At 46.9% G+C, this 70,319-nt stretch overlaps 4 protein-coding genes across 4 annotated transcripts; 2 read left to right on the top strand and 2 right to left on the bottom strand.

Moving 5' to 3' along the window:
- Window positions 1-15,823: 15,823 nt before the first annotated feature.
- On the top strand, window positions 15,824-17,949 carry LOC121439926 (GTPase IMAP family member 3-like). The gene is made up of 3 exons (XM_041640558.1): window positions 15,824-15,940; window positions 16,350-16,473; window positions 17,069-17,949. Exons 1-3 carry the CDS (start codon window positions 15,824-15,826, stop codon window positions 17,947-17,949), a joined length of 1,122 nt encoding a protein of 373 aa, XP_041496492.1.
- A 5,902-nt stretch (window positions 17,950-23,851) lies between these two features.
- LOC121439927 lies at window positions 23,852-36,823 on the bottom strand. The gene is made up of 7 exons (XM_041640559.1): window positions 36,729-36,823; window positions 34,802-34,891; window positions 32,885-33,760; window positions 31,341-31,383; window positions 30,151-30,263; window positions 27,389-27,436; window positions 23,852-25,955 (listed from the first exon to the last, which is right to left on the bottom strand). Exons 2-7 carry the CDS (start codon window positions 34,842-34,844, stop codon window positions 25,069-25,071), a joined length of 2,010 nt encoding a protein of 669 aa, XP_041496493.1. The 5' UTR covers window positions 34,845-34,891; window positions 36,729-36,823; the 3' UTR covers window positions 23,852-25,068.
- A 4,917-nt stretch (window positions 36,824-41,740) lies between these two features.
- Window positions 41,741-42,661, bottom strand: LOC121439904 (GTPase IMAP family member 7-like). The gene has a single exon (XM_041640517.1). The coding sequence runs from the start codon at window positions 42,659-42,661 to the stop codon at window positions 41,786-41,788; it is 876 nt and encodes a 291-aa protein (XP_041496451.1). The 3' UTR covers window positions 41,741-41,785.
- A 19,402-nt stretch (window positions 42,662-62,063) lies between these two features.
- Window positions 62,064-69,509, top strand: LOC121439988 (GTPase IMAP family member 6-like). The gene is made up of 3 exons (XM_041640671.1): window positions 62,064-62,251; window positions 65,693-65,777; window positions 67,195-69,509. Exons 1-3 carry the CDS (start codon window positions 62,201-62,203, stop codon window positions 67,833-67,835), a joined length of 777 nt encoding a protein of 258 aa, XP_041496605.1. The 5' UTR covers window positions 62,064-62,200; the 3' UTR covers window positions 67,836-69,509.
- Window positions 69,510-70,319: the final 810 nt, after the last annotated feature.

Here is a 70,319-nt window from a genome sequence, read left to right on the forward strand (position 1 = left end):
GGTCACCAGTCTTAACTGTGAATGTCATTCCTACATTTTGTATATAGTTCTGAATAAATATGTTGATACGCTATTATGGTTGACCTTGACATTTCTATTTGGCCCTTCCTTTTTTCCTGAAGATCGGTGAACCTCCATCCATGGCTTGTGTCTTTGTCATTTGCAGGAATTGCTTTTAAAAGCAAAAATTTAGTGAAAGGGGCCAATTAGGCAAGATCTGTCACCTAGCTGTAAATTCACCGGGATAAAATTTCTAATTTGGAGGGGCTGCTCCCAACCCCATCTGGTGCCAAAATCTGATTCAAGTTGCTGAGTAAGGTGTTGGAGGCAGTGGAGTAACTGAAGGTTCAGTGTGTATCACAGGACACCAGCATCTGGAAATTGTCCTCCAGTGAGACTCCACATGAGGAAGAATGGACTCCCACTGGTATCCTCTGCATGGGGCCACAACACATTCAGGTACAGTCCATGTCAGAGCAACAGTAAAATGTGCTCTACTCCTTCAATTAGAAGCCCTGTAGCCTGACCTGTTGCATCTCTGGACTTGTCCCTCATGGTCTTTGGAAGTACAAATTGCAGATTTGTTTGTGAGTTCCATATTGGAATAGACACAGTGAGGGTGTCTCCTACAAATGACATGGAATCTACACCCAGGGTACCACAAAATATGGAAGCCAAAATGAAATAGAAAGATGGACAGTGCCATTAGACCTGCTTTTGTGGGTAGAGGAAACCTCATCGGGACACAACCCAAGACAGAGAGCTATAGGCAACTGAGGATTGCTTATAGAGGGAGAACTAGCTGTCCCTAGAGATGAGTCCTTCACCTGGTTATCCAGTATCTAGTACTCAGACCTGACATCTACACATGCAAACATCATTGAACAGGCACAGCCTAATGAAGTCATACATTTATGCATTTTTCTAAAAATTTGTATCAATAAGAAAAAACATCCCATGAATTTTCAGGAAAGAGAAGGAAAAAGATAAGAGTTAGAGCAAGAAAAATAGTGCAAATGGTAAGTCTTTATTTTCAGTTTACAAATTACAATTGTAAAATTTTAGGAACTATTTAATGGGAGACTTTGGCTGGGTTAGATACTGAATATTGTAGCATTTATGCAGTGAAACAGATTTCCAGTGTAGGTATTGTATTTCAACACTCTTGTCTCTATATCTAGATCTCTCTTCTCCCAAGGAGACACAAACACATACATTGCAGCATCATGTTAGACAGGCGGTTTCTATAGCAACAGGGAGAGCCATCTCGAGCCTTTAAATCAGCTGACATCAGGGCATAAAGCTCTATCCTCTCCTACAACCCCTCCACCCATACATTTCCACAAGCCCATCTCTCACAGTAAACCAATGGCTACTATGCTGCCTGCATCTGGAAGGAAAGCCACACAGAGAGAAGACCACAAGCTCAGCTTCTCACTGGAGCAGCAGAACCCTGGTCGGCCTTTTGTTTCAGATTTGTGCAGATACCTGTGAGAGTCAGACTCCAGAAAGCCAGAAATTGGCCTATAATTTTGTAAATTTCTTATTTTAGTTACCTGAGAAGAACTGATTGAGATATGACATTCAACTATTTCCCCATGCTATGAATACACTTAAAGTGCTTTTTAAAATCTTTTTGTATTTTAATCACCTTTATAGCTGTGTACTATACGGCTCTTGTGTTTTTAAAGATTTTTTCTGTCTCTGACTAATGAAATTGTCTTTTGTAACTTACAGTCACAACCTCTTTATTAGGCTGGGCCACCTGTCTCCTAGGCTCACTTGCTGGCCAGTATCTTTACATTATATTTTATCTTCTGACACCTCCTATTGGAAGAGAACCTGCATGTAAATGAGCAGTCAGGATGTACTGTACAAGAGAAGAGTAAATAAAAAGAAAAAAAAATCCTGCTTCTACCATAAAATATTCCAAAGTTGCAGGGACAGGTCATTCCATGTAGAATCGTATCTCATGGCAAAATAACAGCATTCAGTCTAATGACTTTTTTTTTTTTTTTTTTTTTTGTTTTTTGTTTTTTGTTTTTTCGAGACAGGGTTTCTCTGTGGCTTTGGAGCCTGTCCTGGAACTAGCTCTCTAGACCAGGCTGGTCTCGAACTCACAGAGATCCGCCTACCTCTGCCTCCCGAGTGCTGGGATTAAAGGCGTGCACCACCATCACCCGGCTTAATGACTTTTTGATACAATTTTTTTATTTATTTTAATCCTGGTCACAGTTTCCCCTCCTTCGTCTTCTTCCATTCCTTCCCCTCTATCTGCCCCATCCACTCCTCCTCTGTTTCTGTTCAGAAAGGAGTAGCTCCCATAGGTGTCAACAAAGCATGGCATATCAAGTTGAGGTTGGACTAAGCTCCTCCCTCTGTATAAGGCTGGGAGAGGCAACCCAATATGATGAATAGGTTCCCATGCAGTAGTTCAAGTGTTAGGCACAGGCCCTGATCTCACTTCTAGGTGTGGGACCAAGTGTAGAACACGCTACACAACTGTCATACATGTGCGGAGTGCCTAGGTCAGTTCCATGCAGTCTCCTTAGCTGTCAGTGGAGTCTGTGAGCTTCAGGAGCCCAGGCTATTTGTTTCTGTGGGTTCCCTTGTGATGACCTTAACCCCCAAGGCTGATACAGTCTTTCCTCTCTGTCATCAACAGGATTCCTGGAGCTCCTCAGCCCAGGGCTTGGCTGTGAATCTCTGCCTCTGCTTCCATCCGTTATTGAATAGAGTATTTCCGATGGCAATAGGAGAATCACCAGTCTGCTTACAGTAGATGGCCAGTTCAAGCACCCGCTCCACCACTACTAGGAATCTTAGTTGGGGTCATCCTTGTGGGTTCCTGGAGGGTTCCCTGGCAGCAGGTTCCTCCCCAACCCCCAAATGGACCCCCATCAAGAAGTCTCTTTTGCTGTTCTCCCCTCCATCCTGCCTCCACCCAGCCTCCTGCACCCAACCCACAAACCTGCTTCCTCTAGTTCCCATCCGACCATCCCCCCAACCACACCCCTCCCAGTTAGCCCAGGAGATCTCTTCTATTTCCCCTTCCCAGGGAAATCCGTGCATCCCTCTTTGGGCCCTCCTTGCTATCTAGCCTCTCTGCGTCTGTGATTTTAGGTTGGTTATCCTGGGCTTTGCTCCTAATAACCACCTATGAGTGAGTATACACCATGTTTGTCTTTCTGGCTCTGGGTTACCTCTCGGAATAATTACCTGGAAACAACATAGCTGCTCCTCAGCCGAAGAATGGATGAGAAAAATGGTACATTTACACACGGGGATCTGCTCAGCTGTAAACACGATGACCACTGCCTGTAAAAAGTATTTCCACATAAAGCAAAAGCATAGCAATTGAAAACTGACTGCTATTTTAACACTACACCATCGTGCCTTCTTATAACAGGATTTTACACTGCTTCTCTCTTTCCCTCTACCCCTTCCTATTCCTCCCTCCCCGACCCTTAGTAAAGAAATTGAGCTTAGGGTCTTGCCACAGTCCTTGCCCCTTTTCTCTGTGGTTGTCCATTTAGTTCCCCACAGAATTTTATCTGTCTGTGATTGGTTTTTTTATTTGAAAGTATGATTACTTTACTACACAATTCTACAATAAAAAATATATTAACATTAAAACATTTTCTGTGACCATATGTCTTTAACTGTGAAATTTTCTCATATTATTAGTTAATAATTGATCAAAATGACAAAACTTATGAAGATATTTGTAAAATACTTTGTCAGAAACTTTCAAGTTTGAGAGGTGTACCTCTCAATGGCTGAAGGAGCCTTCTTTAATGTACACACACACACACGCAAACATGCACACACACGCACGATGTTATACTGGTCTAGAATGAGACAATGCTTGGCATTAATGCTATTCCTGTTTTTTCCTCTTGGTTTGGCCAATGCTGGCATGGAGCAATATTTTCCACATAAATAAATCAGCAGGAATGGGAACACTCTTTCTATGGTGATACCAGCCAGTTCTTTGTGCTCCTTTAAGATAAACGCCCCAGACGGTATGGAGGTCTAGCATCAGTTTTTAATGGTCCATTAGTGGATACACCTGCCTTCCATTTGTTGAAAACAAGATGGTGGAAACTGCTTGGCTTGCAGAAGGATTCCCTAGCCAGCCATTAGAGCCTGTCTGCTTCTCAGTGTCCGGATGTGTATCCAAACCGTTATCAAATGACTATAAATTCAGCCCTGACTTGAGAAGCATTCTGTTTAAGCTAATCTCTCTAAAATGTGTGGGAAGTTTGAGATACTGTGAGTTTAGTAGTTTAATAGTTACTGTGACTCTGTTTCTAAAATGTCCTGGTTAGTTTTTATTGTCAAGTTGATACAACCAAGAGTGTCCTGGGAAGAGGGACTCTCAACTGAAAAACAACCTTCAGTTGGTCAGATTTACCTGTGCGCATGTCTGTGAGGCAATCTGCTAGACGGATAAGGATGGAGGGGAGTCCAGGCCACTGTGGGGGGACACCATCCTGGGGTGCATAAGGAAGCTAACAGAGCAGAAGTCAGGAGCAAGCTAGCATTTTGTAATCCCCAAGACACTGGGTCCTTGGGTCCTGTGACGGATGCAGAGTCTGGGGGATTAGAAATCGATGCCACTTCAATTTCCCCGACTCTTCTCTGAGTGACAGATCTGGGATGGTCCTACAGAAAAGAAAGCTCTGCCCTTGGGGGCTCTTTCAGAATATACAACCCCAAATGTGCTACTTTGGCATAAGAAGTATTTCAAGCTGAAGCCATGAAACAATCAGCAGGTTCAAGAAGATCGCTCTGATACGTGCTGCTTCCAAAAGACAAAAATGGAATTCCCTTTCAGAAGACAACCCATCCTACCTAACCCTTATGAAGAAGACAATGATGTTCTCGTCGTGATGAACAAACCCTTACGTTCTTGCTCACTTCTCTACCTAATTGTCTTTGCTTGCTGTCTTATTTAGGGTTTCTGTTGCCATGAAGAGACACCATGACCACAGCAACTCTTACAAAGAAAGCATTTAATTGGTTTGGTTCACTTACAGTTTAGAGATTCAATCCATTATCATCATGACAGGGAGCATGGCAGCATGCAGGCGGACGTGGTGCTGGAGCTGAGAATGCTACATCTTACAAGCAATGGGAAAAGTCAGCTGATACACTGGGCAGTATCCTGAGCATAGGAAACCTCAAAGCCCGCCCTCACAGTGACATGTTTCCTCTAACAAGGTCACACCCACTCCAACAAAGCCACACCTCTTAACAGTGCCACTCCCTATGAAATCATGGGGGCCAATTACATTCAAACTACCACACTTGTTTTAACACAGTTTCACAGGTCACTACTTCCCATCCAAGCCAGCCTATGTGGATTGATGCTAACTACTTTTTTAAGCGCCTCAGGAAGGCGCCCTCTAGGTAAAACTTGCATTAACTACATTTGTATCATTTTCCTCTGCTGAGCTATCTTATGTCACTTTAATTCAGGTCCAGCTATGTGAGGGAGGTCTGAGGTAAAGATTTGCCTCCCTTTGTACAGGTTCTTTGGACACATCCCCTTCTTTTTCAATCTGTTTATTTTTTCCTTACTTTCTGCACATTAATCTATTCTACAGTCGTTGTGTATTGGTTTCCCCTCATCTCTTAGTTCTCTACGGAGTGGACTTCAGGTACCAAGACCTGAGCGTGGGCTGTGTTCGCTATTGCAGGACATCTCTTCCCGGAGTCAGTAGACGGAGCTCGGAAATGCATGAAGACCATGTGCGGGCAGCCACACACACAAACCCTGCATTACTTTCTCTCCAGGGCAACAGAACCAAGAGAATATGATCAAAACCATGGGTTTATTAGCATGATCAGAAGAGGGATGATCCCACGGAAGCTGCCTGCAGGCTACAGCTACAGGAAAACCAGAATAGCTGTGGCCAAGAACGCAGCGCCAGACCCAGGCGAAAGCCTGACATCTCTAGGGAGATGATGGTGCAAGGCCACAGCCAACAGCTGAGGGGTCTGGGTCACAACAGCATCAAAACTGTCCAAGGGCCCCAGCTGAGTCGACGCCAACTTTCTGCTTCCGCTTTCTCGCTCCATTGTGGCCCTGCCCTGCTGGATGGCTCCGCTCACTGAGAGTTTGTGGTCTACCTGCCAAGGACCTACTGCAAACACCTTCACAGACATGCCTAGAAAGAGGGCTTAACTCATTTCCTGATGTCCCTTGGTCCAGTTAAGATGACAACCAAAACACATCTATATTTCTCTACAAAAAAAGATACTAACCACAAGAAAATGTTGACACATATGCTCTAGCCCAGTGCCAGAATTAGTCCCAGCATTAGCCCTTTGCTCATGAATGACTTCTTTCTCTGGCGGGGAGAAGCTCAGATCCATTATCTGAAATATGCTGGCTTAGTTTTGGGGCCCTAGCATGTGATAGTTCTGTAAGTTTGTGAGAATCAACCCACCAACTAGAATTTGGTATTTTATATAAAGTTCTTTTTCCTTACCAGCTATTTAATCAGTCTCCAAATCTGGGCAAACTGACCCAGATTAGCTCCTCCCTCTTCGTTATACATCTATTTAATTTTTACATTCCCATTGACCGTGGGTGACAATTTCACTTACTGTCTCATCTGTGTTAGTCAGCCTTCCATCACTGAAAAAGAACGCCTGAGGTAGTCAACTTAAACAAAGGAAAGGGTTTTTTGTTTTGTTTTGTTTTTTCTCACCACTTAGGAAGCTCTGATCCATGGCCACTGCCTTTGAAGCGATGTCAGGGCAGGACAGCGTGGCAGGGCCCTATGGGGGAGGAAATCTGTTTCCGCATAGACAGTGTGAAAAAGAGAGAGGAGAAGGGTGGAGACTCACAACCCACTTGAAAGAATGTCCTCACGACCTGCTGACATCCCACAAGACCCTGCCTCTTAACAGGTCTGCCATCTCCCCTGTTGCTTGCAAACATGACACAATTTCTGATCTCTCTTATTTGTGGAAGCTCATTTTATTGCCCTGAATATGGTCTGTTCAGTTGAAAATTCCATGGGAAGAGAGTGTGTTCTGGCCGGGCTGTCTCATAAACACTAGTAAGTCAAATTGTCACTAGTGTTGCTCAAGCCATCTGCATACAAATTTGATGGTTTTCTTCCTGATTGCTCTACCCATCACTGAGAAAGTGTTAAGATCTCCGACTACTACAGAGTATTTTCATGTTTGTGACCTTCCAGCGCTTTCTGTTTTCCTCCATGTGTTTTGAGAAACTTTTGTTTACTGCATCATCTTGGGAAGTGGCTTCTCCATCCCTTGAGCCCTGGTGACAGTCTTTGAGTTGAAGTTTACTTTTCTAACGCTAACATAGATTCCTCTGATGTTATTTGATGCTCGTGTTCTCTTATTTTTAACCTACTTCTATTTTTATTTTTAAAGTGGAAGTTCAGAGGCATCATATAAATGGGTTTCACTTCTTAATACTCTAACACACTATGTTTTTAAATATTTTGACCATTTATTTAATGTAGTTATTGCCACTGCTGAATTAAAACCATTATCCTGTAGCTCTTTTAATCTTTCTAGGTTTGTCTAGCGTTTTTTTTTTTTGCCTTATTTTCCATTTATTAAGTATTTTTGTGATTCCATTTTGTCACTTCTATTGAATTGCTATTATTAATTTATGGTGGTGGTGGTGACAGAATCCCACTGTTCAGCTCTGGCTGGCCCAGAGCTCACTATGTAAACCAGGCTGGGCACAAGCCATAAATGTCCGCCTGCCTCTGCCTCTCTAGGATTAAAGGCCTAGTGTGTTGACTTATTTGTATCTCTTTAAAAATTTTTAAACATCATTGGTATAAGAGCTATACATTTTAATTGGTAGGTATGTTATTAAGTAACAATGAACACATAATTTAAGGCTCCAAAACATCCAAACCCCACTTTTCTGCTGCTAAGTAGATTACATTTATTTCTGTGAAATGTATCTCTCATTATATTATATATCTAACCTATTTATCATCTGCCTGCCATCTGTCTGCCTCTGAATTAAATGGGAGATTAGAGGAGCTAGAGCCAGGTTTTATAAACAACAATAAATCCAAGTAACCAGATGAAGAGCACAGTGTTAGGAGAGTCACGGGGAGGTAAAAGCCTTCACTCTGACATAAGCCACAGGGGGCAGCAACGGGAAGAAACATCAGTGTCTTGTGCTAAAGCGGCCTTTGTGGTCTTTTAAGACTAATTCATGGAGCTGGGGAGATGGCTGAAGGGTTAAGAGTGCTTTCTGCTCTTCCCCAGGAACCAAGTTTGGTCCTTAGCCCCCACATCATCCCACAACCTCCTGCAGCTCCAGCTCCAGGTGATCTGATGGCCTTCCTCTGGCTTCCTCTGGCCCCTTCCATCACGTGCACAGAATCTCACAGATATACATTGCTGTGGTTTGAAAGAAAATGGCCCCCAAAGGCCGTGGCACTATTAGGAGGTGTGGCCCTGTTGGAGTAGGTGTGGCCTTGCTAGAGGAGGTGTGTCACTGTGGAGGTGGGCTTTGAGGGCTCATAATATGCTTAAGCCACGCCCCCGTGAGGCAGACCACTTCCTGTTGCCTGCTGGTCAAGATATAGAATTCTCAGCCACCATGTCCCACGATGATGATAACAGACTGAGCCTCTGAACAATAAGCCACCCCAATTAAGTGTTTTCCTTTATAAGAGTTGCCATAGAAACCCCAATTATGACAGACACACATAACAAAGATAACCTTTCATGAGAGCTGACTGCACTTGTCCCCATTGCCCCCAGCACTGCTGGTGGTGAGTTTGTCGCAGCGAATGCCTACTGCTCTCCCACCTCCACGCTCTGCTTCCTCTCCTTCCCGTGCTGATCCCTTCTCAACTGCACCTTTATCTCACTTCTCACCTCCTTTACTCATTTCTTTTCACCCTCTTCTGATTTTAATTAATTGACTTTATTAAAAATCAGCTTTTAAGAATAGTCTTTCTAAAACTGCACTTTGTTTTTTCTGTGTGCGGATGACTTTGCCCCCACTGCATGTCTGTGCACCATGTGCCTGCAGTGTCTGCAGAGGCCAGAAGGAGGCACTGGGACTAGAGTTACAGATGCTTGGGAGCTGCCGTGGGGGTGCTGGGAATTGAACCAGGATCTTCTGAAAGAGCAGCCAGTGTTCTTAACTGCAGAGCAATCTCTCCAGCCTCAACAGTTTAAATTTACAGAAAATCTGAGGGGAAAGTTGAAGGCATCATGGCCTCCTCACCATGGCCTCCAGTTTCTCCTGTCAGTAACATGTTGCATTAGTGTAGCATTGCGCTGTCAATCAAATTATATTCATATATTTTATTAACTAAAGTCTATAGCTTTACCCCAGGGGTCTCTTTTGCTGTTTTGCATTCTGTGGGTCCTGACAAGTGGATGGTAACAGGAACCCACAAATTAGACAGATTATCTTCTTACCGAGAAATTCTTGTGATGGCTATTCTGGGTTGTCAGATTGGCTATATCAGAAATGAACTGCAATCCAGAAGCAGAGGGCACACGGTGATCCAGATCTTGAGGCTGGGAGACGCAGGCTTTTGATTCAGCTCTTGAGGTGGGTGACACACAAATTTATTCCAGATCTTGATACAGGAAGACACAGCTAGTTAAGGACAGTGGGAGAGGGAAGGTTTCCTTCTTCTTTGCCTGCTTACCCTCCTCTCGGCAATACACCCATCCCTTCACGGCATTGGAGCCTGCTGCTTTGGAGTTCCAACATGTCCTGAAGACTAGCTGAGACGCCCAGCCTTGTGGAACTGAGGAACTACTGGATTCTTGCTATTCACAGATAGCTACTGTTGGACTGCAGTCTGTCATTCTGATAAATTTACACACACACACACACACGGACGCACACGCACACACAAATCTCTCAAAATATTGTTTAACATTTCCAGTCTGGGCCAGAAGCAAAACAGCAAATTTAAGAGGTAACCAGCAGGGGGCAGTGTTGGCAAGACATTGACAACAGTTACTAAGTAGCATATTTGAACTTAAATGAGAGTTTCTAATTCTTTCATTTCTTCCCTAGACCACTTAAAATTTTTGAAATTCTCTCTCTCTTCCCCCTCCGTATGTATGTGAGACACACACACAGAAAGAGAGAGAGAGGGGGGGGGGGGGTCGAGCCTGTAAGGGCACATTGTCAAAGAAACAGTCACAACAGCATGGTTAGAGCAGTGAAGGCCTGGAACAAAGGCAGCGTCACTGTGCTTCCTTCAGCTTGCCTTTCCCTAGGGCACAGACAGGTGTGACTCCACAAGGATTGACCTGCAGGTGTTAAGGCTGCTGAACCTAACTTCTCTGAGGAGGCCCTGTAAGGCCTGGGCGGCTCTGAAACTGTCAGTAGCATTCCCTTCCCATGTATGACATATTTATAAAAACACACACAGAGGCGGCTTTGAAAGCTGGCCTTGGGTGGGAACATGGTCGTGAAAACCCACGTACATTATTTCTATTTTAGAGATGATCTTTATTAATTGGCAAAAATAAGAGACTGGACAACGTTCTGGAGCTTGTTGTGGGTATTCTGATCACACTCTGACATTCCTGAGACCACCAATAAAGTTTACTTTGAATCAAAGAGCAGAGCTAGCTGCTAGTTGACTAAACTTAGCCATAAACATTTTAGAAGACAGAGGAAGGAGAGAGAAAGAGAGAAGGTCACTGACTGCCTCTCTGCTGCTCCCCTGTTCACTCAGGTTCTTATCCTGATAGCTAACTCCCAAGTTTTTATTGATAAAAATAATTAGATACACACTTCAACAGCTGAAAGGAGAAATGCCTTCTTACTGGGTCACAGCCTCCACCTCACTCAACATAATACCCACGATTATCTCAAAAGTTAAAGTTGCATTCGAGAAGGCTTGTGGAAGTCAAGCCTGGCTTTCCTTGCAAAAATGCTACTGTGTGTGTCCCTGCACGGGAACACCCTGCTCTCCACACTCAGCTGGGGCCCAAGTCACTCATAACCCACTTTCCTGCTTAGACTTTCTTAAACCATCTGAACTTGGGACTGAAGGGATGGCTCGGTAGTTCAGATAGTCTTTATTACTGTTGATAGCTCCAGTTCCAGGGGATCCAGCAGCCTCTCTGACTTCTGCAAGCACTAAGCATGTGTAAAGGGCATTTACATACATGTAGGCAGAACACTTACACAGAAAATAAAAACAATTATCTGAACTCAAACACACCAGGAAGTGGGGGTCCTGAATGACTTTCCAGAGAGGATATCTGGCTCACCCTAGCAATCCTGAGCCCAGCAGGACAGCAGGAAGGGACAGAAGGGACCTGGGATTCCCTAAACACTTGTTGCTTTGCCTAAGTCAGACCACTGCTTGGGTCACTAGCTCCATGGGTCCTGTGGAGACGAGATCTGACCAGGTGAGACAATCCAAGCTCTGTCCTCCCACATTCTCCCCAGAAGCTAGGGGATCATAGCCTGGCTCAAGCGTGCTACCCGCTGGTTTGTCCAGTGGGCCCCGGAAAGCCCCTTTAGTCTCCACTGTAGGCAAACGTGAATGCAGGGGCCGGGAGATGTATGCTCTCTGCCTGGCCCAGAGGTGAGAAGCTGGAGGCTTGGGATGCTGTGCTTCTAGACTTCTCTACTCTCTTAGTCTTGTAGAGAATGAGTCCTTCACGAGAGCATCTCAGTGGTGTGGGCGACAAGGGTGGGGCAGGAAAGAGAACTGGCTTTTATTTATAAAAAAAAAAAAAAAAAAAAAAGCAACCTCTTCCCCGTGGCCCTCTGAGCACAGCTTTGTCGAGAAACCTGTGCACACTGCTCCTTCCTGTGCCCCAGGGATGACATCTTTCTCCTTCTGGCAGACAAATTTTGTGAGCCGCTTTTTTTTTCTTCTCATAGCTCTTGTATTTTCATGAAGAGATCGAAAGCAAATGTGAGAGACTGCCTAGGACAGGAAGGTGAGTCACAGGGCATGTAGACCTTGTATTGAAAGATCCTCCAGCACCCACCAGGTAACAGGGTGTGTGTACATGTGTGTGTGTGTGTGTGTGTGTGCACGCTGCATGCAGCGTGTATGTGTGTACATGTGTGTGTGCATGTGCATGCAGCGTGTGTGTGTATGTGTGTGTGTGTATGTGTGTGTATGTGTGTGTGTATGTGTACACACTGCATGCAGCGTGTATGTGTGTGTGCTTGCACGCGTGCGCACACTTTCCTCTCCCCGGCTCACCCTTAAATCTATCGGTAACAATTAGTGTCGACCTGAAGGGCAAGGCACTTGATCTCTTTACTATAGGAAAAGTTGGGGAGCCCATAGCATCTTGTGCCCCAAGGATTCTCCCAGAGGACTTCTGGCCTGTCTGTGGAACCTCAGTGGGTTTTCTCTCTCAAGATGACAATCCAATACCCAACTAGGGGCTCAGGGGAGGTAGACTCTTAGAGACTCTGTTTCCTGCCAGGAGTTTCCAGGGAGGGAGAGGAATGGGCTTACTTTCTAAAGTAATTTCCCGTGACTCTTCAGCCAGGCTGTTTTGAGTGTCTGGAGGCTAGGGAGAAGCTGGCAGAGGGGAAGTCACTCTTCAGGACGGGGCAGCCGTACTTCCTGTGACCTGGGAAATTAGTGTCGGGGCTGGAAGATGGAGCACTGGCCTCATGAGTGGTTTGAAATTCCCACACTAGCCATGGTCCAAAAGGAATTCCAGACTCCCTTAGGAACATCTGCTCCATCCAGTCTGGGGCAGGAGCCCTTCCGTGGGTGAGAAGTGCCCTGAAGCTTGGGTTCTCACTGCAGGAGAGCAGGGACATCTCATTTCATCTTCTATCACCCTCCACCTGCATTTGACACAGGGGCTCACTCGAGTGGCTTCACCCACCACTGCCTAGATTGGCTAGAGGGATCTAAAGGAGCCCAGGGGTCTACCTCTATGCCACCTCGTCCCCCAGCGCCAGGGCTGTGGATGAACACAGTCACACTCATCTCTTATGAGGGCTCCGAGAACACAAACTCCACTCCTCATGTGTGAGCCTGAGGCATCCCCCAGTCTCTCTATGGTGTCTATGGAGACAAGGGCCCATGAATCCAGTGCTCACTGATTGGCTGGACTGGGTGTCCCATCGCCCATCCCCTGGAGTTTTCATCTTATTTCTTTCCCATTGCTTTCCTTTCTCTTGGTGAGTATTCACAGTGCTGGACAGGAGGGAATGCCTTTCATTTTAAAGATGGAGAAGATGTCAGGGTGCTACTCGGGTTGATCTGTTCACATAAAGCATTCGATTTTTGTGCTTTAATTAAACTTTTAAAACTTGTGTTTTAGATACACTTAAAAAAAAAAAAAGATCAGACAAAGCAACCAGAACTAAGTTATAAGCAGGAAAGGTTGCTCCTGGAAGTGACCCCTATGGCCCTTGCACAGTGGTTTATCTTCACAGCCCCTCATGTTTTTCCGATCAGGGACCATTTCTCTTCAAGATGCAGTGGTCAAGGACACGGGAGAGAATGGTATAATTCCTTTTGTCAGATGAGACTAAGATAATCCACTCCAGGCCAACATTTGCGACCTTCTCACAGTGTTTCCAAGCGTGGCCTAAACCTGATCTCTCCTCTAGTCTCTCCCAGTCCTGGGCAATGCCAGGGAGCGTGCCCTAGGAGGGCACTGGGAAGCCCTTCCAGTTTTGCTAGCTCTGAGGTCCAACCAGGGACAAAAAATACCAGATGCACACCCACCAGTCCTTCCACTGACTACTTAAAGATGTGCGGGAGGACTGACGGCTGTGAGGTGGGTGGGGCGGGTTGATGACTGGCTTCCAGTGGGCTGGGGGAAGGCACAGAGCTGTCCCAGGAGGGTGGTGACTTAAAATAAGATCCCCCAAGGGGACAGAATGCAAAGAGGGTGCAACCTGGAAATAGAAAAGGTGACCTTCGCTGGAAGTGTGTGGGTTCCAACTAGAGAAAGCACAGGAGAGGGAAACTCTGAGCATTTGAGACGTCCTCAAGTCTAAAGAAGGTTTAAGAAATGGGAAAACCCCTGATGCTCCGCCTTTGCTTTCATTTCCCTTTCTGATCAGACTGGATCCTGAGACGGCAGCAGTTTGAGGCTTTCACTTTGGGAGAATGACCCGCTACCTGTTGCTTCCAAAGGTGCCGTATGAGTAGTCCTGCCTGAGAGAGCACTGGTCAGCACCTAGGGGCAACAGGCAGCACGGAGGGAGACCCCATTCTATCAGCCTAAGTTGGGGACACACTACCCAGGAAGCTGTGGTTGTATCACCCTTGCTCTTTCGTGAAGTGTTGTGCGGCCTGGTTTAGCCCATCCTCCAGAGTCTTGGTCTCCTCACAGGACTGTAAAGCAGCACAGGGCATCCAGGGTACCCAGATCTTGGCTTAGAAACATCAACACCACCCCCTTCACTCCTTTCTGTAGCTGGCTGCACATGAGCCCTCCTACCCTTGAAGGTACTCGCCTCTCCAGCCTCTTACCTGGGCCTTGCACTTCCCAGCACAGCTATAAGGTAATCTGCATACAACAGTCCCCATAGCAGCGTCTGTATTTCTGCCAAGTAGAGAGGCCAAGAAACAGGGAGTTGCTGGCCCAAAGGGAAAAGACCCAAGAAATGGGGAGCATGACATGGTCACAGGGACAGACTCAGAGTCGGTGCTGTGTCTCCCCTGGAGCTAAAACATCTTCAGCACGAACGACAAGGAAGTTACTGAGATGAATGCTGGGTTCTGGCCTTCAGTATCAAAATTAAAGGATCCCTAACTTGCTTATTATGTTTCTTGCCCAGTTGGTGTCTGGCCAGTCTCAGATTAGAGGGCACCTAAGAAATGCATCTATTCCCAAACGTGTTTTGTTCTAAAAAATGTGTTGACCCACCAAAGACCTGAGGTTCTATAATTAGAAGTTCACTTTCAGGCCTATTTTGGTGATTCTTGCTTGTCAACTTGACTACATGTGGAATTAATAAAACTCAAATTGCTGGGCACACCCGTGAGGGATTTTTTTCTTAATTAAATTCTTTAATTTAGATCTGATCTGGATCTTTGCGGTGGGAGGGCCACCTTTAATCTGGGTCACCCCTTCTGCTGGTGTCCTACAGAAAGGACGTGGAAGAAGGAAGCTCTCTTCGCCTGCTGGACCCCGCTCTCACCTAGCGAGTCCATCCCTTCGCTGGCCTCGGAGCCTGCGGCTGGATTCCAGTGTGTACGGAAGACCAGCTGAGACATCAGCCTCGTGGACTGAAAAACTAGTGGATTCCTGGGCTTTCCATTGTTAGACACCATTGTTGGACTAACTGGATCCCAGCATGTAAGCCATTCTGATAAATTCCCTTTTTATTCCACATATACATAAAATATGGGATAGAATATATGTTTAATGTGTATATGTTTGGTAAGTTCTGTTCCTCTAGAGAACCCTGACTAATACAAGGCCTGCTCCTGGAACCTGGCTCCAGGACACAGAAGCTTTGACCAAGCAGGGCCCTGCATTGTCTTGGAAGGTCTGTGCAGGTACCTTCCAGCAAGGAAGCTAGGAAGTAGTTTTACTGTGATTCCCTGCCTAGTACAGGAGGTAGGGAGAGTAGGGCAGGACAAGGATCAAGAGAGGCTTGTGAGGAACATGACAGAGGGAAAGGAAGGGGAAGGGCCCTGCAAGAGAGGTACCCTCAGGGTGCCTGCAGTCCAGGACTGAGCTGGAAGCAGGGCCACTATGACCTTGAGAGCACAGGCTCACTATGACCACAGGGGCCACTGTGATCCCCGGAGCACATGGGCAGCTATGACCTTGGGAGCACAGGAGCCGCTATGACCTTGGGAGCACAGGGGCCGCTATGACCCCGGGAGCACAGCGCACTGGCTGTGCAGCTGCAGGGCTTAGCCTTTCCTCCTGTGTCCTGGGTGCACCCATTACTCCCCAGTCTGACCCCACAACAGACCCCTATTCCTGGGTGAGTAACTGATCCTGGTTTGCCTGGGGCTTTCCCAGTTTGGACAGAGAAAGTCCTGCGGTCTGGACTCAGCTAAGCTCTGGGCAGGGCAGGAGGGACCGTTGCCATGGAACAAGGGAAGAATTACATTTGTCTCTTGGAGATGCTGGGGGCAGGGTTCCCACAGAACCCCAGACATCCATGTGCTCAGTAGGAAATAGTGAGCAACATCATTAACTGTTGTTGTGGGTACACAGCCCACTTTCCTTCTGCCTGTGGGCTGAAGACAAGTCATGGTGACGATGCCACGTGATCGCATTACACGTACCCTCTTCGTGGGTCTTTCTCCTTTGGGTCATTTAGAGCTACCCGTAAGGACATGCATGTGACTCCAGCGGTTCCTTCTTTGGTCTGATGTCCCTTTCTACAGGATATTGTGTTTGGTGTTGCGTATCATATCCAAATCCAATATGAACACTCTTTGTATATTTTCTCTTCTAGAAATAAAAAAATGGAGATGCTTCAGACAGGTGAAAAAGCTACCTTCTCCACAGGTAAGAATTCTGCCGGGGGTGGGACTCTTTCTTTTCAACAGTCAAGGACCACGGCTCAGTGCCTAGACAGGGACGGGCTTCCCTTCAGACACCCACAGCAAGGCAAATGAACCACCAGATAACTGAACGTCTTAGGCCATTAGCTGTCATGCTTCCCAAGGCAAGGAACTTCCCAAGTTCCACAAGATAAAACCTTACCATCCTGTAAAAGAGACACCAGGGATGGTGGGAGGAGATGAAGATAAGGGACAGACAAACAGAATGGCCAGCGCTAGACTGCCCTGAGCTATCTGCAGGGGCTCACCACTTCAGACTTGGACAGAAAGAAAGTCCTGGAAGAACGGTAGGAACTGGGTTGATGAATTTCTAGGGGAAGATGCCTTGGCCTCTGACCGCCAGGAGCATGAATCCCTAGGGGAAGATGCCTTGGCCTCTGACTGCCACTTTATCCCACAAACGCGTGTGTGGTGTGTGGTGGATGTGAGTGGTTAAAACAGGGGGCGAATCCTGATTGCTTTGCGTTAGTTCCTGTTGGTTTTTTGTCCTCTTCTTCATGAGTCATTTCTGATGTCTGAGCTTCCCTTTACCCCCAAAGGCAGAAAGGAAGATGGCTGCACCCCAGGGTCAGGGCCCCTGAGGATCCTCTTGGCGGGTCTATCTGGCTGTGGAAAAAGCGCCACAGGGAACAGCATCCTCCGCCGACAAGCCTTCGAGTCCAGGCTCAGAGGCCAGTCAGTGACCAGGACCAGCCAGGCAGAGACGGGCACATGGAAGGGAAGGAGACTGCTAGTGGTAGACACGCCCCCCATCTTTGGGTCAAAGGCCCAGAACCAAGACATGAACAAGGACATTGGAGATTGTTACCTGCTGTGTGCCCCAGGACCCCACGTGCTGCTGCTGGTGACCCAGCTGGGACGCTTCACAGCTCAGGACACCCTAGCCGTGAGGAGGGTGAAGGAGATCTTCGGGGCAGGAGTCATGAGGCACATGATTGTCCTCTTCACCCACAAGGAAGACCTGGCAAATGAGACTTTGGATGAGTTTGTGACCCACACTGACAACCACAGCCTGCGCAGCCTGGTCCACGAGTGTGGGAGGAGGTACTGTGCCTTTAATAACAGGGCCTCAGGGGAAGAGCAGCAGGGACAGCTGGCAGAGCTCATGGCCCTGGTGAGGGGGCTGGAGCAGGAGTGTGAGGGCTCTTTCCATAGCAACGACCTCTTCCTTCATGCCCAGGAGCTCCTTAATGGTGGCTACAGTGAGTACCAGGAAGCCTACAGGTGCTACCTGGCCAAGGTGAGGCAGGAGGTGGAGAGGCAGAAGCGGGAGCTGGAGGAGCAGGAGAGCAACTGGGTCCTCAAGCTCCTCCTCCGAGGCAAAGCGTGGATGGTTTTGCACTCTGGGACTTGCGCTAGTTTTGTATTGGGCATAGCAATCCTCACTGTTATTTTTATGTTCATATATTCTAACGTTTGATGCTTTGTACTTTATTGAAGTTTCTAAAGTGTCCTGCAGGATTCCCAGCTATCAGCATCACCTTCAGAAAACCACGCTCCTGGTCTGCCAGACTTTGCTGCCCTGAGCCTCTTCTGTTTCCCCTTTAGAATTCTGGTTGGGATTAGGCAGAGTTGGGGGAGTCCTGCAGAGCAGGGGCAGGAAGGATCGGAGGAACCAGAGGAGTCAGGAAACACAGCCCATAGAATCATCTGACGGGGATTCATGGGGGCTCACAGAGATCAGGGAGCCTGTAGGGGTCTGACCTACCTCCTCTGCATATATGTTATGGCTACGTAGCTTGGTGTTCTTGTGGGGTTCCTAACAGTGGGAGTAGGGGCTGTCTCTGACTCTTTTATCTACCCGTGGGACCCTTTTCCTCCTACTGGGTCACCTTGTCCAGCCTTGAAATGATAGTTTGCACCCTGGTCTCACTGTAGCTTGTTGTGCCATGTTTGGTTGATCCTTGCGAGGCCTCTTCTTTTCTGAAGGGAGGTGTGTGGGGTGGATCTGGAGGAGAAGGGAGGTGGTGGGGAAAGAATAGGGGGAGGGTAGTAATGGGCGACTGTGGTTGGAGTGTACGAGAAAAGAATAAAATAAATGAATACAACTCTATGACATACTTTTAGCATACCTCCATATTCCCTATCTTTCTCCTCCCATTAGTCCCTCTGCTCCCCTAGAAAATGTCACTTCTTCCATGTCAGATAGATACACGTGATTTTTATTACATAAAAATTTAGAATCCACAAAAGAGAATTCAATATGAAACTGACTTAATTTAATGAATGTAATTAACTCCAGTTGCATCTATTTCCTGCAAATGACACAATGTCATTGTTTTTCATGGCTAACTAAAATCCTGCTGTGATGTCCACAGGTGTTGTGTGCAGGTCTTGCTTAGGGAACCGTAGTGTACTAAGAGAGAGGCGGTCTCCTCCAAGGATGAACTTCCCAATAGGTTATCAATCCCATGTGGTCATCCCTAAACACATACACATATTAACCATGATGCATGGACTCAGCAGGTAGTATTTATGTGTGCATGCGTGTACATGCGGGTATATAGGTATAATACAGGATAAGAGGTCATGAGGTTGAGAGGAAATAGGGAAGACACGGAATTAGATGATGTAACTATAGCTGTCATACTAGAAATTCTCAAAAATAAACGTGAAAGGGTTCCATTGTGTTTATATATTATCACATTTATTTTTCCACTCTTCCATTTTAGACCACTTAGGGTGTTCCATAATTGATCTGTTGTTAACAGTGCTGCCATAGACACTGATGTGTGGCTGTCTCTGTGGTGTGTTGACCTGGAGTCTTGGATGAATATGCTATTGTATGATTCATGTTGCAACCTCCACCACACTGTGACATACAGCAACCATTCACATTCCCAAAGGAAGAAGCGGAGGGCAGTATGGAAACACTGGACCCAAACTGAGGAAGTCAGGTGTATTTCATTCTATACGCTATAGCTGGATTACATGCGCTATCTATTTCTAGTGTCTTGAAGACGCTTCATGCTGATTTCCGTGGTAGCTGGACGAGTTCACATCCCCACCAGTATCCGAGGGTGTCAGGTCCCATGGCCCTGGAGCTACAGGTGGCTGAGAGTGAGTGCTGGGAAACCAACTCTGGTCCTCTGAAACATACACTCAGCCTCCAAGCCATCCTTCCAACCCCCAAGAAATTTGCATTTCTCAAATGGTTAGTGATGCAGACATTTTTCTTGTGCTAATTGGTCATTTGTAGCCCATCTTGAGAAGAGTCTGTGTGTTAGCTCATTTATCAGCTGTGCTGTTGGATTTCTTTCTATCGAATTCTAGCTGTTTCTAGGTATTCATCTGATTTCTTCCTTTTCTGAGTTCTTGGTACATCTGGATCTTAATCCTATGGCAAATGAATAGCTGTGAAGGTTTTGCCCCACTCAGAAGGCTGTCTCTGCTCACACAGTGATTGTTTCTTATACCATACGGAAGCTTTTGAATTTCATAAAACCCCATCTGCTAATCGTTGGCACCATTTCCAGAGTGACCAGAGCCCTTGCAGAAACCCCTTACCTGAATCTTGAAGTTGTTCCTTTACTTTTTCTACAGTTTTAGCTCTTACATCAAGACCACGCAGTTTGAGCTGATTTCACAGACTGAGAGGCAAGGACACAGCTTCATTTCTCCACACAGGGACACTCAGCTTTCCCAGCATCACTTGCTCTCTTTTCTCTGATGTATGGGTTTATTTTTTTCTTCTTTGTCAAAAGTCACAAAGTCACATGTGTGGGCTTGTGTTGTGGAATATTAGTTGATGATGTGTTACATTTGTTTATGCTATGAAACATTTGTTTAATGATGCAAAAATATGTCCTTTTATGTTGCATTTGTTTAACCCTGGGATGCTGTGTTACTTTGCTTATCTAAAACACCTGATTGGTCTAATAAAGAGCTGATTGGCCAATATCTATGTAGGAGAGGGACATGAAACTGCCAGGCAGAGAGAATAAATAGAAGGAAAAAAAGAGAAGAGAATAGAGAAAGAAAAAAGGAGGAGAGAAGATACCCAGGGCTAGCCACCCAGCTACACAGCAAGCCACGAATAAGAAGTAAAGAAAGTTATATAGAATAGAGAAAGATAAAAACCCATAGGCAAAAGGTAGATGGAATAATTTAAGAAAAGCTGGCTAGGGCTGGAGAGATGGCTCAGCAGTACAGAGCACTAACTGATCTTCCAGAGGACCCAGGTTCAATTCCCAGCACCTATAAGGCAGGTCACAACTGTCTGTAAGATCTGACACCCTCACACAGACATACATACAGGCAAAACACCAATGAACATAAAATAAAAATAAATTATAAAAAATTTAAAAAGAAAAAAGAAAATCTGATTAGAAATAAGACAAGTTAAGGCTGGGCATTCATAAGAAAAAATAAGTCTCTGTGTAATTATTTGGGAGCTGAGTGGTAAACCTCCCAAAGAATAAAGGAGAAAAAAAACCCAGAGATTTGTGTCTGGGTCCTCTATTTTATTCCATTGATCTGTGTATCTGGTTTTATGGTAATACCATGTTTTGGGTTTTGTGGGGTTTTATTATTGTTTTTACTCTGCTTCTGTAGGATAATTTCAAATCAGGTTATTGAAACCCCCAGCACTGTTCTTTCGTTCAGAATTATTCTTTAACTCTCTGGAATCTTTTTCCTTCCATAAGAATGTTATTTTTTTTCTATTTCTTTGAAGACCACTGAACTTTTGATGAAGACGGTATTGAACCTGTGAGCTGGTTTTGGGAGTATTGACATTTTCACGCCATTCATTCTCCCAGCTCGTGGATATGATCATCCTTTCATCTTCTGGTTTCTTCAGTTTCTTTCTCTGTTTTACAGTTCTCATTGTCGAGTTCTTTCATTGGATAGCTTTATTCCAAGGCATTTCTCTCACTGACCATGGCTCTGCCTTTTCCATTAGACTGGCTGGCCAGAGAGCCCCGGGATCCACCTGTCTCCCCCCCCCCCCCCCCGTTCTGGAATTACAGACGCGCACCGCTGAGCTTAGATTTTTTTTTTTTTTTTTTTTTTTTTTTTTTTTTTTTGGTTTTTCGAGACAGGGTTTCTCTGCGGCTTTGGAGCCTGTCCTGGAACTAGCTCTGTAGACCAGGCTGGTCTCGAACTCACAGAGATCCGCCTGCCTCTGCCTCCCGAGTGCTGGGATTAAACGCTGAGCTTAGATTTTATGTGAACACTTGTTTGGCAAGCACTTTGCTCACCCACCCTGAATCCATCTTCCCAACCTGCTTTTCACATTTTTAAGTTTGTGTGTGCACATGTGAGTGCAGTGCCTGTGGAGGCCAGAGGAGGGCGCTGGATCACCCAGAGCTGGATCACAGGCTGTTGTGAGCTGCCTGGTGTGGGTGCTGGGATTCAAACTCCGCTTCTCCAGCAGAGCAATATGTGATCTTAAACCCTGAGTAGTTCTCCAACTCGTTTTCACCTTTTTCTAATGGTTGAAGAATTCAGGAAAATAATGTTCTAGTTTCACACATGAAAACTACATGTAATTCAAAATTCAGTGCTCATCAAGTTTTATGAGCACACAGCCTCTTGATCATAGTGGCTTTTGCCTGCATGTGGTGTCGAGCAGCTATATTGTACTCTCCAGTCTTCCAAGCCCAAGACACCCACCCACTGGCTCTCTGTATTACTGAACTTAGACTTTCTGGTTTCTGTGTTTCTTGACTGACGACCCTGCAATCCCTGGGATGAGACCCACCCAGATCCTGTAGCCTCTTCACTCCATTCCCCACTCATGCCCAGGTTTCTTGACTCCATTCTCTTGTATACCTTAGCTCCCCCTGCTTCGTAAACACTGTCCTTATCCTTTCTTGGGGCTGGAAAGAGGATGGAGACCTGACTTTTACAGCTATAATGAGATCAGGGTGGACTTATGACTAAAATAAGATTCTGTCCTCAGATTTGTGTGTTAACATCCCCTCTGTAGGAAGTGGGGCACTAGGTGAGACACACCCATTGCTACACAGTCCAAACATCCTCCTTTTTGAAAGTCCCCAGTGTTATAGTTTTGAAAACAGAGGGAGGGAAAGTCACACCATACAACAGGGCTCACATGGGAGGTTTATTGGAAGAGGAGAGAAAAGGGACAAAAAAGGGGACAGAGAAGGGGCAGAAAGTGGGACAGAGATCTGTTTCTGGGGCAAGAGTGGTGGAAGAGGAAGAGACAGGAGGTGGATAAGGCCTGCCTTTTATAAGGAAACTTAGCCAATGTGCACGGGGTGTTCTTAGTGCCTGCAGCTGAGGGTACATCCTGTCATGATCCCAAGGGCAGGCCAGTCCAGATGCCTGAATACTAACATTCCTCCTTCTTGTTTATTATAAAAAGGTGAGGAGTTAGAAAGGGGTAGCAGGGATGACGATGCCGTGTTCTCGAGACTGCTTCCTGCTGACCCGGGGGGGGGGGGGGGGGGCGTCGGTCACCTTTGGGGAACCTGGGATATCTGGGGTGTTGGCCATACCCTGGGGTATCTGTCTGTTTCACTTCACTGTCCAGTCTCTGTATAACAGTCAGGCACCGCGTGGACCTGGCAAAATGCTGTTTGAAGTGGGTTTAAGGCGACTCCTGGAGCTCACGAGAACTTTGGATTTACACAGAGATAAGTTTTAGACACATTAGAAAGCAACCAAAGAGAATCTGAAACCCTGAGCTTCTGGCTGTGATACTATAGTGGTAGAGTATAATGTTTAGTGCTCCGCCAGGGCTAGACGGATAGCTTACCAGAATTCCACCAATTAATGTCAAGATTGTGAACAGTAACAGAGCGCGCGCGAGAAATCTGGAACACATTTCATTGTTTTATACATCTCAGATCGCTTTCTCCTTGTCAGCACTTAAGCTTTCCCGTCTTCACATAAACAAACCTGAACGCCCCTGGTCCTTCCCCATCCCCACAGCATCAGCTCACACCCTCTTTCCATCCGATACCAGGAGACAGGTGGTTGATGACTGAGGGCAGTCAATAGTAAAAAGTGGAACAGAACAAATTTGTGCCGCACTCGTAAGGCTGTCTCCTGAGAAGACAAGGAAAAGGGACAGGAAAGATCACCAGGGCCACATGGAAACAGGAGAAGGGGGCCTGTGAGCAGGGACTGAAGGAGCACAGAGGCCAGCATTTCCCTTGGCAAGCCATGGGGGCCTCTGCCCAAATGCCCAGCTCTAGGAAAAGGACCCTCTCGGGAGACCAGAAACTCCATTATAGAATATATATATATATATCTTGTTTATCAAATCTTATTTATCAAACATGTGACATCACTTATTTAAGTTCTCTGGAAGCTTGGTGTTGAACACTTGGCAAAGACGTAAGTACTTAGGTATAAATCTCTAAGTCAGCTTTTGTTAATTGAATAGACCTTAATTTTTTTAACTTCTTTTAAAGTTTCATTATTGCTGTTCCTATTAGCATGTATAACTTATACATAATACTTGGTTTATTTTGACATTTTCATGCATTTTTATAGTACATTTTGTTCATTTTCAGTCCCCAACACCATCTCTTATCCCTCCCCACTCTTGTTCATATCTTTCCTCTTCTCAAATAGTTTACCTCCTGAATAGACTTTTATAACCTTAAATTTTTATCACGATATAGAGTATATTCTAAACCAGAGTTGAATCACATATAACTTTACATTTCTATCATCATACAAAGTCCTTACCAACCCAAAATGTTTGAGGCATGTGTTTTCTTAGTCTAAAAGGAGATAAAAAGAACAGAGGGTTCAGGAGTTCCGAGGGGATTGATTGAGAAGGCAGAAGCTGGCCAGTGAGTCATCACCCAAAGGTCCAGGGGCCATGGCGTGCTGAGCCCCAAGAGACACGTGGATTGCCTGATATCAGGGCTTGTTTCAGAGGTGAGAAACCATGGCGGAGAGACGAATCCTCACTCATGGGAAATGGCCAGACAAGGGAGGCTGACCAATCACGCCCATTTTGGTTGGCGGAGCTCAGCAACCTGTTAGTTGGACAAGTGAGGCTGTCATCTGTGGACCGGGATCCGGGGTCTTGGCATGCCTCAGTCTGCCGGTGGGCAAGAGGAAGCCCAGAAGAGCCTGCCGCGGGTCCAACACCAATATTATAGTTTAAAAATCAGCAGGAAGGAGTAAAGCCAAACAGCAGGGCTCACCGTGGAGGTATATTGGAAGAGGAAAGAAGGATCAGGAAAGGGGGCAGAGAGAGGGCCAGAGACTGGTCCCTGGGGACAAGAGTGGTGAAAGAGAAGGAGAAGGAGGTGACGAGGCTTGACTTTTATGAGGGAACATGGCTAATGTGCATGGGGGTGTTCTTAGTGGGCGCACTTGAGGAGCAGCCTGTCAGGACCCTAAGGGCTGGCCAGTGCAGATGCCTGAATATTAGCACCCGGGCCTTTATGATGGAACTACTTGATTCACCCTCACGACTTAAGAAATACGTTCTTTTTCTTTCATACTTGATTCAAGGGAGTCAAATGAGCGTGAAACTGAGGTACCCCAGTGCAGACAGAAATGTGAACCTTGGGAGAGGGCGCTGATGGCAGAAATCACCTGAAAAGGCTCAGTTCCACCGGTTAACATACAAGTTAATTGAAATGCCAATAAAAATCAAACCACACCCAATAAGAAGTGCAGCTGCTGCGATTTGAGAGCACGAGCATGTCCTGACTCTGCAAAGCATCTTAGCCACCCAGCTGCCCTCCTGCTCCTCCAGCTCCCGCTTCTGCCTCTCCACCTCCTGCCTCACCTTGGCCAGGTAGCACCTGTAGGCTTCCTGGTACTCACTGTAGCCACCATTAAGGAGCTCCTGGGCATGAAGGAAGAGGTCATTGCTATGGAAAGAGCCCTCACACCCCTGCTCCAGCCCCCTCACCAGGGCCATGAGCTCTGCCAGCTGTCCCTGCTGCTCTTCCCCTGAGGCCCTGTTATTAAAGGCACAGTACCTCCTCCCACACTCGTGGACCAGGCTGCGCAGGCTGTGGTTGTCAGTGTGGGTCACAAACTCATCCAAAGTCTCATTTGCCAGGTCTTCCTTGTGGGTGAAGAGGACAATCATGTGCCTCATGACTCCTGCCCCGAAGATCTCCTTCACCCTCCTCACGGCTAGGGTGTCCTGAGCTGTGAAGCGTCCCAGCTGGGTCACCAGCAGCAGCACGTGGGGTCCTGGGGCACACAGCAGGTAACAATCTCCAATGTCCTTGTCCATGTCTTGGTTCTGGGCCTTTGACTCAAAGATGGGGGGCGTGTCTACCACTAGCAGTCTCCTTCCCTTCCATGTGCCCGTCTCTGCCTGGCTGGTCCTGGTCACTGACTGGGCTCCGAGCCTAGACTCAAATGCTTTTCTGCAGAGGATGCTGTTCCCTGTGGCGCTTTTCCCGCAGCCAGATTTACCCACCAGGAGGATCCTCAGGCAGCCCGATTCTGCTCCACAGTAGGCTTCCCTGCTCCCTGTGGACAAAAGTAGGTTTGTGCCTCACTCAGCAAGTCTTGGGCTTGACTTCCTGGGTCCTTGCTGATATCTCCTGAAATCAATTGTCCACATTTCCAGAGAAGTAGGTGCCATTCGAACGCTCCCAACTGTTTGCCTGTAATTTTAAGTGGTCCTTGGCTTTCATGAAGTCCCTGTTGGGAGCCCATTCTAGGACACATGAGCAGGGGGGAGCAGGAGGTGGGACTGCCACAGGAAGGAGAGGCTCTGTTCCATCTGGACCACAACAAATGTGCCATTTCTGAAGAAAAGGTCCCTGTGCTCTCCCCTGGAGGATGCTCAGGGCAGCTCCCCAGAAAACTGGTTGTGAAATAAGTATGCGTTAGTTAAGGAGGAGGCAGAGATGAAGTCATGGCTGACAGCCACCTCTTTTACCCACAATGCTCCAGACATACTGTGTGAATGTGCTCAGCTTATCCCTGCCCCCTCACCCCGAGGTCACTCCAGATGGAAGAGCTGCCGTGGCTCACACTCAGAGACAGCTGGATTAGCCTAAGAAGCAAAAGGGGCACTTGGATTTGACGTGGGGGATGGCGACAGTTAACATCAGGGAAATGATACAAAGTGAGCGGGTGCAGAAGGGTGGGAGAGAAGACGGTTAGAATCGGAAGCAGACATGCTAGAAAGGCCATCTATTGCTGGGCGTGGCCCAGGGCCTGTAACAAGAGGAGTCCTGGAGGGACACCATGAAGACAAGAGCTCAGATCTCCAGCCTTGAAGGGATGAGGACAGGGGGCTGTCCTGTGTCCAAATGAGTTTTAAGTGCCCTGTACACTCCTTAAAATCTGTCATGGGGGAAAGCTGAGGATGGCTCAGTGGTAGAGTGCCCATCCAAGATTGTAAGGCTCAGGGCTCAATTCTCAGGATCACAGCTGATTCCCTTTACTCTGTGCTGGTTTTAATTTCCCTTAGTGTTATGGGGGTGTTCTGTAAGACATAATCACTTTAGGGCAAATTCCTTCCTTCCTCCCTTCCTCCCTCTCTTCCTCTCTCCCTCCCTTCTTATCCCCCCCCCCCCCCCCGTCTCTCTCTCAGCTGAGAGGAGATGAGGGAGGAAAGAGAAACTCTGTCGCTGTTTAGTTGCAGGCCCTTCTAACCCTGAACGTGTGTCAGAATCACGTTTCACCACATCGTGTGGAGGAGAGTGTCACCATGGAGTGTGTGCGCACATGTGTGTGTTTGCAAGCATGTGAGTCTGTGCATGTGTGTCTCTGTGCGTGTGTATGTGTATGCCTGTGTGTATGTATGTGTGCATATGTGTACATGAACACAGCAGCGGCTTGGACACAGAGATCTGGAGACTCGGAACAAACGGCAGTTGTCTTCTCCTTGATCTTGAGCGTCTGAACCTGTTTTGGGTCTCGGTCCCTTCAGGACCTTGGTGCTTTCTTACCTTCAACTATGGCTCCATATGTGCTCTTCCAGAGGCCTTCCATTTCTTCTGGAACCGAAACAGGAAAGAATTAAAGTCACGTCCACGTGGGAACTGGCGAGGCGCTTTGACTCAGGTAGCTCGGGGTAACTGTCCTCGCATGGCCATTTCCACGGCTAACTCTCGCACCTATGTTGACTGCAAACATCTGTAAGTAACTGGCTGGGGTGAGGCAGGGGCATTGCAGCACAGACAGTGTGCTATTGCTCCTCCTCACTCGTGGGAAAGCAGGCATTTCCTGCAGATGAACGAATGATCTTCTCCACTGTTGGGAGCTGTGAACTCCCAGATCCTGAATTTCTGGTAAACAACTTGTAATGCTTGCAGCTGCTCTGAGCGCGAGACCCTCAGGAGTTCCTGATGGCAGGGGAGTGGTTTCTGGTGGGTTTGGCTGGGGCATCACTATCAGTTAAGGATCCCTATGTAAGCTGGCCCTGGACACAATAAAGGGGGCATTCTGGCCTCGAGGATGACCCGTGTCTCTGTCTGTGAGTGTTTGTGTGTTTCAATTTCCAGGCCCTTGCCTGGCTCGCGAATGGTCCTGTAGTGCGGTGCCTTAAGACAGGTGTAGGGTTTCTACACTCCACCAAGCTGGAAGTATAAAATATGTGGAGCATTCTGTTATGGGCAAGAACTAGACTTAAAAAAAAAAAAACCCTGAACCAAAGTAGACGAACCTGCCAGGATAGAGAAAATAATTGCTGTGCTGTGAATAACATTGGTTTGTCTGAAGTATCGGGCATTTCCAGCGTGGGAAAATGTTCCAGAAGCAAAGAGACAAATACAACAGGCTCTCCCTGGGAGGATGGCGACTCCTCCAAGAACTGACCTGAGAGGAAGGAGGGCAGGAGGACTGGCAAGGCTGCCCAGAGTCACACATTTGCCTCACAGCTAACTCTCCCCAAATAGCTCTTTTTGCCTGTGTCTCTTGGACTTCTCACCCAATGGGGAGTTGGGGGAGATAATTCGTAATAAATCAATAAGCCTGCTGTCCTGGACCCACCTGGGGTGTCTGTTCTGTTTTGAAGGATTTCGTTAGAACCTGGCTTGTGTGCAATGTGGCTGTCACAACCCAACTCAGCAACATTAGTAGGGAAGTTCTGAATTGGTTTCCAAAAAATCAGACGGACTACAGGAGACATATGTCCCACTAAAGGACAAAGTCGTTGCCAGATATGAGCCAATGCCCACATGCCCAGAGATGAGACAGGGCACATGAGAAGGAGACACTGAAATGGTCACACAGGAGAAGAGACTGACAACAGCCTAGGAAAAGGAAGGGGGCGGGGCGTGTGAGGGACAGGAATTGATGCTGTGGCTGTCAGCCTGCAGACACACAACAGTGGGGTGATCGAGAATGGACATAGATTTCTGCTCCAAAAGGAAAATTCTGCCAATTTCAGAGGTGGGTGCAGAGGCCACGGGAGATTGGCAGGCAGCGTGTGAGCGGCAGTGGGTGACCAGGGGGCAGGTGTCACTCGGGGAGCAGGCAGAAGCTAACACACGAAATGAACATTCTTGTCTGAAGCCAGCCGAGCTGATTCACCAGGATGCTTTATTTTACCCCGCAGTGAGAACACAGCTCAGGGAGCCACTTTCTGAGAGACGGTCTTTCTGGCTTCCTGATGCGCAAGAACCAGGCTGGCAGCTATGACACAGGGGCAGAGCAACGGCTGCACAAGCTGAGGACTTGACTCTTAGGCCCAGAACGCTAGTGAAAAGCAGGAGATGCTTGCCTGCGTCCGCAATCCCAATGTCTCCCACAGCGAGGCAGCCGGTGAAGAGAGGAGACATGGCCAGAAGCAGTCAGGCCAGCAAGCCCATGGTGTAGCAGCAACAAGAAAGATGCTGTTTGTACCAAGTAGAAGGGTAGAAGTTGCTTCAGAAAGCTGTCCTCCTACCTCTACAAGAGTCCCGTAGCACCGGTGTGTGCTGCACTCTCTGACACAACTAAATTAAACAAAAACATCTTCAGTGACGTCTGCTCCACCCATCGGCCTCTCCCCTCGCCTTTATATCCAGGTCCTGGAGTAACAGAGCATGTTGGTGACCAAGAGTCCAGGAAAACCACCCTCTCCCGTAAGATTCAGCTAACAAGGGGAGCGCTCACAGGAGTCTTGAACTCACGGCTGTTGGCCTGCCACAGTGTCTTGGGCTGTGTTATAGGAAAGGTGTGGGCTACGCAGACTGGAAAGAATAGGGTGGTTTCAGAATGAGGTCAGGAGATAGAATTCACTGATGGCCTTCTAGGGGAGGACTGGATCATGATGGAGGGAACACGGAGATTCCACCCTGGTCTGTAGAGCCTTAAGACCCCATGCTGACCTCCTAGGGGTGAAGCCTGTCTGACCTGAGTGGGCTTTGAGGAGTCTGAGGTAAAAATGGAGAAGGGTTCGCTGGGGATCTTGGGAAAAACCTGTGGGAGCTGGGACTTTAATTTCCCTCCTGTAGAAGAGGAAAGAACATTGGTTCAGCTTTGTTAAACCGAGGGTTTCAGAAAGGCGCAGGCAATGGGGCGGAAAGTCCCAGCATCCCCATGGGTCTGGGGATGATGGCATGGAAATTTCAGGGCCCTCCCCCACCATGTGCTGTCGCTGATGCTCACTTCACTGTCCAGGGGACCCAAAGTACCAGAGCTCGCCTGAGGGCCCGCTAAAGAGGAGCAGAACAGGTCCCCGTTGGTCCTCCCAGTCCCCAAGTGGCTGTCAGAGCCTCCTCCTTACCCGGGCCAGCAGGGCTCAGCCTCCAGTCACCAGCGTGAGTCACTTGCAGGCAGGCAGAGGACCTGTGCCTGCTGGATGATGCTCTCACAGAAAGGCCACTCGCAGAGCCGTAACTCCAGAGTCAGGAAAAGAAGGACAAACACGGTGATGCAGCACATGCCACTGCCCCGCAGGCTCTTCCCTAAAGTCGGGGAAAAGGCCTTGAACGCTGACCTGAAATCCGCCAGAACACAGCAAAGCTGCCGTGGTAAATGGCCGCTTCCTGTGGAAAGCTGACAGGCCGCCCTGCCCTACTCATTTCCTCTTCAGAAAGGTCTGAGCACACAAAGCATTGGGAGTCAGATGCTGGGCGGTGGAGGACAGCCCCATCCCCCAGGTTCCAGAAAACCCTCTTAAGACTGGAAAGTGCTGGGCCCGGGATTCCCCGTTAGCACCGAAGGTGAGCATCTGCTCGCCCCCAAGACCCTGGGCACCATGTGATCACTTTGTCTTTAGACGGGTCCCCTAAACGGGGGCAGAAAAGCACTGCTGGTCCCAGAGGGCCTGGACATCCCCCTCAAAGAGCATCTGACCTCAGACATGAGACGGGGTGCTGACTGCCTCTTCTCTGCTGTGTGGAGCATTTCTTTACCTGACTGCACCTGTTAAGTATTGAACCTTGAGCATAAAACCCAGCTCTGGCTTATGCAGGTGGTTCTCATCTCAGAATTCCCCCATGATTCTTTCTGTTGACAGGAAGTGTGCTTGGCTTTAGATTATGGATACTAGGATTTCAGGGGAGCTGAGGAGGTGACATGCTAAGAGACTGCAGTGAGGTGGGGTGGTGGGGAGAGTTTAAACCAGATAGATGCAGTCCTCTGCATCCATTTTCAAGAGGAGACATAACTCAAGCTGAGCATGGTGGCTTTTTCTTATCATTGTTTGTCAGGGAGCTGAAGCAGGAGGATTGCCTTGAGTTAGAAGGCAGCCTAGGCCACGGAGTGAGACAGTCTAATAAGAAGCCATAGCTCTTCCTCCAGAGGATGTGGTAGCCCTGTTATTAGTGTCACTGCCCTTTCTCCTAATTGGTAGTGTTTTTATCCAGAGGGAAATGAGCTCCCCACATCCTTCGGGCAAGAGGAAGGTCTGCGATGGGAGGAGAGGGCTTCAACCTAAGTTAGAGCCGGTGTCCCTGAGGAGCAGGGTCTGACCTTCCCTGATGTTTGCATTCCACCAGCTCCTTCTGCTCTTCACCTGGAGAGGAAAAAAGGATTTTAAAAGATAAACATCTCAAAGCAAAGGGGGATAGGAAGGACAAAGGGGTCTAATGGCTTCTGGTGTTTGGTTTTTTTTAAGAAAGAGAGAGAAGAAAGAACGAAAGAAGGAAGGAAAAGAGAAAGAATTCTGAGGGATGGTTCTGCTCCTGTTAGAGTTTTTTTCTTGTTTTGATATTTATTCACCCCTCGGCTTTTACATTTTCATGTAGTTTCAACCTAGCAGACAGCGCTGGAGTGAGTTTGGTTCAGTTTGTTAGGGCAGGGTGGGAGGTGGGAAGGAAATCAACAGACCCTGATCCATCCTGGCAGGTTGTAACTCTTCACACAAAGCCAGAATCTCTCAGAAACCTAACTGTCAAGAGTTCACACATTAATACCCCCTCCCAAACTAGAAATTGAACCCAGGGCCCTGAGCTAGGAACACCTATCTGATCCTCCTGCCTCTGCCTCCTGAGTGGCAGGCATGTGCCATCAAGCCTATCTTGAAATAATCCCTTCGTTTAAAGAAAAAAAAATGAAAAAATTTTGATAGCTTCCAAACTCAATATCTATTTTCACAGAGAAACAAACTAAGCCCAAAGAAGCCACGTGCCTGTGTTCTCTAGAAAGCAGGCAGTGACCCTTCTGTCCTCGTGACTGTTATTTAGGGAGCCAGTTTCCAGACCCTGGGCTTTGGTTTGAGCACAGGGAAGAAACTCCTGGCCACCATCTTGTTAGAGATCTCTGTGGGAGGGAGGACAGGAGGACCCTAAGAGCCTCAGCTTCTGGGTGACTTCAGGAAAACAACTTTCTAGACACAACAGGGCAGGTGTACACGTGATCACAGAGGCTGTGGCGGCATGCCCAGCACCCAAGCAAGTGCAAGCCAGACATAAATGCCCCCTCCAACCAAGAAACTAGTCACAAATCATAACTCCTGGAGGAAGGAAAATGGATTCTCTTCAATGAAGTGACACTGGGTATATCAGCCACACCCCAGGGCAGGCCTCATGCTCAGGAGTATTGGCCAACAAATCCAGCTTTGTGCTGTTAAGACATAAAACAAACAAAAAATAAAAAATGAAGTTCCTAGAGGAGGGAAGTGGTGGGGACTTGGGAGGACTTTGGGAAAGTGAGAGAATATGACCCAAATTTATTATATGAAAGTATCAAAGAATAAGTTTTAAAAAGAAAAGAAATGCTTGTTCTCTTTGTACTGCGATTTTGTCCCCATTTACAAGCTACCAGGAGTATTTGTTGTTTTAAGCGGAAAATGACCCACAGGGATGATGAAAAGGTCTAAAGGAAAACTTTAGTTAGACAAATTTTATTTTTTTAAACTCTAAATCAAATAGTTAAAGTTGAAACTCATTACCTCCGAAGCCTTTGCAAAGCTGATACCGTGTTTCCCGCAGTACTACGAGCTCTGAGCAGAGATCTAAGTATTCCTATTTTAAAAGATTTTCTTCCTAGTTAAAACATCTTCTAAGACCAGCATTATCTGTTATTCTGGTCCCCAATGGCCTGAGGCGTCTTTCTATAGACCAGCAGGTAGATCAGGAAGGCCACACCCAGGAAAATAGCCACGCCCCGTCTCCAGCTCTTCCTGTAAGATTTCTGCCAGTCCCACAGCCCAGTTAGCAGCCTGGTGCGCAGGGGCCTCTGCATGCGTCTTGCCACCATCTCTGCCACCTTGCTGACTTGGTCCTTGGGGTTAGAGCCCCGCAGGGTCCTCACCAGATCATACACTTCATTGGAGTAGTACGCGCCCCCGTGCTCCCTCACCAGACCAGCGACCAGGCCCAGCAGCTCTTCAGCTTGTGCCTCGCGCTCGCGGGCAGTGGTTCGGTTGTTTAGGGCGCACACGCGGCCCCTGCACTCAGCCACCAGCTCCCGCAGCGCGCGATTGTCTGTGCATCGCACGTAATCCTGCAGAGACTCTCCTGCCAGGTCCTCCTTGCGAGTGAACACCACAATAGTGCGCGCCATCACCTTCTCCCCGAACACCCGCTTCACCCCGGCCAGCACCTGGCTGTCCTGAGTGGTGAAGCGACCCAGCTGGGTGACCAGCAGCAGCGCGTGCGGCCCGGGCGACGTCTGTAGGAAGCAGTGGGCTGTCTCCAAGTACGCAGGGTCGGTCTGTTTGACCTCAGAGCTGAAGACATCCGGGGTGTCCACCACCTCAACATACCAGCCGGCCCATTTCCTGTTGGCCCAGGAGCAGGATCTGGTAACAGGCACAGCCCCCAGCTTGGATTCGAAGCATGTCCGGCCCAGGATGGTGTTACCAGTGGCACTCTTGCCGGTTCCGGTTCTACCTACCAGGATGAGCCTCAGTGGGGGCCCCTTTGGGACGTGTGAATCCTCCTCCAAGCCTGAGGACCAGATAGGGCAACATTGAGTCAGAGACACGGCTTTTCCCTGGGACTTGCCTATGTTCTAAACTTCAGCCCGAAAGGGAACGAACGGCAGTGCCTGCTCCCCTTGGAAGCTGGCGCGCCCATCTGCTCTGGGCTCTCAGAGCTCAGGCTTCTCCCCATCTTCCCTCTCTGCCCTTGTATTCTCTGCACCTGTAGGTGCTCCCGCTGCCTTTCAGAAAGAGTCCATTATAACTCCTGGGTCTACCAGGATCTCTGGTCCTGCACACACAGGGCCGACTTGATGCTGATTTGACCCTAATGTTTTCCCCACAGATGCTGGTCATCAAGCACAGGGGAGCCCCTCAGCCCCAGGCACAGGTTGGATGGTAGCCCACCAAGTGCTTAGCTTGTGTAAGGGCAGGAAGTGCTCAGGCTAGGGCACACCTCTCCTATGGAAGTGGAGACAATGTGGGCCTTTCCCTGGGCTGTTAGAGAGGAGAGTTCACCTGCTTCCCTCTTTCTCCTCTCTTGTCTTAAGCCGGCTCCTTAAAGAGAAAGCCCCGCTTTAGATAATATTTTGTTACATTTTATCTATGGGGACGCCATATCACTGTGTCCTATGGAGGCTAAAGGTCGAGTTTCAGGACTCAGTTCCATCCTTGCATCGGTTGGCTCAGGGGTTGAAGTCAACCCATCTGTCCTGGCTGCTTGTGCCTTTACCCAGAGTCATCTCCCCAACCCCCCAAATACTAAATATGCAGTTAGCCCTCTATTCTAACACTGGAGACCTGGTGAGTGAGGCTCACTCTAGTACTGGGTTTCCCATCCTCTGTGTCATTTTTGTGAAGACCAGAGTAGGTTTAGGATCCTCCTTCATGCTGTGGGAACCAGTGATGGGGGAGGGGGGTCAAAGCTGTGACACAGGGCAGGGGCAGAGACACAGTCAAATGGGTCCTGCTGTTTCATCCCAGGGGCTCCCAGATCTGAGGAAGCTCCACCCACTTCCTACCCTTAGCGCCCACACCAGCCGGGATGCATTGAGAGAAGGGCTGTTACCATAGGTGCTTTCCTCGTCTCTTGCCATCTTCCTTCCTCCCATGCTTCTCAGGACTCTCAGTCACGATTTCCTCATTCATGCGCTCATTCCTGCAGACGGGCAAAACCAGCCACAATGTCAGGCTAAGTCTAAAGAGCAAGGACACTGCAATGCAAAGCAAGGCTTTAGGGGCCAGCTGAGCAGAGACATGGTGGGTGCCTTTATCCACCACAGGAAAATCTGCTCTTCCTTCTTATCGAGAGCATCTGGATTTTTGAAGAATAGTTTCCGTGGGGACCAGAAAGATGGTTGCAGTGCTAGCTTGACAACCTGAGCTTGCTCTCCTGAGCCCAGTAAAGATGGATGGAAGAACCAAACCCATGAAGTTGTCTTATGGGTTTCTGAGCCCTTCTCTTTAAGCAACTTCCCTTCCACCAAAGATGTTCTGACTGCACAGTTATTCGATACAGCCAAGCACGCTCTGGTCACGTGTGCCTGGTCCCAGGAGTCCCTAAGTACAAAGCACGGTGTCCCCTCAGTCTGCTGCTCCAGCCTCATTTCCAGTGAACAGGCCTCAGTCTGTGACTGCACAGACCCGAGATTCAGACTCTCCAGCCCTCGCTGGCTTTTCTCTCGTGAGAGCTCTGCTCCCACACTCTCATCTGAGTGCTTGTCTGCATTTCTCATCATTTCAGAATCTGTCTCTTTGTCTCCACTAGGGGTGATGGGTTTCCTCCCACACTCCCCCCTGTGGGCACCACACACACGAAAAAGGAAGATGATAACTCAACACCCTGTCTCCCTAGAGGGGCTTTGGGAATAGGTTGGGTTAGCACCTCTTCCCTCTCCCCAAAGCCTTTAGTAGAACTCACTGTGTGGCTCTGTTTCACCATTCTGGGTGCGGGAATCAGCAAATTCCCACAAATAATGCAGAAATGAAGAAGCAGCCACAAGACTGAGAGCAGCGAACAAGACTTCTGCAGGAGCTTGAAGACCTTGTCCTGGGAGAAATGAACTGTGTGCATGGACTCAGGGGAGGCCAGGGCAGGCCCCCAGGACTCCCCGGAGCTCAGAGTGGAAGCCAAAGAGGAAAAAAAAAATAATGAATGAAATCTTGGGTGACAAATGGCTTTTATTATCTGGGAATATAAAACAAGAACAGTTCTACATGCTTAAGAGAGCTCAGGAGTTATCTAGTTTCTTGTCTTGATGTTTCTTGGAAATATTTAGGTGTTCCCCTGGACATCGCATCTCTTGGACCCATCCTCGGTGGTTTTGCTAGAACAAGTGGATCGTTCCTCATGAGGTTAATCCACACCCAGCATTTGAAAATGAGCTATTTCTCCAACTCTTCACTGTAGACATGAAAAAACTGTGAGGTCCCTATAGTTGGAGCGGGACAAACTTCAATCAGGAAGCAAAGGTTTAAATGACAGGTGGGGACAGGGCTTGATGACCAAGTTCCATTCCTCTGAGGTGTGTTAGAGCCCCTTCCCCATGCACACGCATACAGGTGTGAGATTAAGAGACTTCAGAGGGGTGCAGACTTGGCACATCAAGACTGGCCTTGAAGGCATGGTTTATAGAGACATAGAAGCATCTTCTGCGTTTGTTGAATGTGCAGTTTGAGGAATGGTATCTTCTAAACCGCGCTTTGCTCCTGGAATGGGATCTAGAATAGGTTTCTCATACTGTATGAACGAAGTTTGGGAAGAAGCAAGATCTGCCCATCAAAAATCTGTGTACTCCTAAGACTTCCTCTGAACTTGCTCAAGTTGAAACCCAGACCACCCCTCAGGCGTCTGGACGCCCGCTCTTGCCTGCGCCGCATGTGCTTGCAGGGTATGCTCCTGTGTAGTGCTTTGTAAAATGCTGGTGTGTAGGCAGCAGACACTTTGGTCTCACAGCCCAGCCCCCTCTCCACCCTGCTCACAGGCTCAGGCTCACCTTTCTTGGTGACAGATTTTAAAGTGGCCAAGAGAAGCCCCAGAAAACTCCTGCCTTCCCTTCAGCCATGAGTAAAGAGGTCTCTTGGTCTTTCGGTGCTGAGCAGAGAGGAAGTCACTGGGCGGCCTGGGTCCCCGAGATCAGGAAACCCAGAGAAAGGCCGGATGATGACGGCTTAAAGAGACAGAAACATTTGCCATGCAGCTGTGGTCTTGGCATTTCCCTATAGAATCAAGCACTGTGACCAAGGGTGACTGTGTCCAGCGGGGTCAGTAGCATCAAACACGCTGCCATAGCCAAAGGAGGGAAGGAAGATTTAGGACTCCGAGGTCTCACTCTGTCCTAGACTTGGTTACTGCTAATCTTCAGTTCTCTTTTGCTCTTTAAGGATTTCTCTTACTATAAATTAGTTTCCAAGTTGAGACAGTAGGATGACAAATTTAAGAGCATTCTAGGGTACTTAAGAACACTCACCAGGTGTGGTGGTGCATGGCTTACTCCCAACCCTTGGGAGGCAGAAGCAGGTGGATCTCTGTAATTTCAAGGCCAGCCTGGTCTACAAAGCAAGTTCCAGGACAGCCAAGGCTACACAGAGAAACCATGTCTCAAAAAAAAAAAAAGACCCTCATCTCAAAACAAGACAAAACACCAAAGACTAGGGGTGTAACTCATTAATAGAGCATTTACCTAGAATACCCAAGGTCCTGGGTTCTATGCCCAGTACTTAAGTAAACAAAAAAGAAAAATTTAAAAATATCACTGAGGCTGATATTGGCTATTAGTGATTAATTTTTAAATCAATGCATGCAGACTTCATTCATTCCTATTTCACTAAGTAAACACTTTTTATTCAGAGGTGTGAGCTATTTTTAAATGTGTTTTAATGGTGATTGGAATAGTTACATGATTTTTTTCTTTTGATATATTAGTATTGCAAAATATGCTGTTCCTATACGTGTATTTGTGTGTGTGTGTGTGTATCCTTGTGCACGTGTGCGTGTGCATGCGTGTAAAGACGGGGTTCCAAGGCTTATGGGCTGTTGAGGTGGGAGACAGAGAGGTGATGAAAGGAGCGACTTGGGAGTCGTCTTGAGATTTATGGCTGAGAAGGGAAGGAAAGAACAGGATTGGCCAAGGACAAGTTAGACTGAGACACAGTCACAACAAATGGTGACTCCACAAGGCACTCTACAGTTTGTACTGATCTTGAGACTGAAGAAGAGGGGCGGGATTTTATAACTCTATCATCTGGTTATTAAATGTAAACCTCTCCTGGAGGAAACGCTTAACCTAGAGGCATCTCTCTTCAGCAGATGCAACCTCTGGGCACGGGCAATAGCCAGACACTGGGGACTGCCAGCTGGCCGGCTGGAGGGAAAGCCAGTCTCTGGGCCGTTCCTATAGGTTGGACACGCTGATATTTCTCTTGTTCCACCCTTTGAGCCTGTGTCTCAGCATAGCTTTAAAGATGTCCCCAACAAACGCAGACATGTCCAACTCTAGGGAGATTGAGGCAGGAAGTATCGTGAGTTTAAGGGCAGCCTAGGCAGCCCTGCCTCAAAATAAAAACTAAAAAGGGGCCTGGGGATATAGCACAGTGGCATAATACTTACCTAACGTGTGAGGCCCTAGGTTCATCCTCACTAGAGGGGTGGGAACCTCCTCAAGGAACCTTCTTCCTGGCCCACCCTCTCCAGTCTTGCCCCTGTAACACCACACTTAGAAGGAACCTTGTCCCTGTGTCCTATAGCACCTGGCCATGTGGCCATAGAAGTCGATACATACAAGAGAAAAGTGAGGAAGAAGGACCAGAGCAGGGCGGAAATGAGTCAGCAGGGCCTCTGCGAACTTCTGATTCACAACAGTTCATCTTATTCTGTGGTGCAGAGCAATTCTGGGAAATGATTCAGACCACAGACATATTAAGATACTATTGACAACCGTCTTGTGGTTTCTTGCACAGCCCTTTGTTTGTGAAGAATTTCTGCTTTATCGCGCATTCTGCGATGATAACAGTGTTCCCAGGGCTCGTGAGGCTCCGATGTTTGGCTGTGCGACTGGAGTGACAGGAGACTATGCTCTACAGTTTAGTTCAGATGATTAACTATGCATTCATGTGGCCGGTAGCTACCGTTTGAGCGGCAGTTATATTTATTTTCAGTGCTGGGGATCGAACCCTGGGCCTAGCACATAATGCTAGGCAAGGGCTGTAGCATTAAACAAATGTATCTCTGGCCCTCTTTTTTTTTTTTAAAGATTTAGTTATTTAGTTAGTTATTTATTATGTACACAGTGTTCAGCCTCCATGTATACCCGCAGGCCAGAAGAGGGCACCAGATCTCATTAGGGATGTTTGTGAGCCACCATGTGGTTGCTGGGAATTAAACTCAGGACCACCAGAAGAGCAGTCAGTGCTCTTAACCTCTGAGCCATCTCTCCAGCCCCTCTGGGCCTCTTTTTACCTCTCATTTGAAGACAATGTCTCACTGAGTTGCCCAACCCAGCCTTGAATTTGCTCTGTAGCTGAGGCATGCCTTCAGCCTGTCATCTGCCTGCCTCGGCCTCTCCAGCTGACTGGCATCACAGGCCTGCATCACAGACCTCCAGGCTTGTTAATGCAAACTTTTTAGCAAAATGATACAGAATACTGTAGAAGGGAAGAGGCGCAGGTAAAGATGTGATAAAAATTGCAAAGCAAAAAGAACAAATGGATTTAATATTTCTAAAAATCCCAAGCGGAGATGGAAAGGCGTGTTGCTGACAAGTTTTCCAGGGCTCCCTTGTAAGCTTCATTAGCCTGCTGCCCCTTGGGGAGGCTTAGACTTGGCATACTTTGTGAGGATTATGAGTTAAGAGGGTGTTTAATCTGAACACACCCTGAAAATATCCAGACTCTCACAATAAGATCAGTTGCTATAAGCTGCTCTCCCCCCACCCACTCTTCCAGAAGAAACGCCGCAGCAGCCCGGCTGGCGGTGCTCTCCAGAGAAGGCGGCTCTGTTGCCTGTGATGGGAAGAGGATGCAGAATGCACACAGTCATCCCCCTGCTTCCTCTGCAAAGAGTCTGCTTCATGTCAATTTGGACTAAATTTGCTTTGAATCCTGAGACTTTGCACGTTGGGAAGTAAAGCGGTTTTTCTATGAACGGACAGCTTATTGCTGGCTGTCAGAGTTTCACAGGAGAGACAGGTGCAGAGCCAAACACCCCCAGAAGCAGTTGTGAGAGCACAGTGACATCACTGAGAGGCAGGTGCTGCCAGCACAGGAAGCACAAAGATGTGTCTCTTGTGAGTTTTCCATCTGTGATGTCGGGTGTAGGTCACTGTCCTTTTCTTGAGGGTCAAGGGTCATGAGGTAAAGACAGTGGCCACTTCCTTGGATCAGTTCACGGATGAAGCTTGGGCAGGGACAGTGCCATGTCCTGCTCCAGGGTGCCATTCTCACGCTGCACAGACAGCCATCTCCTCCTCACCACAAACCTCTTTAAATGCATGCTCAGGAGTGGATGAACACATATTCGGTGGTCCTTTTTATGTGTGAGTTAGGGGCTGGAAAGATGGCTCATCAATTAAGAGCACTTGTTACTCTTGCAGAGGAGTGGGTTCATTTCCCAGCACACACATGATGGCTCGGACCTTTCAAAACTAACTATTCATAACTCAGTTCCAGGGGATCCAGTGCCCTCTTCTGACCTCCACCCTCTCCTGACCTATGCCCTCTCCTCACCTCCACCCTCTCCTGACCTCTGCCCTCTCCTGACCTCTGCCCTCTTCTGGCCTCCATCCTCTCCTACCCTCTGCCCTCTTCTGACCCCCCTACCCTCTCCTGCCTTCTGTCCTCTTCTGACCTCTTCCCTCTCCTGACTTCTGACCTCCACCCTCTTCTGCCCTCTGCCCTCTCCTGACCTCCACCCTCTCCTGACCTCTGACCTCCACCCTCTCCTGTCCTCTGCCCTCTTCTGACCTCTTCCCTCTCCTGACCCCTGACCTCCATGGGCACCAGGCTTGCATGTGGTGCACATATATACATGAAGACAAAACACTCAAACACATTTTAAAAGTCTTTATTTGTGAGTTAATGTGATGTCATTCTTCATAAGAACCCACTCTCGTATTGAGTCTATTTTCTGGACGCTTGCAGAGGTGTAGTAGAAAAGATGAAGGCATTTAAGCCATCACCCACTGCAGGCAAACTTACGAGTTTAGTGCTCATCCGATGGAGATAAGTGGTAAACTCTTAGGCTGGCATTTAATTGCTTACACTTTATAGAAACCCTTGATAATTTCCTTATACTTTATAAAAATCCTTGATAATTTCCTTATATTTTATAGAAACCCTTGCTATATTGTTAGAGTTGCTTGAGACTGATTTAGAGAAGTTTGGATGGAATTTTAGGGCTTTGCAAAGGCTGGGGAATGCCATGATGTCCTCCTTTCTTGAGACTACAATGTAGGTCTTCTCAGTCTGGAGTTTTGCTATGTAGCCTTATGTTGGAAGTGTTCTGTTCAGAACAAGAGGTCCTCTAGTGTGAACTGCGGTGTAGTGGGAATGGAGCAGGTTTGGTGGGAGCCATGGATGGGTCAGGGCTTCTGTCTTCAGGGCTTGCAGACAAGTCCTTAAAGGCACATGCGAGGTGGTGCCTCTTACAGTCCCATCTGAGCATGTTCAGAGCCCCTACTTCAGCAAGTGGACATGGCAGAGCTGCTATGACGACGCAGTGGGCTCCTAAAATGACATCTCCATGCTACAGAGGCATTTCAGTCCATCAGAGCGGGGAGGGCAGGGCAGGCTGGCACAGGGAGCAGTGTGGATTTCGGGCCATGGCTACAGAGGCATTTCAGTCCATCAGAGTGGGGAAGGCAGGGCAGGCATAGGGAGCTGAGTGCAGAGTGTGCGACTCGGTCTGGGAGCCTGACACTGAGTCTTCACTCTGGCTCAGTGAATTCCTGGTTCTGCTATCTCGGATGTTTGCTGGTGGCTGAAGGAATGGGACAACAGGGAGGATGGGAGGGAGAGAGATGAAGAAATGCTTAGAATGGATGAAAAAATACACAGACTATTTACGAAAAATATGCCACACTTTCAAAAGAATTTTCTTAATTCCTTCAGCAATCTGGCTGAGTATGCTATTCTCTGCTTCTTGTCTTATCTTTTGGTCGTATTTTTCCCTAATTGCCTGTACCACCTCCTCTTTTTCCTGAGCACTGAGTTTCCCGAGAGCGCACTTTTCCTCTACTATTCTAACTTCATTCCGTTTTTGCTCGGTGTAAAGTCGCCTCAGGAGCGCTACTTGGCTCTCCAGCCTTTGCTCTGCATCCTTGTAGATGGCCTCAGAGAAGTAGACGCCACCATTGCTCTGCACCATGGCTTCAACCAGCTCCACCAGCTCCTGCACCTGCGTTTCCTGCTCAGCCTTCCTTGCTCTGTTGTTGATAGCCAGGCAGCGGTTGCCACACTCCTTGATGATGCTTTTTAGGTTTGTATCTGAACTTTCTAGGAAGTCCTTTAGGCTCTGGCCCTCCAGCTCATCTTTGCGGGTGAACAAGACAACCATGTACTTCATGGCTGCCTCCCCAAAGATAGCCTTGATCCTAATGACAGTTTCTTGCTCTTCCTCTGTGTAGCGACCCAGCCGCAGTACCAGGATGATGGCGTGAGGCCCAGGGCAGGACTGGAGGACACATTTGCTGATTTCAATGCAGGTGGTTTCCAGCTTGACCTTGGTGTCAAAGAGCCCTGGGGTGTCAACAATCAGGAGTTCTCTCTCCTTCCACTTGCGGGATGCTTTCTGACAGGTCTTAGTGACAGCATGGGGTGCAATTCTAGAATCAAATTTTCTTTGCCCCAGGATAGTGTTTGCTGTGGCACTTTTCCCACTCCCCGTCTTCCCTATCAGAACAATCCTCAGAGAGTTGTCACTGGGATCAGCCATGATCTTCTCAGAAGGTTTTGGACTCCAGGGGTCTTGAGCACATGTCAAAGGGAAGAAAGTGATTTAGATAAACTGGAAGACACACTGACCCTTGCGACCTTTCAATCTTCCCCATCTGCAAAGGTTTTCAAACTCAGGGCAATAGCAGATAACTGTGGGGTTAGCAACACAAAGTGTTTGGAGTTGACTAGCTCGGGACTGTAGGTGACCATCCCACTCTAAGGAGAAAACAGAGATGCTAATGTCTGGATTTTAAATCACAAGTGTAACTGTGCAGAAATATGCCCTTTCAGGTCTGAACCAAGTGGATGCAGACAGCGAGAGAGTCCAGGGAACCATGAAAGACATTGCAAATTACTTCTTAGGCTGCCCCATCAAAATGCTCAGCTTCCCATAGTGCCTCAGAACAATTTTATTAGTGATATTAAGCCTTGGGTGACTGGAGAATTCCAATGCTATTCTACCCTCCAAAACCCAGGGAAGGAAAGAGCTTCCACATGCTTTCCGAGAGGCAAAGGAAACTCACAGGCCAAAGCTGACAATGATTGAGGGAAAATGCAAGTAAATCTCACATACAATTATCGTTGCCAAATCCTAATAGAATATTAGCAAGCTAGAATCCCGTGGAATTTATAAACATGGCACATTATGACAAAGTGGGGCTTTGCCTGGGCTCAAGAAGAGGAAGTTATTGCCATAACCCACAGCCCGAATTCACATTGTAGGACATTGTAGGATATGTGGGCTGATGCAAGCTTCCCATATGTTTATCCTTCTCTCTCTGTCTCCATCTTATCCACTGAGTCCCCAAGCTAGCAAGTTAGTGGGGAAAATCTTTTCTACTAGAGTCCAGATGTTTCCACCTCGCTTTCCCTAAGTATTTGAAGAATCACACAACTCAAATAAAGAGAATGAGAAACAGAGAGACAGTTCCACTATCCACTGGAAAGCTGCAGATAAAATACTCTATCAAATATTAGGCTGTACCCGGCATTCTGTTCCTTGCAGGTATACGGATCAGCATATAAAAAGTAGCACTGAATAAATGTCTAAATGATTTACAAATATAATGAATAACGATATCATTGAAAAGTGCAAAAGTTGGGGGCTGGAGAGATGGCTCAGTGGTTAAGAGGAATGCGTGCTCTTCCAAAGGTCCTGAGTTCAATTCCCGGCAACCATATGGTGGCTCACAACCATCTGTAATTAGGTCTGGTGCCCTCTTCTGGCCTGCAGACATACACACAGACAGAATATTGTATACATAATAAATAAATAAATGTTTAAAAAAAAAAAGAAAAGTGCAAAAGTTAAAGTCAACCCTGAGCACTAGAAATTATATAAATACAGTACTCAGATATGAAATTCTCAAAGAATTAAACACGCATGCACATACAAAGAGTGTAGATGGTAAATGACAAGACAAGAGGCTGGCGGGATACCTGGGTGTCTTTCCTGATTCTGCCTGCTAAGCCAGAGCAGTAAAAGCAAGCCCATCAAGAGATCTTGTCTTGGTATCTAAGGTCCATCACTTAGCGGAAGGTCCCTAGACAAGGGGTAAGCCCAGCACATATTTCTCATCCCTACATTTAGCAGAAGTCTGGACGTACAGCAGCACATTCCATTGGTACAGTGTGGGGAGGGCAGAAACTGTCAGACAGCAGATGGGAAAGCCAAGCTACACAGCTCTGTGAAAGGCCATCACTGAAGGATTTGCCCAGGGTACCACAATATCAAATCTGAGGATGTACCCAAGGACATGCTGAGAACAATACAGACAGAAGTGTGCAGAACCTCGCTCGTGGGAGTGATAGCTATAAAAGTCAAAGCAAAGAATGATTCCATTTGCCCTGACGAGGAGACTGGTGGACTAACTCACACGCACACCGAGGACGTGCTCTGTCCCATGGGACGTCACAGAGCAACTGCCCAGGACCCGGAGGTGGGGAAATGGGCACCTCACCTTCTCTGTGCGTGTGTAGTATTCTCTCTAGTAAAGAGTTATGGGTGTGTATGCATTCTCCAAGTACAGTTCACTATGCACTGCTTCCACCCATGTGCACACTTCGTGGGAGTCTGGATGGGGAATCAATTTCTTTCCTGGTTCTATAGGTAAGAAAACTGTTGTTCCAACATGCCCAACACCTGCCCTAGGGCCCCATACTCACATTGTCCAGGGCAGACACTGAAGGCCAAGACCCTCTGACTCCATCAGACTCCCTCATAACCAGGCTCTAAGTAATTGCTTCCTGGGTCATCCTCAGGTCATGATTCTAAAGGCTGGTGGCCATCACACCAGATATGCCACCAGGAACAAGAAGGGTGAGAACAGCCCTCCCTCTAGGAAGTGGAGCTGTGCACAAGTCTACCCAAGTGAGGGCCACCCATCTCTCAGGGTTTTTTTCATATTAACAAGCCAAGCTTGGGAGACAGAAACACTCATCTCAAAACTTTCTAAAATGTTTCTAGGAATACCCCGATAACCTAAAGCTCAGAAGTGAACAGAGAAAGTCCCTAGAAGACTACAGAGAAAGAGATCAGAGCCTAGACCACTCTTGAGAATCCCTAAACCTGATGAGATGCAGTTCCCTCCACTTGTAAAGGGACTGTGCAACCAACCCATCAGGCTGGCTCTGGGCTCCACGGGGCAAGTTCTGTAAAAGTCACCTGCAGTGCTGAGTGTGACCACCACTCAAGATTGAGGCACTTGCTGTGTGAGGCTATTTGTATGAAGAAAATTCGCAAAGGGCAGAAACCATAGCTCAGCGGTACAGCATTGGCCCAGCGTGTGCATGGCCCTTTGTTGGATTCCCCAGCACCATGAAAGAGGACCCAGACCGCAAACACTGCAGCTCAGAGGCTCAGTCGGAACTATAGGAACACGGGTCCTTCAGCACAGCCTGTCCTGTTCTAGAACTCACATCCTCCACTACAGCCCCCATATTTTCAGGGTCATGGCCTCTTTCCTGAGAAGCACAAGGTGGACCCAGACGTGGAGTCAGCAACAGGATTTCGATATTGCCCACTTTGATGTCCCTCTGACAGTCATTGGTGCACTGAGATTTGATGTGGGCAATTGAAGGGAGTTAGGGCACATTCACACTTGATGACTTGCCTCCTAGTTCTGAGGATCTGCCTCAGGGGCAGCAGTGACATCTTAAGGAAAAGTGATGGGTTTTCAGACAACCGCAGCTAATGACATGGGTAGAAACCTCCTATCAAGCAAGTCTTTCTTGTTAGTCATGAGATGATGAACCACATACTAGGCAGTCTCAGCATCCTTCCAGGGCCTCTCAACCTCATGCACTGAGTGCCTGGGCTGCACCATGGCCATCACACCCAGCCCCCGTCCCACATGCTCTGTGCCCTCCATCCCACGGCTCACCTTCTCCTGCAGGACCGTTGAGTTCCCACACGTCCTCGAGGAAGCTGGCTGCACGGCCACTCCTGCTGCAGTCCTGCAAACCCTGAGCGTAGAAGCTGGAGGGGTGGGGCCAGGGCAACAGGTTTCAGTCTGAAGAACAGAGGAAACGGCTCTGTGCTGCGGTTGAACCTTCAGCTTAGGGCTAGGTGAATCTCTTCCTTTCGGACTTGCTGTGAGATCGAGTCACAGACAGTGATTATGTTGGTGGCGTTGGCTCTGAAACCCCGTTCAGGGGTCCTCATGCAGCCTAGGACACTTTATCATCTGCTACAGGACTGCATGCTGCTCTTTGCAGAAGTGTGACCCTGATCTCCAAACCGAGAGGACTGCTAACAACTGCCAGGGCTCCCATGAGTGCCCACCAGCCCTAGCCACACTTGAGGTTCACTCTGACCTGAGAAGTAACCTCCTGAAAGGTCATCCTTCATGCTCGGGTAGCTCCTAATCAATGATTGGTCAGCATGGAGACAGAAAGGCACTTCCTTTAGTGCCCTTTGAGACAGGGCCAGAGTTGCACCTAAGCTCCCAAGCTCCAACTGAACTGACTCTCTGGGTCTTCTTGGCACTAAACACAACCCGGTGTCTTCTATTTACTTCAGTGGCCTAAAGTGTTGGCCCTAGAAGCCATCATCAGTCCATTGTGCACCTACGTATCTCCATGTAACTGTCTGTTACATGTGTTAGGATGTGTACTCATCCTAGGAGCTCCAGAAAGTTCTATCTAACCATCTCATCTGAGCTGAGGGCTCAGTTTGGGGGAGGGTCCAGGCTTAACTTTTACTCAGGTTGTGGTACTTGAGGCGGTCCAGGTGACGCCAGTGATTTCATCTTGCAGTGTAATTATTCTAGTCTTTTGAGAAGCTGGCTCTGTTTGTGGGTTATATAAATCTCTACGCTTGCTATCCTTGTTTATTTATGGAAGGTGTGTACCCAGAAGTAGAACAGCCAGAAGGCCCTGTGTGTGGCTGTTCCTGGATAGATAGGAACAAAAGCTTTATTCGCCCCAGATAGGGCACCAATGACAGATCACAGGAAGAATTCCAATCACAACTCTTAGTGAAGCAGTAAGTTTATCAGGGTCCCTTACAGGAAGATGGGCAAGGACTGACCTACAGGAGTATAGATGACTCAAAGGCAGTTGCCTCACTGAAAAAGCCCATCCCATCATGTGGAGAAAGCTGCATTCCTGAGGCTCTCTGAAAAATTTGTCATCAGTCCCTCAGAAAAGTTTGCTTTTTCCAGTGAGTATTGTGGCCAGCACAACCTTGAATGGACCTCCAGAAGTCTTGTTAGTTTCAGGATCTTCCTGTGTCTTGTAAGTTGATTTGTTGTTGTTTGTTTTACTTCCTAGATCTTATCAGCATCCCTCCTCCTTCCCTATGGAAACGTTTCAATTCAGAGGAAATTGTTACATCACAGAGGTTAAAACTCTGACAAGACCAGAAACCAGGCTAAGGGGAAAAGAAGAACTCACTCTTGTGCAAGAACTTGCTCTGGGGAGAACATTCTCAGGTCCCAAAGCTACCTTAGTACTTTCTGGGGACACACTCCCAAAGACTTAAAAATCCTCCGTGGCAGTCTGCTCCCCTCTTTTATTAACAGTTTACACACACACACCTTTTAGTTGTTCTTACCCCTCATGGTCTCTTATTCTGCTCCCTCTCTCAATGAAGCCTTCTACTTTCTCCATGCCCCCTCTACTTTCACATCTTCTTGCTGTGTGTGATACAGAGTTTGGTTAGAGTTGCTTGCATGAGCATGGGTTATTTTAAGGAGTTTTGGCAACTTATCATTGCTATACCACTGAAGAAAATGGTACCCTCTTTTCTAGCCATCTCTTACTGCCATTAGTTCTTCAGAGAGAGGTGGGGATGAAATGTTGATGAGCACAGGCTTGTTTGTGTTCTGTGCAGTGAATTCATGAGTACAAAGGCCATATTATGTCCAAAAGCGTTTTTCCCCATCCTCTGGTACTTATATTCTTTCTGCCTCATTCCATGAGCCTTGGAAGAGACGATGTTGTTCTTCTATTTAGGGCCACGAATTCCATTCTCGCTCATTCTTGATGACCAGCAATGAACGCACACACTAACTGTTGTCAGGGAAAATAGAAACTTCTCTGACTGAGGCTGAGATAAACATGAGTATTTAGAGACAGCTGGGCAACAGGACCATTTAGGAAAACCATGGTAGAAAGCTTCCCCATGGCCTGTGACCTTGTGTGCCACAGTTCCTGGCCAGCTAAACACTACCTGGCGTAGGTTTTCTCATATGGAGTGGGCCTCAACCCCAAGGAGAAAGTGTTTGGCGGTCCTGATAACAGTCATGCCCCTTTCACATCGGAAGGCACACATTGCCTGGCAGGTCGTTACTGTGGACTGCAGGATCCATAGTCAGCTTTGTCTCTTAAATGTACCATTACCTGTTAACACCTTCACTCCAAGGACCAAACTTCCAATGAATAAACCTTTAGGAGACATTTAAACCATATCCAAGCCTTAGAAGCATCTAAATAGATGCTCAGACTATATTTCTTCTAGTTGACCATCCACCATGAATCTTACTTGTAGATGTCCTAACATTTAATTACCTTAGCATTCTTACCTAGCAAGGAAGGGCTATTCGGTTAAAGAATTGTGCTGCTATTTATTTATCATCTTTGTGTGTGTGTGTGTGTGTGTGTGTGTGTGTGATGTGTGTATGTGTGGTGTGTGTGTGTGGTGTGTATATGTGGTGTATGATGTGTGTGTATGTGTGGTGTGTGTGGTTGTGTGTATTGTGTGTATGTGTAGTGTGTGTGTGGTGTGTATGTGTGGTATGTGTGTGTTGTGTGTATTGTAGTGTGTGGTGTGCGTATGTGTAGTGTGTGGTGTGTGTGGTGTGTATGTGTGGTGTGTGTAGTGTGTGTATGGTGTGTGTGGTGTGTATGTGTGTGTATGGTATGTATGTGGTGTGTATGTGTGGTGTGTGTGTGCAGTGTGTGTATATGTGTGTGGTGTGTATGTGGTGTGTGTGTAGTGTGCATATGTGGTGTGTGTATGTGTAGTGTGTGGTGTGTGTATGGTGTGTGTATGTGTGGTGTGTATGTGTGTATACGTGTGTAGTATGTGTGTGTTTGTAGTGTGTGTATGTGTGTAGTGTGTGTGTATGTGTGGTGTGTGTATGTTATGTGGTGTGTTTGGTGTGTGTATGTGTAGTGTGTGTGTACATGTGTTTGGTATGTGTGGTGTGTGTAATGTGATGTGTGTGTGTGTGGTATGTGTGTATGTGTGTGTCCACCAGTGAGCCTGCCATTGCTGAATCAAAGCAGTTGGTGTATTTCATTGTTTAGCTTCTGCTGACCTGCATAAAGGGATCACAGCTTAATATAAAATGTTGATCAAGATTCTTTTATGAGTAGGTACTTTACTTGATAAGCAATTGATAGCAGTTTTCCCATCATTAGTGAAGAGAAGTCATGAAATGCTTAAGAAACTGAAATAATTCCAGCAAGGACAAAGAATGAACATAGAGATCTCAACCAGTCTTCTGCGTTGTAACACAAACCTGTAAGAAAGATGTCAGCCAACAGTCCCGCCCACTGCAGCCAGAAACAAACAAGCAAACAAAAATGGAATAAACACAACCAGGTTAAACTGCATCCTTGAACAGAGAGGTGAAAGACCTTGCCAAAAAACATTTAAGACAGTGAATATGAAGGAGATCCCCAAGCCCTGTATGTGAGGGCACATGCGCACACAGAGGGGGCTTCCTCTAGGACCCTGGATTAGGTACAAATGACACCAAACACCTGTTTTCACAGAGAAATCCTTTATTAAGCAGGGAAGAAAAGTTAAAGTGACTGCTCTCGGACTCAGGCAGGAAACAGCAGCAAATGACCTTGCAGGTTCATTTTTTAAGAGGAGAAAAGGGGAGGGGTCTGTGATAGAATGGACTTGGATGTAGCAGTAAAGGAGAAAGGGGACAGGGGAGAAGGGGCAGAGGTGGGGAAGGGGCAGGGATATTTGTCCTGGAGGGACAAAGGACTGCCTCTGGACAGAGGGGAGACTACGCAGCACATAGAAAATGGCCATTTATAAAGGCAAAGGAAGAACCCCCATGTTAAGGTGTTCAGTTTTGATTGGGCATGTTAATTGGGTGAGGCAATGGGGCTTTTGGTTGCTGGATGGACTTTAGTACTTGATAGTGGACCTTGGTAGTCAGCCTCAGGAAGAGGAAGTGGCCAAATAAGGAAATAGACCTCGGTGGCTAGCTTCAGGAATGTGGTCTACTGGTTTTCAGCAAAGCAGAAGGAATAGAAAAAAGAAGGACAGGCCTATCGGAGCCACGTGCTCAAGTGGGTTGGTGTCCCTCCAGCTGTCAGAGAGTTTGCTGAAGATGGAAAGCTCTCCCATGCACACAGGTTGGTGTCCCTCCAGCTGTCAGAGAGCTTGCTGAAGATGGAAAGCTCTCCCATGCGCACAGGTTGGCAGAGTTAACACTGTAAAAACTGCAACATTGTCGAAAATCTACAAAAATACAATCCCCGTCAAAATTCTAACCACACTGGTAGAGGTGTCCCTCACCTTTAATCCCAGGACTCCAGAGGCAGAACAGGTGGGTCTCTGAGTTCGAGGCCAGCCTGGTCTACAGAGTGAGCTCCAGGACAGCCAGGGCTACCCAGGGAAACCCTGTCTAGAAAAACCAAACAACAACAAATTCTAATGGCGTTTTCCACAGAACTAGGGAAAAGGGGAAAAACTTTCTATGGGAGCAGAGAAGGAGAAGCCAAAAGAGCAATGGGGAAGACACCACAGAACCTGATTTCAAACTATACTAAGAGCCACAGCAATGAAAGCAGTGCGGTACTGTCACAAAACAGACATGTAGATTATGAGTTACGGTAGAGGACCTAGAAATAAACTACACAGCTACAGCTCATATTTTGAGAAAGGTATCAAAAACACAAATTAGCAAAAACCCACCTCAGCAAACAGTAATGACGAACTGCATATCCACACACAGAAGAATGGCGTGTGGTACTTAACTCTCATCCATAACAAATTACAAAATGAACTGGGCGGTGGTGATGCTCACATTTAATCCCAGCACTCGGGAGGCAGAGGCAGGCAGAGCTCAGTGAGTTTGAGGTCAGCCTGGTCTACAGAGCTAGTTCCAGGACAGGCTCCAAAGCTACAGAGAAACCCTGTCTCAAAAAAAAAAAAAAAATTACCAAATGGATGGAAGGCAGTGAGAGAGCCAAAGGCTGGAAACTACAGAGAAAAGCTGAGCTCTAAGACAGTGGTGTAGCAAGAACGTCGGGAAGGTCTCTCACAGCACAGATGCAACCCCGGGACCCAGCCAGGAGATCACATGAAACGCAGTCCTGCAAGTGCGAGGAGCAATTAAAAGAGTTAAGAGGCAGCGCACAGAATGGGAAATAAGGTTGAGCTGCAATCAGATGGGGTTAGTATCTAGAATAGATAGAGAACTGGACCATCTGATTATCTTCTGATGCTGAGCGTATCTGGCCAAAACCACACACCCGTGTACAAACCACGGAAAATGGGTTGATGGGGTTTGGTACACACAGTATCCATCATAAACTACTTCCAAAGCCTGGGGCTCAATCCCGAGTTTATTGCGCTGGTGTCTGGTTTGGTTGGGTTTTTAACAGAGTGAGCTGGGCCCACCTCAGCAGCTCTAGGCTTCTGCGGTTATGTGGAGCATAATACAAGAGAATTAATAGCAGCTGTACCTGTATCTGTAACTCTATATCCTGACTCCATGTTTTCTATGGACCCAGATCTAGTATCTGATCTATACTGAACGTCGAGTGTGCCCATGGGTTTGGCAGCTGTGGACTCAGTCAAATGCAGATAAAATGCGGTCAGGCCTACAAGGCTTGATCTGTCCTGAGCATGCACAGTCATTGTTTCTCGCGGTTCTTCTCTGGCCTGCACAGTGTGGCAGCTACTGACAGAACCAGCGCACTGTGCTGTTACTGTGGGTGACCTGGAGATGATCTGAAGCACAGGGGGACTGTTTGCAGTTACATGCAAATTCGGGGCCCGTTGGTATAATGTCCTTGAATAGCCCCAGAAATCCCCTACAGGGACCAAGGGCAACTGTATCTGCGGTTTATCTTTATCTGTGCTGAGAAAAGGAGATAGAGATAGATAGATAGATAGATAGATAGATAGATAGATAGATAGATGATAGAGAGATAGATAGTTGATAGATACATAGATAGATAGATGATAGATACATAGACATATGATAGATAGATAGATAGATAGATAGATAGATAGATAGATAGATGATAGATACATAGATACATAGAGATAGATAGATGATAGATAGATAGATTGATTGATAGATTGATAGATAGATGTGTGTGTGTGTGTGTGTGTGTGTGTGTGTGTGTGTGAGAGAGAGAGAGAGAGAGAGAGAGAGAGAGATTTTTAAGGAGCCATTTCACACAACCATAGGAAATCAAAAGGCCAAATGCAGAGGCCAGGCAGCAGGCTGGATCTAAGCCAGGGGAGGGAGGGCACTTCTGACTGACCAAAATCCACTGACCAAACCCAGGGTTGGAACTGAGGGGAGTTTTCTGTTTCCCCTTTCTCTCTTCTAATTAATATTTTTAGTCAGCGCACAGACAAGTGGGTTTCATTAAGACATTTCACGTCTGTCATTGTACTTTGCTCATCCCCCACAGGTTTGCTGTGCTAATCTTAAAGCCAAACTTCTTTTGGGGAAAGTTTTGGTCTGCTCTATTAGGACTTCAACTGATTGGATAGTCCTGCTCACACCACGGAGGGTCTTTGACTTGCGAGGATGGAACACCCAGTGAGTCAACCGTTCAGGAGAAGGCCACACACTCAGGAATATATGGGCAGCATAAATTGGTCTTGATGAGTTTTATTTTTAAAAAACCAGCGTAAGACATGAAGTTGGGAAGGGGTAGAGGTTGGATCTAGGAGGAGCGGGGATAAGTATAATCAAAACACATTGTGTGCATGTATAAAATTCTCAGAAGATAGATACTTTGTTTTCTTTGCAAAGGAAAAACAGCGTCAGCCACAGCTAACTAGTGCACAGCAACACCAGCCCATTGCTTGGATGAACACCTGGGTCTGTCACCTAGGCCAGGTGACGTTTGTGTTACCACTATAGAACAGGTGGACTGGTCAGGGCAGCTCTGCTCCGTGTCAGCTGCCCTCCTTCTGAGACCTGCAGACTAGGCAGGATGCATTTCCACGTGAGTTGTGAGTCTGTGAAAAGGAGACTTTGTGTCCCAAGTGCTGTCCCACGGATGTACAAGGCTTGAGGGGCAGGATCTTTATGGCAGCCCAAATACAAAATGGTGTCTATTTTGTGCTCCTGCTGTTCACAGAGAGCACATGAAGGCACACGGGCTGTCGATCAGCAGCCAAATGCTCTAGTCCTGGGGATAAAATTGCTGGAAGAAGAATTTTTTTCTGTTTTTTTTTTCAGTCTACTTGGATTGCATGGTACGTCAAGAGCGATCTCATGAAATTATATTTGATGCTTAATAATATGGGACACTAAGCATGAATACCAAAGGTCAAGGCTAGCTCAAGAAGTTTAATTAAAGTCTGTCTCAAAAAGTGGGGGTAGGGGGCTAGGGACATAAGTCAGTGATAGAGTACCCCAGTGGTGTATGTGAAACCCTGGTTGAATTCAAGTATTGAAAAACTAATTGTTAAAAAAAAAAAAAGAGTGATCTCCACTGGAATAGGTACAGGGGAGGGGAGTAACCGCAGAGCAAATGAGCCAGAGCCAGAGACTGCTAAGGGTCCCAATGTGAATCTGGGACTTTCAAGGGAGTAGACCCAAGCCAAGACCCCTGTGGGTCTGGGTGTGAGTCTAGGACCTCCCAGGAACTAGGCCTGAGCCAGGACCTCTGCCAGTCTGGGCGTGAATCAGGAACCAGAGTGCTCTGTGGGACCAGGCATGAGTCTGGGATCTTAGAGGGAGTAGGCCTGGGCCAGGACCTCTGAGGGTCCAGGCATTGGTCTGGGACATCAAAGGGAATAGGCAGGAACCTGGAACCTCTGCGCGTCTGAGCATGAGTCTGGGACCTCTGAGGGAGTAAGCCTGACCCTGATCCTCTGAGGTCATGGGTGCACCCAAGCCTGGGACCTCCGAGGCAGTAGACTGGAGACAGAAACCTTTGCAGGACCAATTTCAAACCAGGGAATTCTGCAGGAGGGGTTCCAGACCAGGATTTACAGAAACAGGTTGAAGCTGGTAACCTAGACCACGGGAGCAGAGCAAAGCACAGGAATGCTGAGCTATCTCCAGGAACACAGAATAACCAACGGGGTAACTAGAACTGTGACACTGACTGTACCATGAGGAACAACCATCTGAGCTCTGGATTCACTGGCATCTAGAAGATTAATCAACAGAATCTCAGACAGCCCAACCACACCTATTAGAGGAAAAGATGAGGAGAAAAGGTAAGATCAGACGCTACACCACAAAGAGTAACAAAACACCAGTAAAACCTAAAGACCTTATCAGAGCAAGACCTGAAACAACCAATTATAGATGAAGCAGAAGAAAATGACCTAAAAAATAACTTCAAGAGAATGTTTGAAACTCTTAAAGAGGAAATGAGAAATTCCCTTGAAGAAATGGAGGAAAAGACAAACCAAAAATTGGAAGACATCAGCAAATCTCTCATAGAAAACAAAGAAAAGGAAATCAAACATATGAAAGAAACTATTCAAGACTTGAAAACTAAAATAGAGACAATAAAGAAAACACAAGCCGAGGGAATTATAGAAATAGAAATCATAAGAAAATGATCAGAAACCATAAACACAAGCATGAACAACATAATATAAGAGATGGAAGAGAGAATCTCAAGCACTGAAGATACAATAGAGGAAATAGACTCATCAGTCAAAAAAAAACATTAAGTATAACAAAAGCTTAACCCAAAATATCCAAGAAATATGGGACACCATGAAAAGGCCAAATCTAAGAATAATAGGTATAGAAGAAGGAGTTCAACTCAAAAGCACAGAAAATATAATTAACAAAATCATAGAAGAAAACTTTCCCAACCTAAAGAAAGATATGCATATGAAGATACAAGAAGCTTACATAATACCAAATAGATTGAATCAAAAAAAAAGTCCTCCCACCACATAATAATCAAAACACTAAGCATACAGAGTAAAGAAAGAATATTAAGAGATGCAAAGGAAAAAGATCAAGTAACATATAAAGGTGGTCCTATAAGAATTACACCTGACTTCTCATTGGAGACAATGAAAGCCAGAAGGTCGTGGTCAAGCGTCATGCAGACATTAAGAGACCATGGATGCGAGCCCAGACTACTATACCCAGAAAAAACTTTCAATCACCATAGAAGGACAAAACAAGATATTTCATGACAAAACTAGATTTCACCAATACCACCACAAACCTAGCCCTACACAAAGTATTAGAAGGAAAACTCCAACCCAAGGAAGTTGGCTACTCCAACAAAAACACAGACAATTGATGGTCTCCTAGCAGCAAATCCCAAAGAAGAAAAATAAAACGCACAAATTAACATCACCAACAATGAAAACTAAATTTACAGTAGATGGCAATCACTGGTCATTAATATCCCTTAATGTAAATGGACTCACTCACCTATAAAATGGTACAGGCTAACAGATTGAATACAAAAACAGAATCCATCCTTCTTCTGCATACAAGAAACACATCTCAACCTCAAAGACAGACATTGTCTCAGAGTAAAGGGTTGGGAAAAAATATACCAATCAAATGGACCTAAGAAACAAGCTGGTGTAGCTATCCTAAAATCTACAAAATATTAATAATAAACAAAATAGACTTCAAGCTAAAATCAGTCAAAAGAGACCAAGAAGGCCATTTCATATTAGTCACAGGAAAAATCCATCAAGAGAAATCTCAATACTGAACATCTATGCCCCAAATACAAGGGCAACCTCATATGTAAAAGAAACACTTCTAAAGCTTAAATCATACATTAAACCACACACACTAATAGTGGGAGACTTCAACACTCCCCTCTTACCACTGGACAGGTCAGTCAGACAAAAAATGAACAGAGAAATAAGAGAACTAACAGATGTTATGACTCAAATGGACTTAACAGACATCTGTAGAATATTCCATCCAAACAGAAAAGAATATGCCTTCTTCTCATCACCTCAGGAAGTTTCTCAAAATTTGACCACATACTCGGTAACAAAAACAAACTTCAACAAATAAAAAAAAATGGAATAACCCAATGTACCTTATCAGTTCACCATGGTTTAAAACTAGAGTCAAGAGCAATACTAATTCCAGAAAACCAGCAAATATATGGAAATTAAACAATGCTCACCTGAATCATCAATGAATCAAGGAAGAAATAAAGGGAAAAATTAAAGACTTCCTCAAATTCAATGAAAATGACCACACAACATATCCAAATTTATGCGACACAATGAAAGCAGTGTTAAGAGGAAAGTTCATAGCACTAAACACCTACATAAAGAAGCTGGAAAAACCCCACAGTAGTGAATTAACAGAACATTTGAAAACTTTAGAACAAAGAGAAGCAAGCTCACTGAAGAGAAGTAGCCTGGGTGCTACAGTTCCATGGCGGTGCTAGCACATCACCATCTTGTCAGCTTCTGCCATAAACACCCAGTGAGAATGCACATTACTTTATAATGGGGAAAGGGTTAAAAATGTATACAAGGCAAAGCCTTGCGCTCAGGGCTCGGCCTTCAGCCTTGAATCTGCTGAGAATGAATCAGCACAAATAAATCTGCTTCCTAGCAGAGAATCCTCCACGCCCTGTGTCTCTGTCTGAGAATCCCATCCCAAACCCTCTGAAGCCACGAAACAACCTTGAAAGGTCTTGGTCTCAAGTCCAATATGGATGGTAAGATGGGTTGTTGGGTGCTCAAGAGTTTACTGGAAGAGTCATTAGGACACCGACACACAGACAGACAGACAGACAACAGCATGGCTGCAGGGACACTGAAGAGAAGACTCAGGGTCTGTGAGGAAGAAATGGAATCTCTTAGAGCTTTCTGAGCATGAGGGGCTGTTTCACGGCAGGACCCTATGGTCTGACTGAGTCCCAGGCAGGGAAGGGGGTGGAGGGCAGAACCTGCGGCCATCAAAAGCCCCTTTGATGCAGACTCTTCCTCCCCAGGTGAGAAAGGCTGTTAACTGGAGATTCCTGGACAAGGCCTCAGGGTGCACCAGGCCGCATCTGTTAGCGGGGCCTGCTGTGGTTACCTGAATGGCAGTCCGCTCTGGGTACTGACATTACATTCGGACAAAAATAACTACTTCCTCCTTAGTTATTTCTGCCTTGCTCTCAGTCAGAGCAGCCCCTAGGTAGTTAATAGAAAGCTCAGCCTCTGTGCCTGTGTCTTCACCTGTTAGGCTGAGAGCAGAACAGTTTCCTCCTCAACAGACGGCTGAGGGCGAAGTCAGTTAACCCAAATACAGTCCTTAAAGATGGCCGGATGTACAGCAAAGGCTACTGAATGGGGCTGTGCTTACAGTCACCACTCTTCCGATAAACCATAATGCTTTCTTAAGAGCCGTTTATGTGTAAATGTGACTTTTTCTCCGAAAACCCCAGAGCTGGATGGAATGTCCAACACCATCACTGTTATCGACAATGTCTGCTCCTTTTGTCTTCCAGCTGTCAGTTAGCAAACAGGCATCTAGGCTCGGAAACACAGCTGTGTTCATAGGACAAGAGAAAGACTGGACTACCTTCTGCGCAGACATGCTGTGTTTAAGAGAACTGAACAAAGAGTCTTTAGTTTTCAGGAGGTGGAAGTTAACACACAGTAGTTAGACACACACAGAAAGACCAGCATAACCCTGGGCACAGTGGTTCATGTCTGCAGTCCCAAGAGGCTAGGGCAGGAAGATGGCAAGTTCAAGGCCAGCTTGGGCCATGTGAAGAAACCTTGACTCTGAATGGAGGGAAGAAAGAGACACAGAGAGAGAGAGAGAGAGAAGAAGAGGGGGAGTGGGAGGGAGGAAGGGAGAGAGGGAGGAAGGGAGGGAGGGAGGGAAGGAGGGAGGGAGGGAGAAAGGAAAGGATGGGAAGGAGGAAAAGAAAGTTAGAAAGAAGGACTTTATGTTGAGATGGGAACTATGAGCTATAATCTCGAAGGGGAAGGTCAGTCTCCTGGGTGATCACTGAAGGTGTCAGCTAAATCCCTGGCCTACATTTCCTCTTAGTTGTGACTGAGATTCAATAGGGAGACTAAAGTATTCTCTGCTCAGTAGCGCTAGTTCCTCAGTTCCTGGTAAAATACAAACACTGGAATAAAAGCACCTGACTTCAGTCCCGGGGGTCCCCAAATGTCCACTCTAAACCAAAGCCCAAGGAAAGTCCCTCCAGAAAGAATGAAGCCATCAAGGACTGGGGAGTGAAGGTAGGAGAGAGTGTAGCGTCAGAATACAGCATTTATATCCTGCGTGTGCCAGGTTGGGCTCAATTACGCTACAGAAACATTTATCTCTGGCCTGATCTGCCATAGATCTGAGGAACTCAAAGCAGTCGTGCAGAGAACAGTAACTGTCAGAACTGAAAGGAGACTTTTTTTCCTTCTCAGCATGCCTCAATTCTTGATTTAAACCCATTCTTTTACATCTATTTACTTATCTTATGTCTGAGGCAGAGGACATACATACATACATACATACATACACCTGCAGTTGACACAGCACCCCTGCGACAGTCAGAGGTGATCTTTGTGCAGGTGACTCTGTCCTTCCACCTGTCCATGCATTCCAAGGACTGAACTCGGGTCGCTAGGATCCCACAAGCTCCCACTGAACCTTCCCCTGCAGTTATAGGGTTTTGTGTTGTTCTCATTTTTTCACGTTTATTTTTTCCTGTGTGTGTGTGTATGTGGGTATGCTCATGTTCTGGTGTCTGTGGAGATCTCAGAAGAAAACAAAACCTCCCTCAGAACCCCAGACTTCCAGATGAAGGAAGGTTGATGACAGATGAGCTGACAGCTGGCCTTTTCATAGAGGATATGGAAAGGGGGCTGCTGATTTTGCAGGGGCTTTGCATGAGATGTCACAGTTTGAATGGTATTGTATGTAGAAATGCACGCTGCCAGCTCCCCCCGGGCACCAGGGGCTGTGCTGTGATTATAAAATAGTGAAGCCGGAAATCAAATGCCTGGAACCTAAGTTCAGTTCCTGGAACCAATGTGGCTGCTGCAAAGCCATCCTCTCATCTCCACACATGTCTTGCTGTAGCAATGCATGCTCATACGTATACATACACACACAATGTCTGATTTTCTTTTTTTAAACATTTTTCTTTGCATAATTTATCTTTTATTTTATTTGCTTTAGTGTTTTACCTGCATGTATGTCTGTGTGAGGATGTCAGATCCTAGAGTTACACACAGTTGTGAGCTGCCATGTGGGAGCTGGGCATTGAACCCGAGTCCTCTGGAAGAGCAGTCAGTGTTCTTTAACCACTGATCCATCTCTCCAGCCCCTCAACTGATTGTTTTTGTCTATCATTAATCTATCTCGTACTGTAGCTGGCCCCACCCTAGGGATGGTGAACAATAGAGAGAGTTATCAAAGTCATAGAAGATGTGTTTGCCACCAAAAAAAACTCATAGCACATTTTAAAAAAAAACCCTTTGTGCATAAAAGCTTTAAAATGGTTAACACCATGCAAAGCTCAGGGTCAGGGAAATGCCATATGCACTGACACACGGTGAACAGATTTTGGGGAAATGCTTCGGTCTATTTGCACCTCCATTTTTAGTTGATAAAACGCACCCCCTACATTCGTGAGCAACTATCTTCAAGAATGACATACACGAAGGGTAAGATTCGAACCAGAACACCTACAAGCACCAAGAAAGCCCCCAAGACTGCACCTGTCACTGCCTCAGTTTCTCAAATACAAGGTCAGTAACTCCCTGGTTTTATGTCACTCTCTTTTCTTTTACTTTTATAATAAAGTTGTCCCTCAGCACTCAGTGAGGGCTAGAGAGATGGCTCAGCAGCTAAGAGAGTATGCTGTGCTGGGCAGTGGTGTGCACACCTTTAATCCTATGACTCGGGAGGCAGAGGCAGGTGGGTCTCTGATTCATGGCCAGCCTGGTCTATAGAGTGAGTTCCAAGATAGTCAGGACTGCACAGAGAAACCCTGCCTCAAAAATGAAAACAAAAGCAAAAACAAAAAACAAAAAGAAAAAAATGTATACTGCTTGCCCCAAATCTAACACCTCTGCCTCCACAGTCACCTGTATTCATATGTGTAGACTCGTGTGTGTGTGTGTGTGTGTGTGTGTGTGTGTAAGCACACGAGAACACACCACAGACACATGCACCATACCCACAACTAAAAATAAAAACAAACTTTTTTCTTTTAAATCAGTGGATTCCAGCATTTGGGAGACAAAGGCAGGCAGCTCTCTGAGTTCTGGCTTCATATAGTGAAAGCCTGTCTCTACAAACTAGTAAAAGTTGTATTACTTATGTTTTTATAATAATAATAATAATTACATTATTTATAATAATGTATTGGTAATCAAAAACTTGGGACCTGCCTGATAAATTTAAAAGACTCCCTAAACATGGAGGTCTTAGGAAGAATGAGCGCTTGGAGTTTGCTGATGGATGTAAGAAAGAAATAAAGAGGAAAGGAAAGGACACAACTGCTCCCAGGTGTGGTGGAGAAGAGTTTATTATGGATATGTGGGAGAGCACAGCCAGAGTCAGCGACAGGGACATCTGGGAGAGTCAAGAGTGGACGTGAGCAGGCTGAGCTGGGTCATATGAGGAGAGGGGCAGGGGAAGGAGACGGGAGAGAGCTAACCAGGTGCAGCAGCCAAGAGGCCAAAGGAACAAAAGGGAAAGGGCAGCCAAAACATCTGGATTCTATAGGGAAGAGCCTCTGGGGAAGGGCAGCCAAAACGTCTGGATTTTATAGGAAGAGCCTCTGGAGAGGGGCAGCCAAAACGTCTGGGTTCTATAGGGAAGAACCTTTGAGGAAGGGCAGCTGAAACGTCTGGATTCTATAGGGAAGAGCCTCTGGGGAGGGGCAGCCAAAACATCTGGATTCTATAGGGAAGAGCCTCTGGGGGAGGGACAGCCAAAACATCTGGATTCTATAGGGAAGAGCCTCTGGGGAAGGGTAGCCAAAACATCTGGATTCTATAGGGAAGAGCCTCTGGGGAGGGGCAGCCAAAACATCCGGAGTCTATAGGGAAGAGCCTCTGGGGAGGGGCAGCCAAAACATCTGGAGTCTATAGGGAAGAGCCTCTGGGGAGGGACAGCCAAAACATCTGGATTCTATAGGGAAGAGCCTCTGGGGAAGGGTAGCCAAAACATCTGGATTCTATAGGGAAGAGCCTCTGGGGAGGGCAGCCCAGCCCCTGGGCTAGCTGGAGAGTTCAGGGTAGAGGGTGGGGTGTGCCAGCCGTATCCTGTAACAGCGCGCAACTGAGGGATGCTGGGAGAACCTCGAGGCCAGGTCCACTTTGATAGTTCAATAGGCACCTCAGTCATTTGTCCCAGGTTTAAACCTTAACAGTTCCAAGAAAAGATATTTAGAAGAAGGACTAGGGGAGGGGAGGGACAGTGGCTGCTTGTCCAGCTCTGAAACTATAGGGTTACTCTGGAAAGTGAGCTAAGCTCCAAATGGTGGTTCACGTCCAAAGGTAGATCAGGGGGTCTGGTCCCTGACACTGGCTTCCCGGAGATCTGCAGCTTCCTAATTCTCCAAACTTTGTTACCTGGATCAGGATGAAATTAACCACCACGAACGACACTATGTTCCTTTAAAATCCTTTTCTAGCCTGTCAGCGGAAGAGTCTGGCTTGTGTTTCTGATCACTTCCTGTTTCTCTTCTTACAGCGAGCTGCTCTTTGAAGGGCCGTTCTTGAACTCAGAGCAGGCAGAGCTGATGAAACATGGCTTGAAAGACGGATCGGCTTTACAGGGCAGCAGAGTCCATTGGCTCCTATACTGCGGAAACCTTTTTCTGGCCGTTCTGTTCCATCTACAAAAGATCCTCATCTCAGCCCCACCAGGAGAGCCAGAAATTTCATGGGCGTGCAATGCCACAGGAGACAGGAAACAGCCATTCTTGCCTGTCAGCCAGCCCCGATGTAAGTCCCACTGTGTATGTGTATGTTTACATGTGTGTATGTGGTGTTTGTCTTGTTTGGATTTGTATGTTTTCACATGTGTGTATATGTCATTTGTGTATATGTACGGCTTGTAAGTGTGTGTTTGTTTGAGGATATGCACTGTTTATAAACATTTGTGTTTGTGTATATGTGTGTTTACCTGCCTGTGTGGTGTATGTATGCTGTGTATAGTGATTGTATTATATATGTGCATAAAGCTTATGTTTCTGTACATGCTGTATGTATATTTGTGTACCATAGGCATGTGTGAGTGGCTTTGAATGTACATTTCTGTTCATTTGTATGCATGTTTACATGTATGTGTATGAATGGGGTACACTGTATTTTTATGGATTGTATGTGTCCTGTTTGGATTTGTATATGTGTTTATATGTGTGTATTATTTGTGTGTATATGTGTATGTGTTTTCAACTGCATAAATGTGTGCCACAAGTATATGTTCGTGTGTGTTTACAAGTAGGCATGGTGAGTGTATGGTGGATATCATGTTTATATTTTTTACTTAAATTTTTTCCATAGAATATATTTTGATCATTTTCCCCTTCTCCTTATCACGTAATTTACCAATCAAACTTTATGCTCTCTCTCTCTTAAAATTTAAAATTAAAAAACCTGAAAATCAAAATAACCAAATTAAAAAAACAGTAAGACAAAAAGAAAAGGCCAAAACAAAATGAAATGATTCATAAAGCCCACAAAACTGATTTTTGGTTTTGGGCCCGTGCACAGCAATAGATAGCTAATACGAACTGAACTCAGCATCTTTGGTTGGAGGTTCTTTTTTTTTTTAATATTTTTTTTTAGATTTTATTTATTTATTTATTTATTTATTTATTTATTTATTATGTATACAACATTTCTTCCATGTATGCCAGTGGTTGGAGGTTCTTCCTCATAACGTTTTGTCAGAGCATTTACGACTTCCGGTTTTGAGTTTTTATGGGATTCTGTTACCGTGTGTGTCTACATCTATATGTGTTTCTCCTATGTTTTCTTTAGCTCTTCTTCACCTGTTTGTTGTTCACTTATTTTGTCCTATTCTGATTTGTTTGTTTTTGTTTTATCTTTTTTGTTTTATTATTATTCTTTATTTTGTTTCTAAGGGGAGACAGAAAGGGTGTGGATTCTGACCGGAGGAGAGGTGGGGATGATCTCAGGGGGTTGGGGGAGGGGAAACCATAATCATAATATTTTGTATGAAGAAAAAATTCTACTTTCAGTAAAAGAAAAATAAGGGGTAAGCCCACAGAAAATCATGGAGCTTGTTTTGTATGATACATGTATTTCTATGTATGTCATATGTGTTACATGTTTGTGTGTTTACGAACCTGTGTGGGTGGCTGTGTCTACACATTCATATATATGTAAGTGGCGTGACAGAAAGAGCTGTAGCACGGAGCCAGAACTTAGTGCTCTGTGGTGTTCTTCATGCTTGTTTGTCTCGGTGCTGGGGACCTGAAGCCAGGGTCTTGCACACTCCCTGTAAGTGCTCTACCTCTGAGCCATGTCTGCCACCTCCCAGTGGGCAAGGGTCCCTGGGGCACTTTGTAAATTTCACTCTCTTTCTGACCAATGTAACCAGGGTGATAATGGCTCTCTCATCTGGGCTGGAGATAAAAATTCGAAGTGTACCCTGCGTGTGTGTGGCACTGCCTGGGGAGGGCCGGGAAGACTCGGAGGACACGGCCTCCTTCCTTTGACTGTCGCCCTGGGTGGTTCCTGGGCTCTGCACCCTCCAGTTTCATCTGTTGGGAACTGTTTCCTGTCCGTTCACTGTTCTCCAAAGAACCAATGAGGATCAGTGAAGACACACTGCAAAGATTGAAGGGTCTGTAGCTTGTAGACCTCCGGGTCATAGAGCAGGGGACACAAAGGCAGCCAAGGCAGTGGGAACGCTGCTCAAGCCAGGAGGTGGCTGACCAGAGCTGAATGAGGCCATCGACCTGGCCTGCTTCCTTGGGAGCCACCAGACTTTCTTCAGGTACCTGCATGCACGTGTTAACCCATCCACATTAAGCCAGCCATTTGCTGAGCATTGTAAAGCTGTGTCTTCAGTGGCTCCCACTGGCTTTTCCCGGGATTCAGAGGAGACAGGGCAATCTGCTGGTTGAATAGAGCAGAGCACCCAACAGTGTGGTGACAGCAAATCCAGGTCCGCACTGGGGCTCCCCACCCCAGAGCCAGATTGTCTAGTCTGGCTGTGAGGGTCCTGAGAAAGTCATGGATCATGACTTCCCAACCCTGTCGGGAATCTAATAATCAATCCAATAACAGCTCTGCAGGCTCCTGAGGCAGAGATGGTACTGCCCAGGAAGCAAGGAAGCATCAGAGCGGTGTTGGCAGTTCCTGGTTGGGATGCTGCGGCTGTAATGTGCAAAGAGAGCTAAAGGTGATCAGTAACTGTGACTAGACCGTGACATTGCAGGAGCAGGTCTCTTTAGATTTAGCCCGAAAATTCACCCTGAAAGGATACTGAGGACCAGGAATGTGAGCATCCTAGCCAATGATGGTGTCTCCATTCCACACTGAGGCGCCCGGTTCACCCCTTGCACTGTGAAGGTCCCCATGACTGCCCCCTTCCTTGCCACTACTGAACACAGCCACCAGCTTTCAGCCTTGCCAGTTCTCAGTGCTAAAGCCTAGATGGTTCTTTCTGAACTAAAGACCCAAAGTTGCACCCTCCCCAGAACTTCCTGACCCTGCCCATGTAGATCTTACATGGTCTGAGACACAAAATCAAGGCCATGCTACCTCTTTCTCCCTCTTCCTTACCATTCTTCTCCTCCTGATCCCATTTCTCCATCCTGGGCCTCAGTGCACAGTTCTGGACACTGCCTGCCCAAACCAATTCAGTGGCTCCTTTCTCCATGACAAATAATCTCTTACACTCATGGTGGAGGACACACCTTTGGGGGGTAGGGTTCCTAAAGCCCCCAGAAAGTGCCCCATACTACTTACCCCATACTTACCCAATATTTACTTACCCCATACTTACTTACCCATACTCTTTCCCACTCCTTATCAAGCACACACACACACACACACACACACACACACACACACACACACGTGAAATAACTTTCCTCTTGCTAGGAAAAGACAAGCATCCCTTCAAACACAATCAGTTAAAGTTTATAGGCTGGAGACATGGCTCAATGGATAACAGGGCTTGCCATGAGAACTTAACCCTGAGTTTGATTCCTGGAACCCACTGGGGAGGAGAGCGTTGTCCTCTAATCTTTCCATGTGCACAAGGCACATAACCACCTGTGCATGCAAGAGTTCACAAGCACACGCAAGCACACACGCACACACACATGTGTGCACACACACACACACGCACACACTCACGCACAAATTTTATTTACATGTATTTAAATGTATTATTGTTTTCTGTAGGTGGAAGAAGAAGAATGTGAACTCAGTCCCCAGAAGGACCCCACAAGGCAGTCGCCCCTGGACTCCGATCAAGGGCTGACAAAAGGTACACTGCTTTCCTAGCAGAGGAGAACTGGGAGGCGTGGATGGGAACACCAGTGTGCAGATGGACGCGAGCCCACACCCTGAGTGCTGGCAGGGGCAGCTGAAGGCCCTCATTACATAGATTTACCCACTGTAGCCAAACAGAGCAAGACAGCTCCTCTTTACACCAGGGAAAACCAAGGAAAGGGACCCCTGCCAGGACGGCCTTAGGGGTGACAAATGCCGGTTCCCAGGAAAAGAGCCTTCGTATCTAGGCTCCTCCCTGAGAAGGACGTGCTGGTCTGGACGTGATAGGAAGACTGCTCCCAGCTCTGCACGTCAGCAGTCCTTGTGTGTGGTCAGCTGTGTCCGATGTGTCACATGGGTTGACAGTGTCATGCAAGCAAGCAGAGTGTCACCAGTGGCCACTGGGAGGGACTGGGCTCCGTCTTCTCAGAGATTCACCTTCGCCACCTAACCTAAGGAGAGGGCATTTGGGGATGCTAGAAACCTACCCGTGTTTTCTTTCTAGAAGAAATGATTTGTGACTTGTTGCATTTTAACATGAATGATATTTTTCCTTATGAATTCGAAGGGCCAGAACCATCAGGGAAAAACAGCCCAGTTATTCTACCACATGGGAAAGTCACCAACACAGGCTAAGCCTTTTTCACTTCTTACGGGAAGCAAAGCTAGTCATTACTTGAAAAGTCCCCTCTCTGCATCTCACAGTGCATTTAGCTTTTCCGTTTGAGCTGCAGCTGCTGAAAAGAGTTCCTCTCTGGCCCTAGATGCACCTTAGCTAGGCAGGCAGGAATGGACATCCAACGTCCATGCTTAATTGAAACTTCCGTGTATCCACTCAAGTTTATTTCTATTCCCTTTGGAAAAGCTCAGGAGAGCCAAGACGATTGCAGTTCAGCCTAGGGTGCATACGTGCAGAAGCAAAACCAGTGGGTGCTGAGGTTTGAAGGCAGAACCTGGCAGTTTTTGGTAGGGTTAGCGCTCTGTGATCTGAGACCCATCAGTGTCTCCCATGGGGACCACACTTGGAAACTGTCATTTGTCACTGTATGTGGTTTGGGTCCTAGGATCTGCAGGGCTGGGAGAAGGGCATTTCCTTCCCAGTCCCCAGCCTCGGGCATATTTAAAATTTTAGCACTAGATTAGCCAGTGTTTAGTTGACATATGAGTCTCCCTTCTCAGCTGGTGGCTCTGATGTCCTTCTTTGTAGGATGATCACCTCTGCCTTCCAGGACACAGGCTGAGAATGTAAGCCCAGGGAAGACTCAGGGTCAGACGCTGGCCTTTGTCTCTGCAAGCTCCTCATCCTGGAACTCTGTTTCTCAGATGCGCCAGGGTTTATGGCCTCTGATAAGCAGAGGGGATAGGTTCTGTCCCATTTCCCTCTGACGGTTTGTTTTGTCAAATTCTTCTAGGTCTGAAGGAGAAAGAGCTCACCCCAAAGAAACTGCAGCTCCTTTTGGTGGGGAAAACAGGAAGTGGGAAAAGTGCAACAGGAAACAGTATCCTTGGCAGGCAAGTATTTGAGTCCAAAATCAGCACTAGACCAGTGACCTTGACCTTCCAGAAAGGGAGTAGAGAGTGGGATGGAAAGGAGGTTGAGGTGATCGACACCCCGGACATTTTGTCACCTCAGTATCAGCCTGAGGTGGCAGCTGAGAAGATCTGTGAAGTCTTGGCCTCTCCGGGGCCCCATGTAGTGCTCCTGGTGATACAGGTGGGCCGGTACACGGCAGAAGACCAGCAAGCTGCCAGGCGCCTCCAGGATATCTTTGGAGAAGGGATCCTGGCTTACACCATTCTGGTGTTCACTCGGAAGGAAGACCTGGCTGGGGGCTCCTTGGAGGAATATGTTCAAGAGAACAACAATAAGAGCCTGGATGATCTCCATGTTGCGTGTGAGAGGCGACACTGTGGCTTCAACAATAGGGCACAAGGGAATGAGCAGAAGGCCCAACTGGAGGACCTTAAGGAGAAAATCGACTTGGTCTTGTGGGAAAACGAGGGCCACTGTTACACCACAAAACTTCCAAATGTTCCCAGCAAAGCAGTTTAACCACAGAGCAAGGCTCTGAGGAGGAATCCCTCGAGGAGTCCTGGCTGAAAGGCTGTCCCAGATCCAGATGGCTTCCGAGAGACCTGTAGGTTCCTGATAGGGAGGGCATCCTGACGAGTGCAGGACGACCATACGCAGGAGTGTCTTAGTTAGTGCTCTCTTGCTGTGAAGAGACGCCATGACCATGGCGACTCCTACAAAAGAAAGCATTTATTGGGACTGGCTTACGGTTTCAGAGGCTGAGTCCATTATCATCATGGCTGGGAGCATGGCAGGAAGCATGGAAGCAGGCAGCAGACATAGAGCTGGAGAAGTAGCTGGGAATTTACATCCAGATCCACAGACAGCAGTTTGAGGGAGACTCTGGGTTTGGAATGGGCTTTTTGAAATCTCAAAACCCACTCCCAGTGACACACTTCCTCCAACAAGGCCACACCTCCTAAGCCTTTCAAACAGTGCCACTCCCTGGAGACCAAGCACTCAAATCTATGAGCCTATGGTGGTCATTCTCATTCAAACACCACAAGGACATTCCATCAGCAGCTCTACCCTGTGTCCAGCCCTTGTATTCTGCTCCCTCTGTCTCCAAAGAGAACTTTCTAGTCCTTAGGTCAGACTGTCAAGTGTGGCAATGGGCTGAGGCCTCAGTTCAGGGGAGCCAGCTACATTCTGTGTCCAGCTATGTCGTTTCTTTCTGACACATGGGTCCTCCTTACACTTAGCCCATAGCACAGTGCCCTGACAGGGGACTTTCTGTCCCACTGATACCACATTTTTATGTTCTGTGTCTAATCTCTGATACAAACATAGCTCTTTGCCATTGCCTGACTCTTTCTTTCATGTAAGTTCCACAGCTGCCTAGCCAAGGTCATCAGGGTTGAATCAACCCAAAGACAGCCATGGGCCAGATGGTTATATATTTCTTAAGTTTCATCCTTGTCCATAAAGGGGGACAGACATTATGATTACAAGAGGCCTGCCCTGTGTAATGGGTAGAAAATGACAACAGGACAGATGACTAGAGAGGCCCAGACCATCAGTTAGGGTTTTCTTCCACGATGTAAGATGTGTTCATAGGCTGTGCTCTATAACCGTGTTCTAAGCACTGATGTAAGATGTGTTCATAGGCTGTGCTCTATAACCGTGTTCTAAGCACTGATGTAAGAGGTGTTCATAGACTGTGCTCTATAACTGTGTTCTAAGCACGGATGTAAGGTGTGTTCATAGGCTGTGCTCTATAACCGTGTTCTAAGCACGGATGTAAGGTGTGTTCATAGGCTGTGCTCTATAACCGTGTTCTAAGCACGGATGTAAGGTGTGTTCATAGGCTGTGCTCTATAACCGTGTTCTAAGCACTGATGTACTTCCAAGCTTTTGAGAGACTTTGCTGCAATGACCACATGTGCACAGTGACTAATTTTGAACCATTTATGTCCTTGCTGGGATGAGGGGGGCAGCTAGAGCCTCTGCCGTCTTTTGCGAGCTAAGAACAGTTGGAACAAATACATGCAAGCAGACCACCATGCAAGTGCAAACCTTGCAATAGATCCGAAGGCAGACAGGACATGGCAGAGACTCCAAGGAGTCAGAAATCTGAGGGCGCCAACCCAGAAACCTTGCCTGTGTGCCGTCTCCCTGGGCTTCACCATAGGCTCCCAATAAAGTCGTGTTCCATGGGTACCGCTCGCCTCTTTGTGATTTTTGTCTGACTTGGGAAAAGAACCTTGAATTGATTGGTAAGCACAGAGGCTCTGATATGCATGGCAAGATATATCCTGGGCTATGGAAGAATATGAAGAGGAGCCTAGAGAGAGGCTAAATCAATAAATTAATAAATATGACACTGGCACTTGATCCTCTTGAACCGTAACAAACAGGTCTCATGGGCACTTCCTATGGTCAGAATGAGTGGAGTTGGGCTAAGAACTGCAGATGTCAGCCTTGGCCTAGGAGAACCATACCCTGAGGCTGCAGGGGTCTCCATCTGCATGAACTTGGGCAGAAAGGCCGTCTTCCCGCAAGTCACTCTTATTACCTCCCCTTTTTTCTTTGGGTTCTATCACCCAGTTTTAGATCTAGCTTTGGGGATATGAGAGAACAAAGTCTATTTCCATATTTCCATGAGCCTCCTTCACCGTGGTAGGTGTGTGGACGGCTGAAGGGAGGGTCTGCCTGTGTAAGTGAGCCCTGCAGGAAAATCTATCAGAAGGGTGAGCAGAGGGAAGGGAGTCTTTGAAAGAAGGTAACCTGCAAAAGAAGGCTAGGGGCTTAGACCGCATGCATGGCAGGAACCTGGTTTTCACAAGATCGCTTCAACAGCACAGGGACGTCTTCCTGGAGAGATGGACCTACAGATGACCTGCAACCAACAGAAGAAGGAAGTGGGACATTGGCTCAGACCTCTTTTATTTATTTATTTTCATTTTTCAAGACAGGGTCTCATTATGTAGTCCTGGATGTTTTAAGACTCACTGTGTAGAACAG

The sequence above is a fragment of the Microtus oregoni genome, unplaced genomic scaffold, assembly GCF_018167655.1.
Source record: "Microtus oregoni isolate MIOR12 unplaced genomic scaffold, Mior012 000064F_ref0000363, whole genome shotgun sequence".
In the NCBI taxonomy this organism is placed as follows: Eukaryota; Metazoa; Chordata; class Mammalia; order Rodentia; family Cricetidae; genus Microtus; species Microtus oregoni.

Excerpts from the sequence above, each read along its gene's own strand:
- LOC121439926 (XM_041640558.1), top strand. The coding sequence starts at position 15,824 with ATGACCCCGGGAGCACAGCGCACTGGCTGTGCAGCTGCAGGGCTTAGC. Across the intron at positions 15,941-16,349 it reads CAACAGACCCCTATTCCTGG|GATATTGTGTTTGGTGTTGC; the intron begins GTGAGTAACTGA and ends CCCTTTCTACAG. Across the intron at positions 16,474-17,068 it reads AAAAGCTACCTTCTCCACAG|GCAGAAAGGAAGATGGCTGC; the intron begins GTAAGAATTCTG and ends TTACCCCCAAAG.
- LOC121439927 (XM_041640559.1), bottom strand. The coding sequence starts at position 34,844 with ATGGGAGGAAGGAAGATGGCAAGAGACGAGGAAAGCACCTATG. Across the intron at positions 31,384-32,884 it reads TGGGGACCAGAATAACAGAT|GTGAAGAGCAGAAGGAGCTG; the intron begins AATGCTGGTCTT and ends TTTCCTCTCCAG. Across the intron at positions 25,956-27,388 it reads ATATGGAGCCATAGTTGAAG|GGAGCAGGGAAGCCTACTGT; the intron begins GTAAGAAAGCAC and ends TTTTGTCCACAG.
- LOC121439904 (XM_041640517.1), bottom strand. The coding sequence starts at position 42,661 with ATGGCTGATCCCAGTGACAACTCTCTGAGGATTGTTCTGATAGGGAAG.
- LOC121439988 (XM_041640671.1), top strand. The coding sequence starts at position 62,201 with ATGCCACAGGAGACAGGAAACAGCCATTCTTGCCTGTCAGCCAGCCCC. Across the intron at positions 62,252-65,692 it reads GCCTGTCAGCCAGCCCCGAT|GTGGAAGAAGAAGAATGTGA; the intron begins GTAAGTCCCACT and ends TGTTTTCTGTAG. Across the intron at positions 65,778-67,194 it reads CGATCAAGGGCTGACAAAAG|GTCTGAAGGAGAAAGAGCTC; the intron begins GTACACTGCTTT and ends AAATTCTTCTAG.